General features: G+C 47.1%; 1 protein-coding gene across 1 annotated transcript; it reads left to right on the plus strand.

Annotated features, from left to right (window-relative positions):
• Positions 1-2,600: 2,600 nt before the first annotated feature.
• On the plus strand, positions 2,601-33,263 carry LOC139257515 (mediator of RNA polymerase II transcription subunit 28). The gene is made up of 4 exons (XM_070874514.1): positions 2,601-2,618; positions 9,296-9,362; positions 28,349-28,461; positions 29,944-33,263. Exons 1-4 carry the CDS (start codon positions 2,616-2,618, stop codon positions 30,139-30,141), a joined length of 381 nt encoding a protein of 126 aa, XP_070730615.1. The 5' UTR covers positions 2,601-2,615; the 3' UTR covers positions 30,142-33,263.
• The last annotated feature ends 38,826 nt before the right edge of the window (positions 33,264-72,089 follow it).

The raw sequence follows: 72,089 nt of genomic DNA on the forward strand, positions 1-72,089 counted from the left end.
GTGGGTGTGGGGGGGAGAGGGGTGGGGGGGAGAGGGGTGTGGGGGGGGAGAGGGGTGTGGGGGGGGAGAGGGGTGTGGGGGGGGAGAGGGGTGTGGGGGGGATAGGGGTGTGGGGGGAAAAGGGGTGTGGGTGGGGGGGGGGAGAGGGGTGGGGGGGGGCAGAGGGTGTGGGGGGGGAGAGGGGTGTGGGGGCGGAGAGGGGTGTGGGGGGGGAGAGGGGTGTGGGGGGGATAGGGGTGTGGGGGGGATAGGGGTGTGGGGGGGAAGAGGGGTGGAGGGGTGGGGGGGGGAAGAGGGGTGTGGGTGGGGGGGGGGGAAAGGGAAGAGGGGTGTGGATGGGGGGGGGAGAGGGGCGTGGGGGGGGGGGAAGAGGGGTGTGGGTGGGGGGGAGAGGGGTGTGGGTGGGGGGGAGAGGGGTGTGGGTGGGGTGGGGGAGAGGGGTGTGGGTGGGGGGGGGAGGTGGGTGTGGGTGGGGGGGGAGAGGGGTGTGGGTGGGGGGGGAGAGGGGTGTGGGTGGGGGGGAGGGAAGAGGGGTGTGGGGGGGAGGGAAGAGGGGTGGGTGGGAGGGAAGAGGGGTGGGTGGGAGGGGAAGAGGGGTGTGTGGGGGGGGAAAGAGGGGTGGGTGTGGGAAGAGGGGTGTGTGGGGGGGGAGAGGGGTGTGTGTGGGGGGGGGAAGAGGGGTGTGTGGGGGGGGGGGGGAGAGGGTGTGTGAGGGGGTGGGGAAGAGGGGTGTGTGGGGGGGTGGGGAAGAGGGGTGTGTGGGGGGGGGGGGGAAGAGGGGTGTGTGGGGGGGGGAGAGGGGTGTGTGGGGGGGGTGGAGGGGTGTGTGGGGGGGGAAGAGGGGTGTGTGGGGGGAGGGAAAGATGGGTGTGTGTGGGGGGGGGAAGAGGGGTGTGGGGGGGGGAAGAGGGGTGTGTGTGGGGGGAAGAGGGGTGTGGGGGGGGGGGAAGAGGGTTGTGTGGGGGGGGGTGAGAGGGTTGTGTGGGGGGGGGTGAGAGGGGTGTGTGTGGGGGGGGGTGAGAGGGGTGTGTGTGGGGGGGGGTGAGAGGGGTGTGTGTGGGGGGGGGGTGAGAGGGGTGTGTGTGGGGGGGGGTGAGAGGGGTGTGTGTGGGGGGGGGTGAGAGGGGTGTGTGTGGGGGGGGGTGAGAGGGGTGTGTGTGGGGGGGGTGAGAGGGGTGTGTGTGGGGGGGGGTGAGAGGGGTGTGTGTGGGGGGGGGTGAGAGGGGTGTGTGTGGGGGGGGGTGAGAGGGGTGTGTGTGGGGGGGGTGAGAGGGGTGTGTGTGGGGGGGGGTGAGAGGGGTGTGTGTGGGGGGGGGGGTGAGAGGGGTGTGTGTGGGGGGGGGGGGGGAGAGGGGTGTGTGGGGGTGGGGTGAGAGGGGTGTGTGTGCTGTGGGGGTGGGGTGAGAGGGGTGTGTGTGGTGTGGGGGGGGGGGTGAGAGGTGAGGGTGGGAAGGGATGAGGGGGGGAGAGATGGTGGTAGAGGGGGAGTGTCTGGCAGGGGGACAGGAGTTGTGGGGGGGATAGTCGGGAGTGGAGGGGGAGGCAGGAGTGTTGGGGGGGTGGAGAGGGGACTGGGGAGGGTGGTGGTGGGTGAGAGGAGTTGCTGGGGAAGGTGGTGGTGGGTGAGAGGAGGTGCTGGAGGGGGGGAGGAAGGGAAGAGAGAGGAGGTGCTGGAGGGGTGGGGGAGAGGAGGAGAGGAGAGTCGAGTCGGGGAGGGAGAAAGGAGGTGAAGGATGGTTTGGAGGAGGAGGGGGAGTTTGGGGGAGTGGTCAGGGAGCGAGGAGTTGGGGAGGTTGGGGATGAGGGTCTGGTGGAGTGGGGGGAGGGGAGTGAGGGAGATGGGGCGGGGAGAGAGGGGTTGGGGAGAATGGGGGGAAAGGTCGGGGAGAGGGGGTATGAGGTTGTTGGTAGGGGGGGTGGTTGGGGAAAGAGGAGGTGGGGGTAGGGTTGTGCGGGGGCGGAAGGGTCGAGGAGGGAGGGTTTCAGGGGAGGGAGGTGAAGGATTGAGGTGGTGTCTGGGGGGGAAGGGTTGGGGGTGATTGTTGGGGGAGGGGAAGGGGGTGGAAAGGGATGCTGGGGTGTTGTCAGGTGTAGGGAGGGAGGTGCTTGTAGGGGGAATGGATCGGGCTCAGGCCTGAGGTCAGGAGAACTGTTAGAGGAGGGGTGGTGCCCTTTTTTGTTTATTCGTTCAAAGGATGAGGGCGTCGCTGGCAAGGCTGGCATTTATTGCCCATCGCTAATTGCCCTTGAAACGGTGATGGTGAGCCGCCGCCTTGAACCGCTGCAGTCCGTGTGGTGAAGGTACTCCCATAGTGCTGACTTTGTTGTAGCGGTTTGATACAACTGAGTGGTTTACACGGCCATTTCAGAGGGCAGTTAGGAGTCACAAATAGGCCTGACCAGGTAAGGATGGCAGATTTCCTTCCCTAAAGGACTTGAGTGAATCAGTTGGGATTTTCTGACAATCCTGTAGTTTCATGGTCACCATTACTGATAGTAGCATTTTTTAATTAACTGAATTTAAATCCCCCCAGCTGCCATGGTGAGATTTGAACTCGCGTCTCCAGATTATTAGTCCAGGCCTCTGGATTAATAGTCCAGCAACAATAACCACTATGGTACTGTACTCGGTTGAGTGGCCAAATATTGTCTATTTGGTTAGAATTAAGGAAGAATTTAGATATTTCGCCGCTGGGTGCAGTGTTTCCTTTAAGCTGTGCTGCGTTCTGCAGCTCCCGCGCAGTTGGCTCACCAGCTTTCAAATAGGGAAAACTGCATATGTACGGTATTTTGAATGGGGGCTGCACACCTAAAAAATATTAAATGAAACATTGGCTAGGAGCATACTACAGCCCACTATAAATGGAAAAATGCAAGAACTTTAGAGGAGTGTTAATGGGGGACTTCAATTACCCTAAGATAGGAACAGTGTAAAGGGCAAAGAGGGGGGGCAATTCCAGAATACCTGAACTTTCTTGATCAATGTGATTCCAGCCCAACCAGAAAGAAAGCAGTGCTGGATCTAGTTCTGGGAAATGAAGTGGGACAAGTGGAGCATGTTTCAGTGAGAGATAATTTGGGCAACAGTGATCATAATATCAGATTTAGAATAGTTATGGAAAAGGACAAGGTACAATCAAATGTAAAAATCCTTAAATGGAGGAGGGGCTAACTTCAGTGAGTTGAAAAGGGAACGCCATGGCCTAGGTGGATTGGATTAAAAAATTGGTTGGCAAAATAGTAATTGAAAAATGGTAGCCCTTCAAAAGAGGAGATGATTCGGATGCAGAGAAGGCACATTGTGTGAGGGGGAATGGGGAAAAGAAGGGCATCCAAAGCTAGCACTCCTTGGATGACTAAAGATATAGTTAAAATGAGATAGAAAAAGGAGGCTTATGACAATTGTAAGGTTCATAATACAGTAGAGAACGAAGCTGAATATAGGAAGTACAAAGGTGATCTAAAAAAGGGAGTGAGGGGCAAAGAGAGTATGAGAATAGATTAGCGGTTAACAAAAGGGAACCCAAAAATATTTTATAAATACATAAATAATAAAAGGGCAGTCAAAGGAAGGGTGGGGCTGATTAGGGGACAAAAAGATGATCTTGTAGAGGCAGAGGGCAGGGCTGAGGTACCAAATGAGTACTTTGCATCTGTCTTCACTAAAGAAGAGGATGCTGCCAATGTAGCAGTAAAGAAGGAGGCAGTAGCGATATTAGATAAGATAAAATAGATAAAGAGGAGATAAGGTTGGTTGTCTTCAAAGTAGAAAAGTCACCAAATGGGATGCATCTTGGGTTACTGAGGGAAGTAAGGATGGAAATTGTGGAGGCTCTGGCCTCAATCTTCCAGTCCTCCTTGGATATGGGGGGTGGTGCCAGAGGACTGGAGGATTGCAAATGTTACACCCTCTTTTTTTAAAAAAAAAAAGGGGAGAGGGATAAACCCTGCAACGACAGGCCAGTCAGCCTAATATGAGACAATAATGTGGGACAAAATTAATTGGCATTTGGAAGTATGAGCTAATAAATGAAAGCCAGCATGGATTTGTTAAAGGAAAATTGCATTTGACTAACTTGATCAAGTTCTTTGATGAAGTAACAGAGAGAGGGTTGATGAGGGTAGTGTGGTTGATGTTGTGTATATATGGACTTTCAAAAGGAGTTTGACAAAGTACCACATAATAGACTAGTTTGCAAAATTAAAACCCATGGGATTAAAGGGACAGTGCAGCATTGATACAAAGGGACAGAAAGCAAAGAGTAGTGGTAACCGCTGTTTTTTCAAACTGGAAGGAAGTATACAGTGGTGTTCCCAAGGGAATGGGTGTTGTGACCACTGCTCTTTTTGATATTAATGGCCTGGGGTTGGGTATACAGGCCATCATTTCAAAGTTTGCAGATGATATGAAACTCAAATGTGGGATAGTCATTCAGGAGGACATAGATTGATAAAATGGGCAGACACATGGCAGATGAAGTTTAATATAGAGAAATGTGAAGTAATAGATTTTGGTAGGAAGAAAGAGGAGAGGCGATATGAACTAAATGGTACAATTTTATAGGGGGCGCAAGAACAGAGAGACGTGGGGTGTATGTACACAAATCTTTGACTGTAGCAGAACAAGTTGAGAAGGCTGTTAGAAAAGCATATTTGATCCTTGGCTTTATTAATAGAGAAATAGAGTACAAAAGCAAGGATGTTATGCTAAACCTTTATAAAACACTGGTAAGGTCTCAGCTGGAGTATTGTTTTCAATTCTGGGCACTACACTTTAGGAAGGATGTCAAGGCGTTGGAGAGGGTGTAGAAGAGATTTACTAAAATGGTACTAGGAATGAGGGACTTCAGTTATGTGGAGAGACTGGAGAAGATAGGGTTGTTCTCCTTAGAGCAGAAAAGGTTAAGAGGAGATTTGTTCAAAATCCTAAATGGTTTTTGTTTGAGTAAATAAGGAGAAACGGTTTCCAGTGACGGAATGGTCGGCAACCAGAGGCCATTGATTTAAGGTGATTGGCAAAAGACCAAAGGAGCATGAGGAAACATTTTTACACAGCAATGGAATGCACTGCCTGAAAATTCAATAGTAACATTCAAGAAAGAATTGTATTAATACTCGAAGGGGGGAAAAAGTAGGGGAGTGGGATTAATTGGTTGGCTCTACCAAAGAGCTGGCACAGGCACAATGGGCCAAATAGCCGCCTCCTATGCTATGTCATTCTATTTCTCTGAGGGGAGATGCCAGTGTTAGGGAGAGGCACCTGGCATGCTGTAATTTAGGAAAGATATCAAGGCCATGAAATGAAGTGTTATGGAAGAAACATTATAAACTGGGGCTCTTTTCATTCGAATAGAGAAACTTAAGTGGGGAACTCATTTAAATGTTCAAGATTATAGAACTTTGATAAAGTAGAAGAAAAAAATTGTTTCCAGTGTTTGGTTAGTTGATGACTCAATGTCATAAATTTGAGATTGCCAAAGAACAAAGTTAGAGACAACCGAAACTTTTTACAGTGGCAAAGAGAATCAATATTCACTTTCAGAAATGCGATGGGCTAAATGGCCACCTCCTCTGCTGATTCTGGATGATTGGTATTGATTGTATTTAAGTTGGGATGTGTATAACATGCATTGATTGCATTTTGATTAGGTGGATACTCAGTGGGCACTAATTGAATCCTCGCATATGGGATGCATTGTGGCAGTTTGTTGGTATTTAGCAGACATTGACTCTGGTGTATGTAGTGGTTATTGATTTAGTAAAAGGCAGGGGTTCTCAACATTTTTGCTTCCGAGACCTCCAGCTGTGTTAGAAAAATTCCACGGACTCTCTAATACAGCACGAGTATTTTTTCTCCCGTGTATAAAAATTCTCCCGGCACCGCTTCCACTCATCCCAGCACTGCAGAAAATACTGGTCCCCACACCCATCCCATTCCTGCTTTGTCTCCACATGAGCCCAATCACCACCTTTCCCTAGCAACCCCCCACTCCCTCACTGACTGTTCCTGGCACAACAGCCGGTCCCAGTTCTCTGCTTGATTGTCAGTCAACAGCCCTTTTTTCCCCTATCTCCAATATTTTTATAACTAATAAGCAAAAGTGTACAATAAAAATGAAAAAACACCATTTTTTTACGGTCCATATGATTTTTCTCCAAATTGCTCATACTAGTGTCCAGATTACTGTTTTATTCCTGGCAACTCCAGGATAATGCTGGAAGGTTGAAATCCTTGCTGGAGGCTAACATTGGGTGTGAGGAATCAGGTCTTCCTGTGATGCCCTCCTTGGTAGAACAAGACTGCTAACACTCGGTGTCGGCTCGCAGGTAAAGAATGAATGAGGTTAGGCACCAAAGGGCAGCCAGCACCCTTGTAACTATACTACAACACTTTGAATACAGCAGGAGAGAAAATTGGGGGGGCGGGAAATTAGACAATGCAGAATACTTAAAGGAAGTTGCAAACTGTTTCAGTTTTGCTGATAAGTGTCAATCCTAATAGTTTCCTAATGTTGACATATTCCGCTCTTCTTCCTCCACAAAGACAGCGAGTCCCAGCAGCTCCTTTCCTCCATGCAGCTGCTGCCTATTTCCTTGCCCCTTCATTTGATTGACAATTGTGACTGCACGAATAACAAATGACAAAAAAATCAAATCTCCAGTGGAACTGAGGTAAGCGCGTACGTACCTGGCTAGAGGATGATGGAGAGCTCGAGCCAGGGATCTGCGCTTAGCAATGATCGGCCGCCGCCTCTCTCCCTCTCAGCGAGCCGGGACCTGGGCTCATCAGCCACCGCCTCTCTTCCTCAGCGGGCGGGGCCTTGGGCTCATCGACCGTCGCCTCTCTCCCTCTCAGCGAACCGGGCCTGGGCTCATCGGCCGCCTCCTCTCTCCCTCTCAGTGGGCGGGGCCTGGTCTCATTGGCCGCCGCCTCTCTCCCTCTCAGCGGGCGGGTCCTGGTCTCATTGGCCACCGCCTCTCTCCCTCTCAGCGGGCGGGGCCTGGTCTCATTGGCCGCCTCCTCTCTCCCTCAGCGGGTGGGGCCTGGGCTCAGCGGCAGCTGTCGACATCCTCACACAGCCGTTCGGGAGGGGGAAAGCAGAGGTTCGAGTTGGGACTGGAGCTGCCAGTTTCTCAGCTCGAACCCACTATTACACGACGGTGTATTTTTCCTTTTATCTTTTTTTAAATTGATTTTCTTTTCAAGGGCTCTGTCAAAAATTAAAATGAGGCTACGAACCTTTGGTTGAGAACCCCCAGGGCACATTGTGCATATTCCAGTCTTGGGTTTGTAGAGTGTTGATGCAATCTAAGGTATTGGATATCAGGTGCAGGATCTGGGTATGGACTGCTGTCAGAGGAAGGTACTGGACACTCTGAGTTTGCTATCTTAGTGAAAGGCACTGTGCACGGTTCTAGTCTCCATATTGCAAAAAGGATATAGAAGCACTGGTGAAGAATGGTACAAGAACTGAGAGGATATAACTATTAGGAAAGAGAATACTGAAAGGTGACCCTGATAGAGGTCTTTAGCATTATGAAGGAATTCGATAGGGTAGATGTAGAGATGTAGAAAAGATGTTTCCACTTATGGGGGAGTCCAAAACTAGGGGTCATGAATAGAAGATAAGAACATAAGATAACCACTAATAAATCTAATAAGTAATTCAGGAGAAATTCTGTACTTGGAGAGTGGTAAGAATGTGGAACTTGGTACCACATGCAGTGGTTGAGGCAATTAGCATGGATGCATTTAAGGAGAAGCTAGATAAGTACATGAGGGAGAATGGAATAGAAGGGTATGTTTATAAGGAAAGATGAAGTAAGTTGGGAGGAGGCTCATGTGGAGCATAAACACTGGCATAGACCTGTTGGGTCGAATGTTTATGCTGTATAATTCTGTGATATTACTATGTTCTTTTATTCGGTATCTCTTGGCTCTGAGATTCCTTTGTCTCTGCCCTGTCTTCTGCCAGTCTTCTTTGCTTTCTGCTATCCAGTACATATTGGCTTTAAAACCTTGACCTGGAAGAGTTCTTTGTTGATTCAATCTGCTTCTTTACTGGTCCATATTTTATCTTATTATTTATTATAGGCGGTCCCTCGTATCGAGGATAACTTGCGTCCATGCCTAAAGGGGATAAGTTTTCAGGTGTTTCAGTGAAGGACCTAATATTCCAGGTCCCGAACTACATCCTGAAGGGTGGAGGATGCCTGTGTGTGGATTTTTTTTACCGTGTAGTGGCCATTGCACACCAACCACCATACAGGCTTGACCGAGCTAGCTCTTGGTCCAGTGACAAGGATTAACCAAGATGACTGGAGACCAGCTCTGCATAGAGGGAGTGCAACAAAGGTTCACCAGACTGATTCCAGGGATGGGAGGATTGTCCTATGAGGAGGGATTGAGTAGACTAGGCCTATATTCTCTAGAGTTTAGAAGAATGAGAGGTGATCCCATTGAAACATACAAAATTCTTACAGGGCTTGACAGGGTAGATGCAGGGAGGATGTTTCCTCTAGCTGACGAGTCCAGAACCAGTGGTCACAGTCTCAGAATAAGGGGTCAGCCATTTAGGACGGCAGCGGTTCAAGGCGGAGGCTCACCACCACCTCCTCAAGGGCAATTAGGGATGGACAGTAAATGATGGCCTTGCCAGTGATGTCCGTATCCCAGGAATGAACAAAAAAAGGTACAAATCATACAACATGTAGATTAATATAGTAGGTGGTCCATGCACCTCTCCAACCTCTTGAGATCAATACCTTTCCTTTCCCTTTTTGTGAATTGACATGGCTAGTCATCAGAATATAAGAACGTAAGGATTAGGAGCAGGAGCAGGCCATTCGGCACCTTGAGCCTGCTCCACCATTCAATAAGATCATGGCTGATCTTCTACCTCAACACACTCCTGCACTATCCCCATATCCCTTGATTCCCTTAATATCCAAAAATCTATCGATCTCTGTCTTGAATATAATCAAAGACTGAGCCTCCACAACCCTTTGGAGCAGATAATTCCAAAGATTCACCACCCACTGAGTGAAGAAGTTTCTCACTTCTGAGTGTCTGCTGGCTGCTGTTCCAACTTATCTATTAAATGATTTCTCTTCTGATGTGTTCAATAATCTATTTCACAAATATTTTCCCTTCGCCTTTTGTTGCTCGATTTCTGCTGAATCCTTGAATCTTATGCCTGCAGTTGTAATCGGATATGAAAGTGCCCTTACACTAGATTGTTTCTGTTGACTAAATGTTGGAAAATTGGAAGCAATAATTGTGAATTTCTTGTAGGCATGCTTTGCATCACTGGTCAGTCAAGACTATGTGAATGGTACTGATCAAGAAGAAATTCGAACAGGTGAGATTCCCTTGAAGAATGCATGCAATGATATAAAATATGTTTGCACAACATGAATCTTTTAGTTCAGTTAACAAAATCAGACTGTCTATGCACTCATCGGTGTTACATTGCATAGTTTAAGGGAAGTGTTAAATTCTGTGTGAATCAAGGCATATTATTTTAAAAAGTAACTTGTATTCAGACCTGAGATGCAGCGGGTGAATTAATTATGAAAGCTCTTAATATAATGGCCTAAAAATTGCAGTCAGCATAGCACTTGCCTGGTGCGAGGCCCCACCCGTAGACTTGCAGTTCGGCGCTGCAGAGTTGTGCGTAACGTATTACATCACTGAGCACAGCATACAGCCTATGTGTAAGCGAAGATGCACCCACTTCTTTCAACCTGCAGCATTGAAATTACCTTTTTAAAGATTTTTAAATCATTTTAACAATTTTTAATTAAATAGCAAATTGTTCCTTAATAAATTTATAGATGCAAGTATTTTAGAGAACATTCACTACATATTTCATTGCGAGATAGTTACTGAATACATTTAACGAAAACAATTAAAGAAGTTAGAATTGTTGGAAAAATATGTAGACTGCACAATTGCCAAAACTAGTACTTATTTCATATATCAGCATTTTGTTATAATTATGTAACAAAATACCAACATATTGATTTTTGAAATGCAGTATCTATATAGAAACCCTTTGTTATTGAGTCTTGTACACAATCATGTTTCACAGACAATATCAACATCTTTGCCGTAACTTTTTTTTTATTGGCATCTCCGACTCAAATTTTAAAAGTTCCTATATTGCATAGTAGAAACATAGAAAATAGGTACAGGAGTAGGCCATTCGGCCCTTCGAGCCTGCACCACCATTCAATAAGATCATGGCTGATCATTCCTTCAGTACCCCTTTCCAGATTTCTCTCCATACCCCTTGATCCCTTTAGCCGTAAGGGCCATATCTAACTCCCTCTTGAATATATCCAATGAACTGGCATCTACAACTCTCTCTGGCAGGGAATTCCACAGATTAACAACTCTCTGAGTGAAGAAGTTTTTCCTCATCTCAGTCCTAAACGGCCTGCCCCTTATCCTAAGACTGTGTCCCCTGGTTCTGGACTTCCCCAACATCGGGAACATTCTTCCCGCATCTAGCCTGTCCAGTCCAGTCAGAATCTTATATGTTTCTATGAGATCCCATCTCATCCTTCTAAACTCCAGTGTATAAAGGCCCAGTTGATCCAGTTTCTCCTCATATGTCAGTCCAGCCATCCCGGGAATCAGTCTGGTGAACCTTCGCTGCACTCCCTCAATAGCAAGAACATCCTTCCTCAGATTAGGAGAGCAAAACTGAACACAATATTCCAGGTGGGGCCTCACCAAGGCCCTGTACAACGCAGCAAGACTTCCCTGCTCCTATACTCAAATCCCTTTGCTATGAAGGCCAACATACCATTTGCCGCCTTCATCGCCTGCTGTACCTGCATGCCAGCTTTCAATGACTGATGAACCATGACACCCAGGTCTTGCTGCACCTCCCCTTTTCCTAATCTGCCGTCATTCAGATAATATTCTGCCTTCGTGTTTTTGCCCCCAAAGTGGATAACCTCACATTTATCCACATTATACTGCATCTGCCATGTATTTGCCCACTCGCCTAACCTGTCCAAGTCACCCTGCAGCCTCTTGGCAGCCTCCTCACAGCTCACACTGCCACCCAGTTTAGTGTCATTTAGTAGGACATCACTGTTGCTTCCATTTGCAGTGAAACTCTTTCGACTACAGGGAAATACTTCAGTTGCTGCGTTAGGTTTGCAACACTGATCTTTGATGGTATTGGATGGTAGTTATGAGTTCAGTCTTTTGAGAGATGCATCAGTTGCCTGGTATTATAATCATGATGCCATTCCTCTCAGATTTGTTCTATCTCCTCCTGTGATTGAAATTCTCGTCGTGCCTGCTTTCTGTCATAAGTACGCTCCCTATTCATTTTACCTAGCTCTGACTTGAGTCCTTTAAACCCGGTCTCCAAACTAGGTGGTGATGTTACTTACCGCTGAGCAGTCTTTAAGGACCTAAAATGAGTCCTGTGGCCTGATGCTGACTGTCTATTCCCTGTTGCCACCTCTCATGGCTGCCATCCACAAGCCAACACTGTCTGCCATTCGCCTTTCTCTGAGCTCTACTGCGCATGCGCGGCCATTTCAGCGACGTCCAGAACGTCAGTTTTTTTTCCCCACACATGCGCAGAAAGCCCGGCTCCTTTTTCCAGCGCAGACCACAGGCTCCACCCCATGAGGTGACCGGCCACGCTGCCCGGCTGCAGATTGCAGCACAAACATCAGGGAAACTTGCGACATTTTTTTCTGGCGCATTTATTTACCTAAATAAGTGGCGCAACTCTGGCAATATGTCAGAAAACGGGCTCGGGGAAAATTGAGCCCATGGTAATGACATGACTCTCAATTACTATAACTTTAAGTGGCAGAATAAAATATAACTGTGTACATATACTTTCCAATTACTTTAAAAATTAACACAATTCAAATTTCATTGAATGCAGACCAGAACAAATGTTGCTTTTCCTTTTCTTCCTCGCCATCTTCTTCCTTCGTTAATCTTTTGTAAAGTCCTGTGATTAAGGCTACAGCACCTACCTAAAGTATGGTGAGTGCATTCACAAAAAAAACGGCGCAAATACTGGGAAAAATTGAGCCTCATGCCTAAATGATATTTATTACTTGATCAAATTATGTTTGGTGGGTAATATAGTTTAAGCACGTTGCAATTCTGAGCTTGGTTTTTCAGGTTTATCAGACCTTAATCGAATTCTAAAATATCTGCTCCAATACCCACTTTTTATACCTTTTTCCTTACCTCTTCTACGTGATCATTTGCATGTTTCATAAAATTATTGAGTTGTCCCTTCAAGGCCTTCTAATACAACAAGTTGTATTTAAATAGCACCTTTATGTCGTAAAACGACCCAAGGCCCTTCACAGGAGTGTGATGAGGCAAAAATTTGGCACCAAGCCACACGAGAAATTACAGCAGATAACCAAAAGCTTGGTCAAAGAGAGGTTTTAAGGAGCATCTTAAAGGAGGGCGGAGAGGGAGGGAGTTCCAGAGCTTAGGGCCTAGGCAGCTGACAAATCTACAGCAAGTAATACAAAAAAACACAGTACAGAAAATATAGAGGGGAAGCAGAAAGGAAGACAGACAGAGACCAAGGGGAAACAGTAAAGGATTTTATAAACATACAAGTGAAAGAATGGATAAAGAAAGCTTAGGTCTAATAAGAGGTGACAAAGGATAACTTCTCACAGAGCTGAAGGCATGAGAGAAATATTAAATGAGTACTTTGCCTTGTTTTTTAATGAAAAAAAAGTGCAATAGTGGAATGAAAACATACAAGAGGAGGTGGAGCAATTGGATAGGCTAACTATAGATAAGGAAGTAGCACTGAAAAAGCTGGAACTCAAAGTGGAAGAGGCACTGGACCTTGATGGCAAGCATTTGAGAATGCTGTAGAAAGTCAGAGCAAATAGCAAAAGCTTGACCACAATCTTTTGAACATTCTTGGATATGGAAAGTCGAGGGAGAGGTTGTCAATGCAACACCTCGGTTTAAAAATGGAGAAAGCAGTAAACTGGATGACTATAGATCAGTCTGCCCAACATCAATAGTGCGTTAGCATCTAGGGCCATAATATGGGATTGAAGTAATACTTAGAAAAACCCGGGTTTAATTATGGACAACCAACAGAGATGGGTAAAAGACAAGTCATGTCTCTCAAATGTAATATAGTTTTTTGAGGAAATAATTGATAAAGAAAATGTAGTGAATGTTCAATAAGGTGCTACAAAGTAAGCTTGTTGATAAAATTAAGCTTTAGATAAACAACTCTTTAAAAGTTTCTAAGAAAAGGATTAATCAGAATGATTTGAAGTCTGCTAATGTTATACTGCTATTGATTTTTCTTTAAATTGTAGTAATATCCTTTAGCTTTTGCCTGTTAAGTGAGGAAACACGTCAATTTAGATGCAGTGGTCACTGAACTGTTGAATTAAGACTGGCCTTGAAGCAATGGTCAGTTTAGACAATAAATCTGATTATTAAATCACTGGAATGTTTTTCAAAGGCAGAGAAGCTTCATTTGTTCATCTGGAATGCAAAGATAACCTCCGGCTACTATTCTCTACTGCTAACCGTCTTCTTAAACCCCTCTTCCCTGTCTCCACCACACTCACCTCCACCAACAAGTGCGAGGAGCTCATGGACTTCTTTGTCTGAAAGATTGAGATCATCCGATCAGCTGCCTCTGCCACTTCCCTTCCTTCCCCTCCCTAACCCACCAGGCCAAACTTCCTCTGAGGTTTTCCCCTGAACTTGCATCTTTCTCCAGTTTCTCTCTCATCTCACCTCTTGACCTCCACGCTCATCTTGTCCATGAGACTCATTTCTTGCTCCCTTGACCCTATTCCCACTAAACTGCTGAACACCCAACTTCCTTTTCTGGCTCCCATGTTAGCTAACATTGTTAACAGTTCTCTCTCCTCAGGTACTGTCCCCCCTCGTCTTCAAATCTGCCATCATCACCCTTGCCCATCTGTACCGCAACTCAATGTTTGAAGCCCTTCAATCTGGTTTCTGCCCCTGCCACAGTACGGCTCTCAGACAAAGGCAACGATCCCTCCTTGTCCTTCTTGACTTGTCTGCGGCTTTGAAACGGTTGACCACTCTATCCTTCTCCAATGTCTCTCTACCGTTGTCCAGCTGGGTGGGACTGCACTCGCCTGGTTCCACTCTTGCCTATCTAATCGTAGCCAGAGAATTACCTGCAGCGGCTTCTCTTCAAGCCCACGTATCATTATCTCTGTTGTCCCCCCAAGGATCTATCCTTGGCCCCCTCCTATTTCTCATCTATATGTTGCCCCTTGGCAACATCATCCGAAAACACAGCATCAGTTACCACATGTACGCTGACAGCACCCAGCTCTACCTCACTACCACTTCTCTCGACCCCTCCTCAGTCTCTAAATTGTCAGACTGCTTGTCCAACTTCCAGTTCTGGATGAACAGAAATTTCCTCCAATTAAATATTGGGAAGACAAAGCCATTGTTTTTGATCCCCGCCACAAACTCCGTTCCCTAGTCACTGACTCCATCCCTGCCCCCAACTTCTGTCTGAGGCTGAACCACACTGTTCGCAACTTGGTGTTATATTTGACCTTAAAGTGAGCTTTCGACCACATACCCGCGGCATAATTAAGACTGCCTATTTCCACCTCTGTAACATTGCCCGTCTTCGCCCTTGCTTCAGCTCATCCGCTGCTGAATTCCTCATCCATGCCTTTGTTACCTCTAGACTTGACTATTCCAATGCACTCCTGGCTGGCCTCCCACATTCTACCCTACGTAAACTAGAGGTGATCCAAAACTCGGCTGCCCGTGTCCTAATTCGCACCAAGTCCTGTTCACCCATCACCCCTGTGCTCGCTGACCTATATTGGCTCCCGGTTAAGCTTCACCTCGATTTCAAAATTCTCATCCTTGTTTTCACATCTCTCCATGGCCTCACCCCTCCCTATCTCTAATCTCTCCCCCCGAGATGTCTGCGCCCCTCTAATTTTGCCCTCTTGAGCATCCCTGATTATAATCGCTCAACCATTGGTGGCCGTGCCTTTTGTTGTATAGGCTCTAAGCTCTGGAATTCCCTGTCTAAACCTCTCCGCCTCTCTACCTCTCTTTCCTCCTTCAAGACGCTTCTTAAAACCTATCTTTTTGACCAAGCTTTTGGTCATCTACCCTAAATTATTCTTATGTGGATCGGTGTCAAATTATTTGTCTCATAATACTCCTGTGATGAGCTTTGGGATGTTTCACTACGTTAAAGGCGCTATATAAATACAAGTTGTTGGAGGTGCTTAGTACTGCACTGAATTGTCAGCCTAGATTATTTGCTCTTTTGGATGAGATGTTAAACCAAGGCCCCATCTTTCCTTCAGAGTGAATCATAGAATCATAGAAATTTACAGCACGGAAGGAGGTCATTTTGGCCCATCGTATCCGCGCCAGCTGACCAATAGCTATCCAATCTAATTCCACATTGCAGCTCTAGGTTACGGCACTTTGAGTGCACATCCAAGTATCTTTTAAATGTGGTGAGGGTTCCTGTCTCTACCACCCTTTCAGGGAGTGAGTTCCAGACTCCCACCACCCTTTGCGTGAAGAAATTTCCCCTCGTATCTCCTCTAAACCTCTCTCCAATTACTTTAAAACTATGCCTCCTGGTTGATGACCCCTCTGCCAAGGGAAACAGGTCCTTCCTATCCACTCTTTCCAGGCCCCTCATCATTTTATACACCTCAATCAAGTCTCTCCATAGCCTCCTCTGTTCCAAAGAAAACAGACCCAGCATCTCCAATCTTTCCTCATAGCCAAAATTCTCCAGTCCAACATACTTGTAAAACTCCTCTGCACCCTTTTCAGTGAAATCACATCTTTCCTGTAATGTGGTGACCAGAACTGCACACAATATTCCAGCTGCGGCCTAACCAGTGTTTTATACAGTTCAAGCATAACCCCCTTGCTCTTGTATTCCATGTCTCGACTTACAGGTTGAGCGTCAAAATCTGGAGTTCCAGAATCTGGAATGTTCCGGAATTCGGACTCTGGGACGATCCGTGGCCGGCCTTGGGGCCTCGCCACCGCCCTTGCCTTGGGGCCTCGCTGCCGCCCCGCCCGATGACCTCCTGGGCGGGGCTGGCGACCCAAACAGCTCCTCGGAGAGCACCCCCCCTTCTGACGTTCCGAAATTCGGAAATACCCGAACCTGGGCTCGGGTGTTTACGGACGTCAAACACGTTCCGAAGTCCTGAAAAACACGAAAACCGGCTCGGCTTCAGTCTCTCGGTTGTCGGATTTGGGACGCTCAACTATATTCCATATGCCTTCTTAACCATCTTATCTACCTGGCCTGCTACCTTCAAGGATCTGTGGACCTGCACTCCATCGTCAGTTTGTTCCTCAACACCTTTCAGTGCAGTACCATTTAATGTGTATTCCCTTGCCTTGTTAGACTTCCCCAAATGCATTACCTCACACTTATTCGGATTGAATTATTTTTCCCTGTTCTTCCCACCTGCCCAGTACATGGATATCTTCCTGCAGTCTGCAGTTTTCTTCTTCGTTATCAACCACATGGCCAATTTTAGTATCATCTGCAAACTTCTTAATCATACCCCCAACATTTAAGTCCAAGTCATTAATATATACCACAAAAAGCAAGGGACCCAGCACTGAGCCCTGCGGAGCACCACTGGATACAGCCTTCCAGCCACAAAAACACCCATCAACCATTACCCTTTGTTTTTTTTCGAACAGCAACAAGCCACGTTTGCAGCTAAATCAGACAAACGTGCTCCAGATCTGACACTGAAGTGCAAACAAAAACCACGAGAGGTGTGCCCACTGTTAGTTTAAAATTGTGCACCGTTTACATAATTTCCATGGGCAAAGCACCATATGCTCAAATGGCGTACAATCTTTCACTTTCTTTTGATTTAAAAATCTCACTCTTAACATTTCCTGATAGTGACAGCCCTGTAATATTTACATGGCAAGATAAAACTTTAAAAACCTACCAAAATCCTGTAATCCTTCAAAAGTGCTTCAGCTCTCGTTATGGTACTATTGAATAAGATTGATGTCTATGTTGTGGCCGTGTAGATAAATATAGCTGCATTATGCAGTGCAGTAAAGCGCTTAAAAGAGCAACACACCTGGAATTCATGAGCAACAATAACAAATGGAAGAAGCTCAAGTCGTCTTCAGCCTCACTGGACATTTAAAGGAGGAAATGCCTTGATCTTGTATTATTTTGAATGTACTTCTTACATTTCACACTTAAATGAAATTAAGTATTACTTTAGCATCGTATGGCACAGGAGGACGCCATTCGGCCCATTGCGACTGTGCCGGCTCTTTGAAAGAGCTATCTAAATAGTTCCACTCCCCCTCCTCTTTTCCCGTAGCCCTGCAAATTATTTTTCTTTAAGAATAGATCCAATTCCATTTTGAAAGTTAAAAGGGAATTTATGCACATTTTTTTAAAATCCCATGTTTTTCTCCTCCTGTTCTCAGACCATTAAAGAAAAAATCTACTCTGCCTCCCAGATCCCTCTTTACTGATGTATTTGTAAAAGGTACTAGAAACCTTTTCTGCTGCCTGAGCTGAGAGTCTGGAGCTCTCTGGTTTGTCTTATAAAAAAAATGTTAAAAAAAATAAACACACATCTCAATCTTCATTTGAGAGGAGGAAGAAAGAGAGAGGGAGTGCCAGCATTAATGATGCACTTTAAGAACCAGCCAAACCATTATTGAGCTTTAATAGCGAGTCCATGTTGGAAAAGGAAATCATTATTTTGGTTGTCGTTATGTCACTCTCTTTCGCTGTTGCAGTCTCGTTTTACAGCGAGTCTTATTTTGATCAGAAATAACTCATTTAAAAAAATAATTAAATCACAGCATGGTGGAGTGGGTGAGTGCAGGACGGGCTGTTTGTGCAGAGAGAGGGTCAGACACCGAGCTGGCTCAGCATCATGCGCTCGCTCTCTTGCTCCGGGTGTGTGGTCGGTCCGTGTTTCACTGGACAGTTACGATGGCTGGTATCTGACATTTTCACAGTGTGTCCAAGATCTTCTCCCCCCGGACAATTCTACATGATAAAATTGCCAAACTTTGCTGCACACTTATCCTCCACTTGTTCATTTAGCCGCTCATCCTCGTTGGCTCTGGCAGTTTAAAATATTTAAAGCAGCTTTCACACTGATTATAACCGTGTCTTTTGCTGAAGTGGCATTCTCCACCAACCAAAAAAATCCTTCTCGAAGCCATCAACCAATGCACAGCACTGTCACGTGATTGCAGAGACCTGGTCTGCGGCAAGTCTATTTTTGATTGGCTATCTTTTTTCGCCCCTTACCCCGTTTGCCCAAATGGTTTCAATGCTCGCACAGGGTCGGTTAGATTCAAATCTGAAGCTGTTTCCGGTGCAGCAGAGCGGCACAGTTCGCAATCCGAGATCGCGAGTTGGTATAAATTTTTATTAAAAAGCTCGGGTCTCGCGATTCATTCATTATTGCTGTTCCCTTTCCTTTTCAGTTTTTATATTGAGTCTGATTGTTATAGGCATTGTTTCATATATGTCCCCCAACTGCCTGCAGCTAATTATAGATTGTCCTTTTTTTACTATTGTAGCCTGATTAAAACTATAATCAATCTTTGTTTATGTAACTTTTTGTTATAAAAACTGTAGTTTGATATTTGCTTAGACATAATTTGAAATTACACATCTATCTATTCTCTGATCTAGGACCATCTAAGGTAATTTTGAACAATATAATTTAAAACCCTCGTTGCAAACATTTCGTCTTGGGCCATTTTCAGGAACAGTGCAACTCCTTTGACAGAGTAATGGGAATACTGGTCTGCATCGGTGATTATCCATTCAGTGTGCTCCAGATTCAAAATTGTTGCACGAGGGGCAGTTACTGAGTGGGAGATGGGCATTGCTCACAACGGGGGCGGGGAAGAGGAGAAGCTAAAGAACCAGTTGTTCTGCTTTAATTTGGCCCTTTCGACTGAGTGTAATGTAGCCAAGTTTGCTGATACAAAGATGGGTGGTAAAGCAAATTGTGAGGGGGACACAGAAAATCTGCAAAGGGATAGAGACAGGCTAAGTGGGCAAAAATTTGGCAGATGGAGTAAAATGTGGGAAAACTTTGGCAGAAATAATAGAAAAGCAAATTATAATTTAAATGGAGAAAAATTTGCGAAGTGCTGCAGTACAGAGACACCTGGGTCCTTGTGCATGAAACACAAAAAGTTAGTATGCAGGTACAGCAAGTAATCAGGAAGGCAAATTGAATGTTGGCCTTTATTGCAAAGGGGATGGAGTATAAAAGCAAAGAAATCCTGCTACAACTGTACAGGGTATTGGTGAGGCCACACCTAGAGTACTGCGTACAGTTTTGGTCTCCGTATTTAAGGAAGGATATACTTGCATTGGAGGCTGTTCAGAGAAAGTTCACTAGGTTGATTCTGAAGATGAGGGGGTTGACTTAAAGGGTAGGTTGGGCCTATACACATTGGAGTTCAGAAGAATGAGAGATGATCTTATCGAAACATAAAATAATGAAGGGGCTCGACAAGGTGGATGCAGAGAGGGATATTTACACATGGGGAAACTAAAACTAGAGGACATAGTCTTAGGGCTGGCCTTTCCCCTGATGATTGTTGGGCTATTGCCCATCTATCGTCCAAATATGCAGGCTATCGCCCATTTTACCTTAAAAGTGGAAAGTTGGGCCGGAACATTGCCCAAAGATTGCCGACCCAACTTTCAGCGCACAAGAATTTCACATCGCCGAGGTGATCGCCCACCGCAACTTTCACCACATTGCCAGGCTGATCGCACACCGAGAAGATCGCTGGAGAAAAACTGCTCCTGACTGACACTGTTCGGCAGGACTCGGCACTACGGACGCAATTTTGAACATCTGAGGAAGTGAGGCTGCTTGAAGGGGCTTATGAGGAGAATGAATTTGAGTTATTTTAAGGGCCTCACTAACTCTTTGGCAATCATTACTCATATTTCTATTTATTGAGGACAAAATTTAGGGCATTTATAGCAATAGCTATGGTATCTGTAACTTCTCTACCATTATTGATGAATAATCACATGCTGCAGACTAAGATGGGAGAAGGTATATTGAAGAGCATTATGTGCCCAATCAAAGAGATGGCAGATTGCGGAGGAAGAGGAGACCTGACACCTGACTAACTTACAGAGAAAAGCAATCATGCCTGAACTTGTCCGATAACACGTGCCTTAGGAGGCTGCGCTTCTGAAAGCAGCTCACCGCTGAGATATGCCAGCGCATCAAGGGAGATCTGCAGCCTACCAGCACCATCAGGACCGCACTGCCCGTTGAGGTAAAGGTTACTGCGGCACTTTCCTTCTATACATCGGGCTCCTTTCAGGCCTCAGCTGGTGACATTTGTGGTATCTCTCAGCACGCCACACATTGCTCCATTCAACAGGTGACTAAAGCTCTTTATGCTCGCAGGATGGACTTTATAAATTTCCCTATGACCAGCGAGGCACAGACCGAGAGGGCTTTGGGGTTCTCGAATAGCAAACTTCCCCAAGGTGCAGGGAGCAATAGACTACGCACATTGCCCTGAGAGCACCTTTACAGGATGCAGAGGTGTTTTCATAACCGAAAGGGATTCCACCCCCTGGATGTACAGCTTGTTGTCGACCACAACCAAATGATGGCAGTAAATGCTCATTCTCCAGGAAGCATCCATGATGCGCATATCTTGCGTGGCAGCACTGTCTCTGACCTGTTTAACAGTCAGCCACAAGGTCACGGTTGGATGCTGGGGGATAAAGGATATAGCCTTGCCAGCTGGCTCATGACTCTCCTGCGTAATCCCCAGATGGAAGCCGAGAAGCGCTACAACAAAATCCATATAGCTACACGCAATATCATCAAAGACTGGAGTGCTGAAGCAGCGCTTCAGATGCCTGAACCACTCTGGAGGCAGCCTACAATACCACCCTGAGCAGGTCGCTGAGTTCATCGTGGTGTGCAGCATGTTGCATAACCTTGCTATAAGGAGAGGACAACAATTGCCAGATGGGGCTGCCGGTCCACCTCAGGAGAGAGGACAGGAGGAGGATGACGAGGACCTCAGGGAGGACAATCAGCCTGGCGATGAACCCACCCACCCACCCACAAGACTGGAAAAGTCCTATGGGAGTTAAGCAGCTGCAAAACTCTTGTCAGCAGCTCATAAATGAACGTTTTGCATGAATTTACATTGGTGACAGTTACAGAAAGACAACAGTTGCAGTTGCATTACATTTCATCCTTGCCTGGCCATTGTTTTCCAACAATTGTATTCATGTTTTACCTTACCGTACGTTATTATAAGACACTTGACAACAATTGTAAAATGCAATAAAATATTTAAATTATTGAACAATTTAAAAAATGTTTAACTCTATACACCCCCCCCCCCCCCCACTCCCAACAGTCACCCAACAATAAATTTAAAATACAACAACAACGAGAACCCTCCCCCGGCTCTACCTGCGGTCAGGCTTCCTTCCAGATAACTTCTCTCCCCCCCCCCCCCCCCCCCCTCCACGTACCTTAACTCCCCGTTGTAATCGGGTAACGGACTAGGACAACTTGCAGTAGATGACCTCAAGGGCTGGTGGTGGTGGGGGTAGCGACGGTGGCAGAATCCTTTCAGGGGGTGGAGGAGGAGAAGACGTTTCTGATGAACTGACTTCTGAGCCACAAGGAAGTTCTTCCTCCTGACTCGCATCTGTGCTGGCCGTTGTTGGGACGGTACCTTGGAGTGCAGTGTCGTCTCCTGACAGTATCGCATGCTGCAAGGCATGGATGGCGGGGTCTGTTGGCCCATTGCCACAATCATCCGCTCCATACCCTCCGATATGCGAGCGGACATCCTGACAATGTTCCCCGTCAACCCAGCAAACGCCTGGAGGAGCTTGCGACTTACAGCGACGCTCTCCCTGCACAGTGTGGTCATGTCCTCATAGCGATCAGCCCATCTTAGTGTGTGTCGACCTCGGTGACTCAACCTCCGTGGAGTCGGCGTGGGCACTGTACACCTTGGAGTTGCCTGCTGCAAGCCGCTTGGGCCCGCTACTTCTCTCCAAGACGAAGTGGCCGCAGGTACAACATTCACAGAGATGCAAGGGGAATCCTCCTCTGTTTCCATAACATCATCCTCCTCTGGCTTGGTGATCTCTTCAGCACCTGGCTGATTCCGGAGATGAGGGGGTTACCTTATGATGATAGATTGAGTAGACTGGGTCTTTTACTCGTTGGAGTTCAGAAGGATGAGGGGTGATCTTATAGAAACATTTAAAATAATGAAAGGGATAGACAAGATAGAGGCAGAGAGGTTGTTTCCACTGGTCGGGGTGACTAGAACTAGGGGGTACAGCCTCAAAATACGGGGGAGCCAATTTAAAACCGAGTTAAGAAGGAATTTCTTCTCCCAGAGGGTTGTGGATCTGTGGAATTCTCTGCCCAAGGAAGCAGTTGAGGCTAGCTCATTGAATATTCAAATCACAGATAGATTTTTAACCAATAGCGAATTAAGGGTTATGGGGAGCAGGCGGGGAAGTGGAGCTGAGTCCACAGCCAGATCAGCCATGATCTTGTTGAATGGCGGAGCAGGCTCGAGGGGCTAGATGGCCTACTCCTGTTCCTAATTCTTATGACCACTTGCAATGGGGCAGCTGCAGGTGCGGCCTCCCTTTGCGTCTCTGGAGCTGGGTGACCTGCAAAACACAATTGAGCTTATTAGAACAGAAGGTACACACTCTTGCACTGCGCTGGCATACGTAGGAGGAACAACAGTACTGCAATAATTGGGAACTGAGAGGCGTTACGTATTATTACATCATATGGTAGTACATTTATGTGGAATTCAGCCATGACCTTATAATGGCGGAGCAGGTTCGAGGGGCCAGATGGCCTTCTCCTGGTCCTATTTCTTTTATGTTCTTAAGTTGTTAACCTGAGAGTAGTACAGAAGCCTCATACATAACATGACATCATTCATATATTATAATGAAATGCCGTTTCATTACTTTGAATTACCATTGCTTTACACATTACTCACGTGACGTAAGGGAGGGATCTGCACTACCACAGGTGGTGGCCGAGCGACCGTGGGTGCCCACAAGTGCTGCCGCACGTTCCTCAAGGTCCGTTAGGATACTGAGCTGGGCAGGGCCTCCTCCTGTGTACCTGCGCTTAGCCCAATTCTTGGATATCTTCCTCTGCAAACGTGACAAGAGCATGGCATAAGCTAATTGATTAGCTACTATCGTGGAAAGACAACAGTTTCCAATGTTATATGCTAATAGGGTTTGTATCCACAATTGGTGCATGGTTATAACAAAGATCGCGTTAGGGATCTAATGCTTGACACAAACATCTCCACTACAATCTCCATGAAGGGCCCCTGGGGGGGGTGAGGCAGGGGATGGGAATCAGGACAGCTGGTGAGCTCGGCAATGATGGGAGTTAATGTCCCTAAGTGTCCCAGGGCAGACATTGAGCCAGGGCAGCTCTCTCCCCAGTCCAGGCTGGGTCACTAAGTGACAGCCGCTGGAGAGACTGACAGTGTGGGTGAAGGTGACCAGACCCCTCAGTGCTCAGTCATGCCCCATCCACCAACGTAACCCAAAAAGAGACTGCGAAAATTAGAATTAATGGGCGCAGGTTCAGAACCCTGTCTAAATCTTAGCAGGGAATCTATGCAAGCATACCCAGCTTAATTTCAATCTGGTAGATTTACATATTCAGTGGATCATTACAATTTAAAATCCATTTAATACTTATTCTTGCCTAAGGAACCAAGCTGTTCCACATTTTGTGGCATTGGTCCGATCCCTTCGACTCGGACACCGAGGACATCACATCGGCGATCTCGCCCCAAATTTTCCGATATGTCCGGGGTGGAGGTTTCCCACGTGCACCCTGGGTTAATTGGCCCCATCTTGCGTGCACCTCCTGGACGAGAGCCTCGTTGGCCTCGTCGGAAAACGGTTTTGCCCTCCTGCCCACTCTCTGCGGGCTACTCGTGCTTGGACATCTTTTTTTGATTCTCTCTCTCTCTCTCTCTCTCTCTCTCTCCTCTCTCTCTCCTCTCTTCCTCACCCCGCCACCCCCCTTTGCCTTCTGCGCATGCCTGGATGACTCCTGACCTCCCAAATGGTGGGCAACTTTTGCAAAAAAAAACGCATGTGCAGAAAGGCCGTTGCTAGAGACGCTTTGCCTTCCACATTGCTGGGGCCCATTTCGCATCATTAAGGCCCAATCCACATCGCTGGGCTATCTCCGGAAAAAAAAGCCGAAAGTTGTGATCTGAAAAATGGGCGCTCTTGAGAGCTGAAACATCACTAAGGCTGGAACATCGCCCATTTTTTGGGCCCTAGCGATCGAAGTGGAAAGTCGAGCCCCATGAATAAGGGGCCACCCATTTAAAACTGAGATGAGGAGAAATTTCCTCTGAGGGTTGCAAATCTATGGAATTCTCTACCCCAGAGAGTTGTGGAGGCTGGGTCATTGAATATATTTAAGGCGGAGATAGACAGATTTTTGAGCGATAAGCAAGTAAAGGGTTATGGGGAGCGGGCAGGGAAGTGGAGCTGAGTCCATGATCAGATTAGCCATGATCTTATTGAATGGCGGAGCAGACTCGAGGGGCCAAATGGCCTACTCCGGCTCCTATTTCTTATAAGAACATAAGAAATAGGAGCAGGAGTAGGCCATACGGCCCCTCGAGCCTGCTCCGCCATTTAATACAATCATGGCTGATCCAATCATGGACTCTGGTCCACTTCCCTGCCCACTCCCCATTACCCCTTAATCCCTTATCGGTTAAGAAACTGTCTATCTCTGTCTTAAATTTATTCAATGTCCCGGCTTCCACAGCTCTCTGAGGCAGCGAATGCCACAGATTTACAACCGATTGAGAGAAGAAATTCCTCCTTATCTCAATTTTAAATGGGCGGCCCCTTATTCTCAGATTATACCCCCTAGTTCTAGTCTCCCCTATCAGTGGAAACATCCTCTCTGCATCCACCTTGTCAAGCCCCCTCGTAATCTTAGACATTTCGATAAGATCACTTCTCGTTCTTCTGAATTCCAATGTGTAGAGGCCCAACCTCCTCAACCTTTCCTCATAAGTCAACCCCCTCATCTCCGGAATCAACCTAGTGAACCTTCTCCGAACTGACTCCAAAGCAAGAATATCCTTTCGTAAATGAAACCAAAACTGTGTGCAGTATTCCAGGTGTGGCCTCACCAATACCCTGTATAACTAGCAAGACTTCCCTGCTTTTATATTCTATCCCCTTTGCAATAAAGGTCAAGATTCCATTGGCCTTCCTGATCACTTGCTATACCTGCATACTAACCTTTTGTGTTTTCATGCACAAGTACCCCCAGGTCCCACTGTACTGCAGCACTTTGGAATTTTTCTCCATTTAAATAATATCTTGCTTTTTGATTTTTTTTTTCTGCTAAAGTGCATGACCTCACACTTTCCAACATTATACTCCATCTGCCAAATTTTTGCCCACTCACCTAGCCTGTCTGTCTTTTTGCAGATTTTTTGTGTCCTCCTCACACATTGCTTTTCCTCCCATAATTGTATCGTCAGCAACCTTGGCTACGTTACACTCGGTTCTTTCTTCCAAGTCATTAATATAGATTGTAAATAGTTGGGGTCCCAGCACTGATCCCTGCAGCACCCCACTAGTTACTGATTGCCAACCCGAGAATGAACCATTTATCCCTACTCTCTGTTTTCTGTTCGCTAGCCAATCCTCTATCCATGTTAATACATTACCCCCAATCCTGTGAACTTTTATCTTGTGCATAGAAACATAGAAACATAGAAAATAGGTGCAGGAGCAGGCCATTCAGCCCTTCTAGCCTGCACCGCCATTCAACGAGTTCATGGCTGAACATGAAACTTCAGTACCCCCTTCCTGCTTTCTCGCCATAACCCTTGATCCCCCGAGTAGTAAGGACTTCATCTAACTCCCTTTTGAATATATTTAGTGAATTGGCCTCAACTACTTTCTGTGGTAGAGAATTCCACAGGTTCACCACTCTCTGGGTGAAGAAGTTTCTCCTCATCTCGGTCCTAAATGGCTTACCCCTTATCCTCAGACTGTGACCCCTGGTTCTGGACTTCCCCAACATTGGGAACATTCTTTCTGCATCTAACCTGTCTAAACCCGTCAGAATTTTAAACGTTTCTATGAGATCCCCTCTCATTCTTCTGAACTCCAGTGAATACAAGCCCAGTTGATCCAATCTTTCTTGATAGGTCAGTCCCGCCATCCCGGGAATCAGTCTGGTGAACCTTCGCTGCACTCCCTCAATAGCAAGAATGTCCTTCCTCAAGTTAGGAGACCAAAACTGTACACAATTCTCCAGGTGTGGCCTCACCAAGGCCCTGTACAACTGTAGCAACACCTCCCTGCCCCTGTATTCAAATCCCCTCGCTATGAAGGCCAACATGCCATTTGCTTTCTTAACCGCCTGCTGTACCTGCATGCCAACCTTCAATGACTGATGTACCATGACACCCAGGTCTCGTTGCACCTTCCCTTTTCCTAATCTGTCACCATTCAGATAATAGTCTGTCTCTCTGTTTTTACCACCAAAGTGGATAACCTCACATTTATCCACATTATACTTCATCTGCCATGCATTTGCCCACTCACCTAACCTATCCAAGTCACTCTGCAGCCTAATAGCATCCTCCTCGCAGCTCACACTGCCACCCAACTTAGTATCATCTGCAAATTTGGAGATACTGCATTTAATCCCCTCGTCTAAATCATTAATGTACAATGTAAACAGCTGGGGCCCCAGCACAGAACCTTGCGGCACTCCACTAGTCACTGCCTGCCATTCTGAAAAGTACCCGTTTACTCCTACTCTTTGCTTCCTGTCTGACAACCAGTTCTCAATCCACATCAGCACACTACCCCCAATCCCATGTGCTTTAACTTTGCACATTAATCTCTTGTGTGGGACCTTGTCGAAAGCCTTCTGAAAGTCCAAATATACCACATCAACTGGTTCTCCTTTGTCCACTTTACTGGAAACATCCTCAAAAAATTCCAGAAGATTTGTCAAGCATGATTTCCCTTTCACAAATCCATGCTGACTTGGACCTATCATGTCACCATTTTCCAGATGCACTGCTATGACATCCTTGATAATTGATTCCATCATTTTACCCACTACTGAGGTCAGGCTGACCGGTCTATAATTCCCTGTTTTCTCTCTCCCTCCTTTTTTAAAAAGTGGGGTTACATTGGCTACCCTCCACTCCATAGGAACTGATCCAGAGTCAATGGAATGTTGGAAAATGACTGTCAATGCATCCGCTATTTCCAAGGCCACCTCCTTAAGTACTCTAGGATGCAATCCATCAGGCCCTGGGGATTTATCGGCCTTCAATCCCATCAATTTCCCCAAAACAATTTCCCGACTAATAAAGATTTCCCTCAGTTCCCCCTCCTTACTAGACCCTCTGACCCCTTTTATAACCTTTTATGTGGCATCTTGTCAAATGCCTTCTGGAAGTCCAAATACACCACATCCACTGGTTCCCCTTTATCCACCCTGTTCGTTACATCCTCAAAGAATTCTAGCAAATTTGTCAAACATGACCCCCTTCAGAAATCCATGCTGACTCTGCCTGACCGAATTATGCTTTTGCAAATGTCCTGCGACTGCTTCTTTAATAATGGACTCCAACATTTTCCCAACCACGGATGTTAGGCTAACTGGTCTATAGTTTCCTGCTTTTTGTTTGCCTCCTTTTTTGCATTTGCAGTTTTTCAATCTGCTGGGACCTCCCCGGAATCCAGGGAATTTTGGTAAATTACAACCAATGCATCCACAATCCCTGCTGCTACTTCTCTTAAGACCCTAGGATGCAAACCATCAGGTCCAAGGGATTTATTTGCCTTTAGTCCCATTATCTTACTGAGTACCACCTCCTTAGTGATTGTGATTGTATGGAAGCTTGCTTGCTAGTCGCAGTTCCTTGACATCTTTTCCTCGAGCAAGAAAAGCACTGATTCCTCGCTTGGTCAACATATCACAGCAGGACAGGCTTTGAATGGAGGCATATGGAAGAGATTTATCTAGCAAAAAGGGTGTGAGCCTCAAAGATAACTAAATTATTAGAAAGTTTATCTTATTACCATCTTATGGCATTTTTCACTTTTCAGTTCTGCTATTGATGCAGATTTAGATGCATTTCGATTCAAATTATGAAATTTCCAACAACATGGCATATTTTTTGTGAATGTCTTCATTTATTTTGCCACAGGTGTAGAGCAATGCATTCAAAAGTTTTTGGATGTTGCCAGACAAACGGAGTGCTTCTTTCTTCAGAAGAGGCTACAGCTTGCTGTTCAAAAACCTGAACAAGTCATAAAAGAGGTGAAGGGACTTTATTTTCTGTGGTTTAATATTTCTCTTTCCTCTTTCTGGATAAGTTGTCTCGACGGAAAAATCAATTGGGGATTGAGTCATGGGTATTTTATTACTAGGATCCACAATAAAGCTGAATGGAGTTAGTATATTTCTGGATATAAAATGATGGCAGAAGTGCTGGCTTTTCTTATTAGCCTATATAATCTTTTATGAAAGAGAAATACTTGTTGGATTGTGTCTGGGCACAACACCTTAAGAAGGATATATTGGCCTTGGATGGAGTGCAGCATATATTTACCAGAATAATACCAGGATTCTAAGGATTAAATACAAGGAGGGATTACACAAACTAGGGTGATAGTCCCTGGAATTTAGAAGGTTAAGTGTGATTTGATTGAAGGTTTCAAGATATTAAGGGGATAAGAGAAAGACGATTTCCGCTGGTTGGGGAGTCGAGGACATGGGGACATTGCCTAAAGGTAGAGCAAGGCCTTTCAGAAGTGAAGTTAGGAAACACTTCTACACACACAGGGTGGTAGAAGTTTGGAGTTCTCTTCTGCAAATAGCACTCGATGCTAGATCAATTGTTAATTTTCAATTTGAGATTGATATATATTTGTTAACCAAAGGTATGAAGGGATGTGGGGCAAAGGTGGGTTTATGGAGTTAGGTCACAGATCAGCAATGATCTCATTGAATGGCAGCACAGATTCGAGGGGCTAAATGGCCTACTCCTGTTCCTATATTAATCAATTCTGGTGTCCAAATCCTGCTTCACCGTTACTGTGGTTCTCCAGGCAACAAAGTACTTCAACTGAGGGAAAATGTGTGGCAGGCTGGTGGAGTGACTACACACAGGTTGGGAAAAGTGTGATGCCAATGGTCTTTGGAACCATTTGACTATTATAGATAGTGCTTCAGGGGTCAGATCGCAACAACTTCTACATTGCAGTTGGGGCACCCTTGTTTATTGCATCATTGCCCTGTGTGTTTTCTCCTTGTACATTCTCCTTTTCTTTCTCTCTCCCTCCCTCGGGGGCACGCACCGTTTCCCTCCCTCGGGCTCTTAGTCTCCCTCCCTCGTGCGCACTTGCGCTTTGTGTGTGTCTCTTGCTCTTTCTCTTAAAAAATATTTCGTGCAGAACTTTCTTGCACTTTTCAGAGGCAAAAAACCCAGCGAGTAGCTTAACTATGTTAACTGTTGTATCACTGGTTCTTGCATCCATTTTCCCCCCATCCCTTGCTCAGTGGGGTGGCCTATACTTTTCCAAATGCTACTATTAACTTAACAATTGCAAGCGGCATGTGTGCCATGGACCTACCAGTTCCACTGCTTGGCACTGCTCAACTGTTTTTTTCAGAAACTTTTGCCTCAATGTATATTTTATTAACTATAAATTTCTGACCACATTGTGCCTTTTTAAAGTCTAAGCATTGAATTCACTTTTTTGGGAAAGGTTCTTAATTTGTTTTAATATTGTTTTACAGGATGTTTCAGAATTGAAAAATGAGCTACAGAGAAAGGAGGCCTTGATCCAGAAGCACCTAAGTAAGCTGCGCCACTGGCAACAAGTCTTGGAAGATATTAATGTACAGCCCAAAAAATCAGCTGACCTGGCTCAAGGACCGTTGGCCTATCTTGAACAAGCATCTGCAAATATCCCAGCTCCACTAAAGCAAACGTGAAAATTATACACATGGGCCAAGGTGTCAGGAAGTTTCATCTTAACTGTTGTACACCCACACCCCCCAAAATAATCAGTTCCAGTTAACCTCTTGAATGGCACCAAGAGTATTATGTACAGTGACTGAATCACTTTGCAATTACAACCTTTGGAACTGCAGGGTATAAATTGCTGATACATGCATCTTCAGAGCAGTTATTCTCTGTGAAAAAATGTGTAATTATATTGTTGACATGATTGATATGATAAAACTTTGTGTACAAAATACTAGATGTTTGTGGCAAATAGTGTATTGATACTAACTATGTTGAAGAATGTCTAGTTTTTTGAGCAGTCAAAATATAATGCTATTGAAATTTATTCTAGATAAGTTTTTTATCACATTTATAATTTTTTTAATAGTAAATGTGTTAAATGTCTTGCAGAATGTAGTAACCTAGTCCCACCAGTAATCATCGTCAACAAGCAGTCTTTGAAGGAGGCAGCATTTGGCTGGTAGAATTGTACTTGGACATTGAGACCTCCGTGGCACTACAACTTTGTGTACCTGGGGGTAAAATTAAAAAATGTACCTTCGAATCTAAATCGGGCCCCGATTTTTGTGCTTTTGGATTAATTTTAAATCTCTCGATTTGGTAATTGTGACTTTTGGATTGGAAACTTGCAACTGTCACTGCATTATTTAAGAAGGGAGCGAAGCAGAAACCAGTAAACAACAGACCTGTCAGTTTAACATCAGTTGTGGGAACATTACTGGAATCTATCACCAGGGACAGAGTGACTGACTGAGAACTTGGAGAAGTATGAGCTAATTTGAGGGTTGCTCACTCTCATCCCTAACTCAAGTAATTCACACACCTATAAAGACCAAGCAAATCTGTGAGCATCTAGCTTGCAGGATCCTGGTGAGAAATGCCAGGTTAATGGCTTAGTTGGTTCCATAAAGTTACAAGGCACTGTTTTAAGGTTGCAGTTTTTGTCTGTCTTTCGAGTTTCAGAAGTCTGGAACATTCTTTGAGTCAGCTATTTCCATTATAAATTCCTGTGCCCGTATTTATAATGGAAATTTCTACATAAATTTGATACGCTGTAACTGGACAATCTGAATACAAAATAACTTGTATTTGCACTTTCACAACCTCAGTACTTTTGAAGTGCAACCCAGGATACATCAGTACTGTTCAGTTAGGTGCACTGATGGAATATTTTTCTTCAGCTTGTCGCAGTTTTTGCCGAGTTTTAAAAATTATTAGAAGCAAAGCTAGAGGTCAAATTTCAAAAACTGCAGGTAAACTTTATAGAATTTTTTTAATGGAGAAGGCTGTAAGAGAATGTAAAGCAAAAAAATGGTAATTCCCTCCTCTATCTATGTTCTCTTCAGCAGAGCTAGGAAGTGAGCTAGCATTGTGCTGAGTTCTTTCCTGGACTGTCCTTGGCTTCACCACCTGCTGGCTTATACCTTGCAATCACTCAGTACAGACCCCTCTAATTCACTATCTTAAGTAATGCGGGAGGCTGATTTCTGTTGGTGCTTGGAATGGTAAGAGCAAGTGACCGTGCATCTTCTCGAGGGTTCTCACAATGGTGATGAGTGAAAGGAATGGGTTGAACATTGCAGGGACGCTTTGCAGAACTGGTGTGGGGTGGTGCCAACCTGGAGCATCATAGGGCAGTCAGAATGTACAGCATGAAGTGATGTAAATGTGGCCATGGTGAGGCCATCACTGGCCTCCCGGGAAGCAATGTGGTTGAGTGCTGATGCCCTGTGTCCTGTGCAGCATCAGGTGATTGTGGAGAAGGTTGGTGTTGGTAGTGATGCTGGTGTGTTTAGTGATAGTGTTTGGGCTGATTGTGGTGCGACTGTAAGTGTCAAGGTGAGATTTATTCAAGGGCACCGATGCTGCTGGAATAGATGGCAGGTAAGTTTGAGATGACAGAAATGCCCTGTCTGTAAGGTTCTGCAAAACCAACCACGGAGACGTGGCAGGGAAAATGGGAAGATGCCATGTTTAAAATGACCAACTGCAGCCAACAGCCTGTAAACCGTGGAGGATGATGGGACTCTGGCCACGCTGTACAGTAACAGACAGTGTTGCAGGGGCACAGAACCGGACGGGGGATAAGCCAGCTACCGTAAGGCGGAAGAGTGTACATTCGGTTCTTCCAGGAAAATGGATACAAGCCAATTTTATATTTTTAAAACTACATTTCTCCAGCTTTTTGTGTAAAACCCTCACACAAGAGGCAACATGTCCAGGCAAAATCACCCCAGTAAAACACAAGACAACACAAAGGGTATCAGTTTGAATAATTAAACAAAGGCCCACAGGTCTGATGCAATCATTTTGGCCAGCCCAGACAGAGTGGCACCTCTGTCGAGATAGTGAACAATCATCATTCACCCCATCAGCGAGTGACAGGATACAGGAGGTGTGGCTAATCTTCCATTCCAGACAGATCGATACACATCGAAGTGCCATTCACACCCCATTTTATTCATGGAAGACCCAAGACAATGGCATGCAGTTTTGGCGCGAAGATGAACGGACTATAAGATAAGCTGCAAAAACACACTTGGAGGTTGGAGTCAGCTTTTTGCACTGAGTTGTAGGGTTGAGTTAAGAAGGTGGGAGTCAGTTTTCGTTGTGGTTGAGTTGAGTTAAAGGGGAGTTGAGTCAGCTCTTGACAGGCCCTCGCTCTGGGGAAGGTGTGCTTAACTCCAGCAGCTTTTTTGCTTAGGAGCCAACCGAGAGGCAAATAAAAGAAACCGACACAACATCGAGGAGGAAAACCGAACCGACCAACAACGTAAAACCCACCCCAGAGGGACCCCGAGCTGAAATAAGTGCCCCCAGAACCCCGGAGTTGATAGGATTGTGAGTATCGCCCAAACCCCCTCACAGACTCAATTTAGGATAGGAATTGGTAAGAAGGGTGGAAGTGGGAGGTGGGTTGTGTGTGGGTGGAATGTTTTAACCTCTTATTTTCCCCTTCCCTGTTGCGAGAATTTTTCGTGTTGTTGAGTGAGATTGTGCCATTACTGCTATTTATGACCACTTCCTATGCCCTCTCTCTTTGTGTTTACTTTTCTAAATAAACAACATTAGCCATTTTGTACTCTTACCCACTGTGTCTGGTGCCTCGTTACTCACCCATCCTCATAAATCGTCCGTACAGAACCTCAGGGGAGTGTGGATTCGAACCCACACCCCAAGCGCCCCTTACAATGGTGACCGCGGCAGGACGTGCATTGAATGAAGGTGAAGAGACAGTAGGTCTTGGTGGAGAGTAGTATAAAATGGAGGGTAGGATTGCTAGGTATGTAACAGCAAGGATAAACTGCTCAAGGAAGTGAGTGCAGGCGCTGCTGAGGGGTGAATGGCCTGAGGATGCAGCAGCCAGGTGGACCCAGAGTAAAGATCATAAAAGATCAGTGGAAAAGACCAGCAAAGAAAGGGAAAAGCTGGATCAGGATTTAAAGTGGGAGAGGCAGGAACGAGAGAGAGATGGAGAAAGCTATCGCAACCACAGGGAGTACCTTCAGTCCCAGGTAACTGAGGGAAAAGGTTACGTCAGGGGACTGCAGGAGGAACTTGCCCAGGCTTAGAACCAGGGAAGGTTGGGAGAGGGTAAGAGTCTCCAGCTACTAGCTGCGTTTCAGGCGTGCCACAGCAGGGCAGAGGCGGATCATCGTTCCTTTCAGGAACAAATTGATTGGCTCACCCTGGCTCTGGCTGAAGCCAAAGCAGCCCTTATTCTAGCCGGAGCAAAAGCTCTGGAAGTGCCCGAGACTCGAATCCCCACCCGGCCTGACACCAAAGCTCTGGCCCTAGCTGAGGCAAAAGCCCTTGGCTGGGCTGAAAGCAAGGCACCCAGTAAAGGAGTGGTGTGCCTTATCAGCCCAGCTGAGGTGCGGAAGGGGGAGCATAGTGAAACAGGCTGTGGGGAGGAGGATAGGGAGGAAGAATCCTACAGGCCCTCTCCCACAGCCCCATTGGGGATCCCGGAGGAGAGGCAGGGTGAAATGCTGGAATCTAAACCTTCGGGACCAGCCCCAATGTGCCCCATCAGGCAGAGTAGATTCGGACCACCCGCAGTGGGTCAGGCTGAGGGTCCCCTACAGAACCAATACGTGCTTCCCCACAGTGCGACCCAGCTGCGGCAGATGGTGGCCCATGTGAATAAACTTACCCGAAAAGGAGACTCCTCTGTTCACTTTATGGAAGTAGAGCAGGTAGGAGACATAAATTACTGCGATGAGGCCGAACGGAGAAAACTGCTGCTGTTCTCACTGGACCCAGCCCTGTGTCAGGCTCTCTCTGCTGAGAGCAAGAGGGGTCAGCGAACAGTGGCCGCTCTCCAGGAGGATATCCTGGAGGCCATGCGGTTGAACGATGGCTGTCCGTTCGACCGGGTACAGGCCACTGTCCAGAGACCTGGGGAGACCCCCCCAGGCATTCACTGATCGACTGTGGCCAGTGTATGAGGAAACCAGTGGGGGGGAATTTGGACAGAACCCAGCTGGATGCACACCGACGTGGTCGCTGGCTGCGTGCACTGGTGGCAAACAGCCTACCGGAGTTGCGTGCCCAGGCCAACCTGTGGTTCGATTTCAGAGACCCCCAAGCCACAGAGGGGACAGTGCTGAGGCAGCTGACCCTCTCTTTTCGCAATGGCAGAATCGGGGGGGTGGGGAGAAACCCACCAAGGGGAAGGTGTGTGAGATCCGCCCCGGCTCTGATAAGAGAGAGTGGAGGCAAGAAGGGAATTGGCCGGCAGACAGAGAGGGGGTTTGCTACGGGTGCGGGAAGACGGGCACATGAGGAGGGAATGCCAGGATCCGAGGCAGAAAAAGAGAGGTCCACAGGCCCCAACCTCAGCCCCAGTCCCCACGGCCACGAGCTGTGCCCAGCCCTGCCGCCCCACTCGAGGGTCTCCTCGCGGCTCTGCAGGCACTCTTTACCCAGACTGGGAAGGTCGCAGCTGTGACCGGGGGCGAATTCCTTCAGGCCCAGACCAACACCCCCCAATGACTAGACCCCAAGAAACCCGTGTACCTCTGCCCGGTCACCTATGATGCGTGGAGCAGACCACGTGTCATGATGGGGGTTGAGGGGGTCCGGGGGGGAGTATCTGCTGGACACAGCGGCCTCGTGCATCCTGGTTCATGTAGACGACCTGACCACCTCACCCCTATCCAGTGGGATCCCCTACTGCCTAACCAGCTTCACTGGAGAAGAACGCAAGGGCTTCTTCTCCAAACCACTGCAGATACACATAGGCACCCTCCACACCATGTGGAAGTGTGTCCTTCTGCCGTGGGAGGGAGTGGGTAAAGGATCCTAGGGGCAGATTTCCTCAGCGGCCAGAAAATTCTGGTAGACCTGAGGAACCACTGTCTGTGGGGCACAGCTGACACCGGGGAGGGGGAAAGTACAGCAGTCATCCAGGGGAAACAGGGGAAGGGTTCCCTCTGCACTGTAAAGCCGAAGGAGGGATATGACCTCGGCGCTCTGGTAGACGGCACCCCGATGATCTATCAGGCATTTGTGCGGGCCAACCTGGCAGCATTTGCCAGGCATAAGCATGACTGTGGACGGGTAAATGGTGTCGAGGTCAGAGTAGATGGGGACCCCATGTCTAAGCCCCAGAAGCAGTATAATTTTCCCAGGGAGGCTGAAGCAGACCTAGAGGTCGCATTGGGATCTCTAGTCAGACAGGGAGTGTTGTGACCAATAGCCACACATGTGAACTCTCCACTTTGGCCGGTTAGGAAAACGGACAATTCTTGGAGGGCCATGGTGGACTACCGAGTCCTCAATAAAAATATCCCTGCCTGTACGCGCACAGTGGCAGCCGTAGCCGACCTAGTCACAGCCATCCCCGCGCCCGCAGCCGTCTTTACGGTGCTGGACATCTCGAATGGGTTCTGGTCCATCCCGCTGCGGTGGGAGGACCAGTACAAATTCGCCATTACATTCAAAGGACAGCAATATACCTGGAACTGTCTTCCCCAGGGCTTCCCGAGCATTTTTCATCAATGTATGGCCAACTGCCTGAAAGAGTTCAGCAGACCCAGACAGCTCGTCCAGTATGTGGACGACTTGCTGCTATTCTCCGATTTGGAGGAAGAGCATGGTCCCTGCTGGCAGAGCTGTTGGGACTGCTGCATGAGGAGGGTTTTAAAGTAAACCCTAAGAAAGCACAGATCGGTCAGACAGAGGTAAAATTCCTGGGGCTGACTGTGCGGACAGGGGAGAGAGCCATTGATGAGGCTAAGAGGAGGGCAGTTCAGGAGTTACTGGCTCTGACTACAGTTACAGGGGTGAGGTCGTTCCTGGGTCTGACCGGTTACTGCTGGGACTTCATTGAGGATTACGCAGCCATTGCAGCACCCCTACTCTGGCTCCCGCGCAAAGGCGTGGAGTGGGAGTGGGATGAGGACTGTGATGCAGCATTTACCCACCTCAAGGGAGAGCTGCAGAAAGCTCCGGCCCTGGGAGCGGTCGATGAGGGCGAGGAATTTTTCCTGGAGGTAGCAGCCAGCGGGGATAGCTTAAGTGCTGTGCTGATGCAACAGCTGCACGGCCAGCTGAGGCCGGTGGCCTACTCCTCCAGGGTCCTCACTGAGGTTGAGAGGGGTTACTCAAACTGTGAAAGGCACCTGCTGGCCACCCACTGGGCTGTGAAGTGGTCGCAGGTGTTTACAGGAGTGTCCCCAATCACCATCCTCACTGATCACACCCCCACTCAGATGCTGCTGGATGGGAGAATTAAGGATGGGACAGTGAGCAGCGCACGCATTGCTCGCTGGACCCTCCTGCTCTCACAGATGGATTTGAGAGTAAAAGGGATGTGTGAGCCCCGACTGGCAGCCAACATGCTGTACCCCGGGAAAGCCCACCGTTGCTCCGTTGAGGGGGTCTGGGACGACCGGGAGATCTATGTTGACGGGTCCAGCATGGTGGTAGCGGGGGAAAGGCTCACAGGGTGCGGGATTTACGATCCCCAGGCAGGCATTGCCAGGGCCATAAAGCTCCCAACCACCATGAGCGCCCAGCATGCTGAACTGTCGGCAGTCATGTATGTAGTCACCCACCCCGATGAATTCCCACGGCCTTATACTATCTGTTCAGATAGTATGTTCACCTGCAATGCCTGCATGGAGCACCAAGCCATCTGGTCCCGTCGTGGGTATACATCTGCAGACGGTAAGTCCATGGCCATAAAACCCCTACTGCAGCACATCATGCAGGCAGTAGGGACCGGGGCAGACATTTGCATTCACAAAGTAAAGGCCCATTACAAACATGAGCCCAGGGCTGCAGGGAACCAAAAGTCAGATCAACTGGCCAAAGAGGGAGCCCGAACGGGAACCAAGTGGAACCCGCTCGAGGCAGGCCCCATAGCAGCTATCCAGGGTGGATAGGGGCACAAGGGAGCGCAGAGGTGGCTTTAGCCCCGGACCTCCAGCAGGTACAGGCACGAGATCCCGTCCTCAAGTCCGTCATGGACAAGCTGACTGCGGGAGAAAAGGTCGAAGGACCGTACGGAGGCACAGGCATCCATGTTAGGCAGAAGATGTTGTTTAAAGGAGAGCAGTGGATAGTGCCCCAGCAGCACCAGAGGGAGTTCCTTCAGCTGGCCCATGCAGGCCCTGGATCTGGACACCCCGGACCGGAGGTCACCTGGCAATGGGTGGAACAGGTCGGGTGGTGGCCCCAGCTCCAGGAAGACACTCGTGAATTTTGAGTGAACTGTCTTGTCTGTGCAACCAATAATCCAGATCCCCAGAAAAGAAAGGTGTCTCTAGGACACGCAAGGAGGATAGAGGGACCATACAATCAATACAAATCGATTACATAGGGCCCCTACCTGTGGCTAAGGGAGGGTACCGGTACTGTTTGATTTTGGTGGACACTTTCACAAAGTGGGTTGAAGTCTTCCCTTGCCGAACAGCCACAGCAGCGGGGACCGCCAGGATATTGGTTAGGGAGGTGTTCTCCAGGTGGGGACTTCCACAGTACGTGGAGTCCGACCGGGGGAGCCACTTCACGGGACAGGTCATGCAGGCAACCCTTAAGGTGCTGGGGATTGAGGGGAAGTGACACGTCGCCTACAACCCCCAGTCCTTGGGGCTAGTGGAGCGTATGAATAGGACCTTGAAAGAAAAACTCAGGAAGGAGACTGGGGATTCCCCGCAGAGGTGGCTGGAGCGGTTGCCCCTGGTTTTGATGGGGATCCGGGCCAGCCAGTCGAAAAGCATGGGGTATTCCCCATACGAGCTCTCATGACTGGAAGAGCTATGCGAACCCCCACCCATGTACTTGCCCCGGTCCTGACGAAAGCTCAGGTAATCGAGGTGAATAGGGACCGCTTTTGTTAGATCTCTTAATTTTCAATGAAATGCGAACACCGGTTGTAGGTTTAACGTAACTTTATTCTGGCAGCTGCAACAAGCTCTTGGCTTTAAGCCAGGCCTTTGTCCTTCTGAGACACATGGCAAAACATGGCTGTTTTTATACCTGATCAATTTACAGAAAAGAACTCGCCTTCTTTGACCTTATTGGCTCAATTGATATTCTGTTAACCTTTAATTGGCTCGCTGCCAAAGGTCCTGAAATGTCAAGTTGATTGATGACTTAATGCAACATGCTCCCACTCACATAGCAGCTCTGACTGAGGGTCTGTGCTTTCTCACAGCCTGCTTGTTTGAATTCTCTATCAGCTTTACCAAGAGTCTGTTGGAGCACCTCAAGCAGATTCACTGGCAGGCAGCCACTAACATGGGGAAGCAGCATCAGACCAACCGATTGCTGCTGGAACCGAGCAAACACCACGAGTGGCAGGTGGGGAACGAGGTCATGGTCCGCAACTTTGCCAGGGTGGGAGTCTTTGAGCCACTATACATGGGGCCTTACAGCATTGTCGACAAGGCAAGCCCCATGGTATACGCGGTCAAGATGCCCCGCCGGGTTAAATGGTTTCACATTAACTGTCGAGGAAATTTCTAAGTTAAAGTAACTCAAGCGGAGATTTCAGAGTCTTGCTTCAAGAGATTCTTTTAATATGTACAGGCGAGATATCTCGGAGAGATGCTTGGTCCTTACCAAGGCAATACTCTCAAATTCTATAGAAACTTGTTCCATCTTTATACAGAAAAAAAGGAATTTTATCTCTACAGTTGACACCTACATTATTCAGGAACATTACCAATTCTAAACAGGGCACAAAGGTCAGTTTACACAGCCCAACAGTATCTTGTCACGTCATTATTCAATCTTTTCGAGGGTCAGCAAGATCATCACTAAAAGCCCCTCTTATCAGAGAAATCAGTTTGTCCAGGCAATGGGGGTATCTTAACATATACAAATACCAGATGTACAGCTTTCATGTTATCTGTTCTTTTCTAACAAAGAAGAGACATCAAGTATTTTCTGGCCTTGCAGGATTCTGCAGTCTCAGCACAGAATTAAACTTACTAAAAGGAAGAGAGAAATTTAACCCCTTCCTATATCGTGAACTAAAGTTCTTCCACAACTCCCTCCTTGTTGATCTTTTATCTTTAATGATCAACATGCTTTCCTTCTTAGAAAGAAAAGGGAGGCTCATACCCCTCGGGGTAAGGTCTCATCTCTAAACATTCTTTTTCATTATAGTCATCTAACTGTCCCTCTATTCTGTTTAACCTTCCTTTCACGATCACATTTTTCTGCTCTATTTTTTCTACTAGGTTCATTACTTGTCTGTTATGTAGCCAGATACCTGTAGTTGCTGTAGCCCTTCATCCCACGCGTTTCTCAACTCTATACTTTCTCCTATTAGTCCTCCTACAACCTGGATTTTGTTTTGCAGGGTCTCTATGTCTATTGTGTTCAAGGCTCCCATTCCTACTCCTACCCCACCTAATACAGTTCCCAGCACGTCTCGCTTTTTTCTCAAGGATCGGTCCAGTGTGACTCCAACACTGGTCGTGTTGCAACCATCCCTCTCCCTTAGCGGATATAGGATTTGTATGGTTAAATTTACTATACCTGGGGATCTTACTACCGATATGCAGGTGGTCAATATCCGTTTTAAATGGCCCGGATCTCTTTTTTTGTACGGTTCATGCACTTTACCCATCCTCTGTTTTCTATTTTAAAATGACAATCTTCTTCGGGGTCACAAAACGTGCCATTAGTTTCTTGGCTCTCAGCTATTTCCTTGCTGGTCAGGCATGTCATTCCGCAGGCCTCACACCTTACTGTGAAGTTCCCCACTTTGCAATCCTCTTTTTCCGAACATACATAAGTGTCCTGCTGTCCTGCTTTGTCAATCGTGCCCCAGGCCATTTCTCCTTTCCATATTTTACCTTCTTTTATAAACCTTTCTTCTGTTTTAACTCTTCCCACTGCCAGAAGGATTAACATACCCAGTGTCCCCTGATAGTTTTGCCAGGAGTCCTTCCTCATCTTCCTCCCTTTGTTTTCTTCTATAATGCTCCTGAACCAATTCGTTAAAATAATAGCTTACTAGTACAATAGTAACAGTGATCTACAAGATAAAGACCCAAATTGGTATACAGGCAAGTTCTGACATCTAGCCTGATACTTCGGGGTATTATGCTCTTAGTCCAGCCTGTCTCGGTAGAAACAAAAGGGGATGAGTACAGTTCTTTTCGGGGTGTGTCCGCCCTAGCTCGGTATTTCTTCTTCTTGCTGTGTTTCGTCTGGAAGGTAGTATTTACATCGGGTGGCGTGTATCCAATTTGGATGTTTTTCCAGTTTCAGGGCGGTTCTTGTTGTGAGGATTATCTGATATGGTCCCTTCCACCTAGGAGAAAAAGATTCCTTGTTTAGAGTTTTCACTAATACTTGCTCTCCCGGCCTGAAAGGGTGCATGTTTCCCTCTGACGGAGGTACTTGGGTCTGTTTTATTCGCTCATGCAGGCTTCTCGCTATTTCACACATGGCCTGAGCATATTTTAGCGACTTTTCGTCATTCCAAATTAATGCTACCTTTTCTGCTCCTAGTGGCGGTTTCACACCAGTAGGCATTGGCCTTCCTAATAAGGCTTCATGGGGTGTCAAACCAGTATTTCGGTTCTTTTGGTTTCTTATGGTATATAGTACCAATGGAAGGGCATCTGGCCATTTTAGTCCTGTTTCTTGACATACTTTAGTAAGGGTGGACTTTATCACTCCATTGACTCTTTCCACCATGCCTGAGGACTGAGGTTGATACGGTATGTGCAATTTCCACTGGAAACCTAGCGCTTCGGCTAGATTCTGCACTATTTTTCCTGTAAAATGTGTTCCTCTGTCACTGTTGATTCCCATAGGTATCCCATATCTTGGCACTATTTCTTTAAATAGGATCTTCACTACTGTTCGGGCATCATCCTTCCTTGTTGCATATGCCTCTACCCACCTTGTAAACATATCTACTATTACTAATAGATACTTAAAGCCTAATACTGGAGGCATGTGGACAAAATCAATTTGCAAATTTTCAAAGGGCATGCTTGGTTGGGGTAGATGGTCATATTCTGCAGGCGTCTTTCCTCTATTGTTTTGTTGGCAAATTTGGCAGGTTTTAGCAATTTTCTCAATTATTACTGTTATTCCTGGTGCATACCATTGCGCATTGATAGCATGTATCATCCCTCCTTTGCCCATGTGAGCCTGACCATGAGCTAGGCGAGACAAGGGCAAAAACAAAGACCTGGGACATACAGTTCGTCCGTCAGGATGGGTCCAGATATTATTTTTTTAAAAAACATCCTTGTTTCTCCCATGTTTTTCTTTCCTGCACTGTAACTTGTTGCTGTGCTATTTCAAGTTGTTGGGCGCTCAGTGTTGGCAGAGGGGAGACTGAGGCTGCCTGTAGGCAGCACGTCTGTTCCAAAGCGGCTCGTCGGGCCGCCTCGTCGGCCCTCCTATTTCCTATTGATACTTCATCTTCACCAGTTGTGTGGGCTGCGCATTTAATAACAGCAACCCTTTTTGGCAATTGAATGGCATCTATCAGGTTAAGCACTAATTGTGAGTGCTTAATATGCTTCCCGCCAGAGGTGATGAAGCCTCTGTTTTTCCATAGTTGTCCAAAATCATGGACTACACCAAATGCATATCTTGAATCGGTATATATATTAGAAGATTGATTTTTTAGCTAATATACATGCTCTAGTTAGGGCGAACAATTCAGCTGCCTGTGCCGAGGTTCCGGGGGGCAAGGCAAATGCCTCAACAATTTCATATGGGTTCACAATAGCATAGCCTGCCAGGAGCAAATTGTCTGATGGTCTGTGAGACGACCCATCTGTATAAAGAATGAGATCGGGATTGTCCATTGGTTCCGTAAGCAAATCTGGTCTAGGCATGGTAGCCATCTCCACTGTTGACAGACAGTCGTGCTGGTCTGGGTCCTCTATTTCTCTAGTGGAGCTGGTAGGAACAAAAACAGCAGGGTTTACTGCAGGCGCACGGCGAAAAGTGTAGTTAGGGTGTGACAACAGCAGCACCTCGTAGCCTGTCCTTCGGGATGCTGTGAAATGCTGAGTTGCTGCGGAATTCAACAATAACAGCACCGCATGCGCGGTGATAACAGTGCACGGATAGTCCAATACAATTGGTACTGATTTTTCCACCATGACCGCAGTAGCGGCTACAGCACGCAGACAAGCAGGCATTCCTCGTACTACTGGGGGGAGCATTACCGAATAATAAGCAACTGGTCTATTTCCCCCACCATGTTCTTGGGTTAACACTGCTGTTGCGAATCCTTCTTTTTCATTCACATACATTTGAAAAGGTTTCGAATAGTTCGGAAGTCCCAATGCTGGAGCGTTAGTAATAGCATTTTTTTTTAACTGTTTAAATGCTTCTTCCCTCTCAGGGGTCCATTCCACTTTAGGTGGGGCTTCTTTTAGGGCAGCTGATCGTAGAGCCGCATCCCATTCCCGATAGTCGGGGATCCATTGTCTACAGTATCCCACCATCCCTAGAAAAGATAAAACATCCTTCTTTGTCCTTGGTGTGGGGGTGTTTTGGATGGTTTGAATTCTTTCAGGTCCCAGCTGCCTCTGCCCCTGGGATATACGAAACCCTAGGTACTGCACTTGGACTTGGCAGAATTGTAACTTTTGCAGTGAAACCCGATGCCCTCTTTCACATAGGTGCTGTAAAAGCTTTATAGAGTCTTGCATACATTCAAACCCGTGGCTGGAGGCCACGAGCAGATCGTCAGCGTATTGTAATAGCACCGACTGATCTGATAATGAGCAGTCCTCGAGGTCTCTTTTTACGGCTGCCGCATAAACTGCGGGGCTTTCGGTATACCCCTGGGGCAGCCTAGTCCACGTATACTGTTGTTTCTTATACGTGAAGGCAAACAAATATTGACTTTCCTCCTTTAAAGGGATGGAGAAGAATGCCGAACACAGATCTACTACAGTAAAGACAGTAGCTGTGGGTGGGATAGCGGATAGTATGATGTTGGTGTCCGGTACCACAGGTGTGATAGGGACTACTATCTTATTTATAGCTCTTAGATCTTGTACAAATCTCCACTCATTTGGTCTATTAATCTTCGGGATAGGCAGTATCGGCGTATTACACGGGCTCTGTGTCTTTTTCAGGACGCCTTGCTCTAACAGTGCTAAGATGACTGGCTCTATCCCTTCTTCCGCCTCCGGTGGCAGTCTGTACTGCCTTATACTTGGCAATACAGCATTTTTTATCAACTGTACCCTATGGGGCACCGCAGAATAGACTTGTCCAACATGGTTTTTATGTTTAGCCCAGAGTTCGGGGGACACTTGACTCAGTGCCATTGGTATGTTAGGGCTAGTTTGTCCGGGGGTTGCTGTTTTTCAAACGTAGCATCGTGCCCTTTTCTCTCCCAGTGGAGAATTCCTCTGTCACGGGTGATAAATTTTAGCCGTATATCCTGCAGTTCTATCATCGCCCATGGTTGATAACCTGGTCGCTGTCTTTTCTCTTCTATGTCTAAGATCATCCCGCCCATGTCTTTAGGTTTTGCTGGGGGCTTTACAGCCAATGTCAGATGGGGTGTCGTATTTTCTTCTTTAAATCGTTTTTGTTGTAACGGTGTTAGCTCCACGGCCACCCCCAACCCTTCAGATCCGAAATAAATGTGGGGAGTAGCTTCTATTACTTCGTTTTTATTTAAGAACGGTTGCACAAAGCGCTGATAGTCTTCAGCCCTGTGTCGAGTATACCAGGCTGTACAGTGAAGCTGAACTGCCTCAAAGCTTGTTAAGATGATATACAATAACTCTTTAATATTAGGGTCAATTTTAATCTTTAAGTTTTCCACTGCCTCTTTTATCAGGGGGGAGTAGAAGTTGCCACTCAGTTGCCAACTATAAAGGGCAGCACTTTCTTCATTCTTTTCCTCTTTCTCTCTTTCTATCCCATTAAAGAACTGATGAATGTTATTTGGAGGGATCTCCATAAACATCCCTTCCTTTGTGCAATATATTGTGGCTCCTAGTTTGCACAAAGTCTGTCTTCCTAATAGAGGGAGAGGCGTTGTCTTAGAGACTATCAGGGTTTCGTCATTAACTTGTTGTCCTTCAATTGTCAATTTAGTAGGTTCGGATAAAAAATCTTTCAAGGGGACGCCGGCCACACCCATGCTTAAAACAGTGGTGTTGCTTACGGGTAATCCCACAGAGGGCGGTACAGAGGACATAGTGGCGCCGGTATCCACCAGGAACTTTACATAAGTGTTTCCTACTTTTAGTATTGCTAAGGGATTTTCTTCTATGTCCGTTGATAAGCGAAGAGTCGCTGCCTGTACCGTTATGCCTCTGGGGCATCCCTATGCTGATTGATACGGATTGGGGTTAGAAAAGGAAAATTGAGGGGCTGGTGGAGGTGGAGGTTCGGAAAAGTTCCCTTGCGACCCTCTATTCTGTTTGGGCGGGCATCTACAGTCGCGAGCCCAATGCCCTATTCTTCCACAATTTCTACACTCATCTTGAGAGCGATCTCGCTGTGACCACTGTCCTCTTCCTCTTCCTCCACCCCTAAATCCCCCTCGATTCTGCGCCTGCCCTCCGCCTCTCTGCTGGTAATATTGACCTGTTGCTTTGGTTTTACTTACGTAATTGAACAATCCCTCCCTGTCCATGTTTGCCAAGACAGTGACTGTCTCTTTCCAGGTTTTTCCTTGCCAATCTAAAACTTTAATTTTGTAGGTCTTTGCATGCTGTGGTAACATGCAGTTCAGCAGTGTTTGTACTGCTAAAGGTTCATTCGTATCTAAGGGTATTCCTGCATACTCCTCCCAGCTATTTTTCCACCTGGCTGCGAAATCTATCATTGATTCTTCCGCTTTCTGCAAACAGCGAGTAACCTCCCCTATATCCCCATGTTGTCTAGCCCCTTGTAGAATTGCATTCCGTCCTCTATTCTGTAGCCAGTGTGTTAAAGATTCGTTTCCTTCATTTAGCAAATCATTATTAACTCTCCAATCCCCTTCTTCTCCGGGCGGGATATGGAACATATCTTTTACTCCCTGCCAGGAAGATCCGTACGCTGCTTGTAATAATAGTTTAACATCCCCTGGTAGCGGATTATAAATTGTACAGGTCTGCTCAAGCCAGTTATGAAATGCAACAGGTTTCTTTACCGGGTTTGGGGCTGCAGAGATCATATCTCTGGCCTCTCCCGGAGACCAGGGTTTTAAAACCGCTGTGGTTCCTATCATTACTCGGGGATTTTGGAGGAGGAGGGGAGAGTCGGCTTCTGCCTGAGCTGGGGTTGTTTGTGACCTTAGGACCATACCAGCTCTCAGATTGGCTCCCCCTTTCTTTCTCTCCTGATTTATTCTCTGATATTTTTACTTTCGGAGGCTGATGTCTTTTTGCAACCTCTAGCCATTTAATAAAACATTTATCCATATAATCTTTGTCCCAAGTAGGGTCTCCTCCCCCTTCCTTAGTTATTTTCCTCCATTCTTCGATTAAAGACAATTTAAAACTTCCTCCATATGGCCAGTCCCCATCAGACCAACCATATAAATCGCTACTAAATGTTACCGCGTATCGGTCATCTCCTGTTTCTTTAATTACAGTGTCCGCCGGCGAGCCGGGTGGCACAATTGGATCTCCTACCTTCTCTCGTTGCTTTACTACCTTACGAATCCTTTTTTCAGTTTTGCGCTGCATACTCATTCTTTTAGTTGGAGGGTCGGTTTTCTTCCCTTTTCTAGGAACTGGACGCAAGCATCCTGCTCGACTAGAGCTGTTTCCCATTCTCTCCGGATGCAGTTTCTCGCGGTGTTTCCTGAAACGAGAGGTTAAGACACGCCCACAAAAATATATACACACACAGTATTTACAAAGCGCTCACCGGTGTCTCTTTTCGGCTCGGCTCGGGTCTCCTTTAGCTTTCTTGTTATTTTAGCTTCTTACGGTAGCTACCCTATGCCTCACCCTTCCGGGATCTCGGCGGCTTGCCCCCTTTTCTAGGACAGCCTAGGCACTTTCCCCCTTAAGCTGGGAAAATCCTTTTAAAATTCCTCTTTTTCTTTTAAGCCAATTTTTACTTTTAAACTTGTTCGTTTGGGATCTCGTTATCAGAGGTCCTGCAGACTACGCCAGAAACTGTCGAGGAAATTTCTAAGTTAAAGTAACTCAAGCGGAGATTTCAGAGTCTTGCTTCAAGAGATTCTTTTAATATGTACAGGCGAGATATCTCGGAGAGATGCTTGGTCCTTACCAAGGCAATACTCTCAAATTCTATAGAAACTTGTTCCATCTTTATACAGAAAAAAAGGAATTTTATCTCTACAGTTGACACCTACATTATTCAGGAACATTACCAATTCTAAACAGGGCACAAAGGTCAGTTTACACAGCCCAACAGTATCTTGTCACGTCATTATTCAATCTTTTCGAGGGTCAGCAAGATCATCACTAAAAGCCCCTCTTATCAGAGAAATCAGTTTGTCCAGGCAATGGGGGTATCTTAACATATACAAATACCAGATGTACAGCTTTCATGTTATCTGTTCTTTTCTAACAAAGAAGAGACATCAAGTATTTTCTGGCCTTGCAGGATTCTGCAGTCTCAGCACAGAATTAAACTTACTAAAAGGAAGAGAGAAATTTAACCCCTTCCTATATCGTGAACTAAAGTTCTTCCACATTAACCAATGTAAACTGTTTAACCCCAACAAGGCAAAACCTTGTGGGAAAGGGCAGCCCGGAGGGATAATCCCAACGGGAAGCCCAGGCCCCCAGCACACCACTGCAGTCCCACCGATCCCACCACAAGGAACAGTGAGTTGCTTCACAGGTACAAACTACCCACAGATTTGGGGCCCACAGGAAGGGGGATTCCCACCTTACATATGGGACGAGGACTCACCTCCACCCGTTAGGAGATCTGCTCAGACTCCGCAGCCAAGGGTGCCACCGTCCCTAGCAGCCTGTTTTACTTTCCCGAGAGGCACTAGGGGAAAAGGGCTGCGCAGGGCAGGCAGCCAGTCACTGGACGTGACCCCGCTGCCAAGGTCTCCTGATGAGGAAGGGATTGTACCGGAGACAGGGGCCGCCGACAGTGAGGAGCCTGTCGGGGCTAGCCTAGCCTTCGGTGCGGACAACCCAGAGCCTGCAAGCGAGATAGTTGCGGCGGGTCCCAGCAGTGAGTGGTCCCTGGAAGAACGAGAGTCTCCTGACAGGGAAGGGGTTGTACCGGAGGAAGGGGCCGCCGACAGTGAGGAGCCTGTCGGGGATAGCCTAGCCTTTGTTGCAGACAGCCCAGAGCCTGCAGGAGAGAGGGTGGCGGCAGGTCCCAGTAGTGAGTGGTCCCTAGAAGAACTGAGGAAACGCTGTGAGAGTATCAGCTGCGAGTGGTTTCGGGTGGAACCCTTGTACAACCCAAAGCCCCCAGAGGATACGAGAGTCCCCGGCAGTGAGGAGCCTGCCGGGGGAATTTTCGTTGCTCCCGAGGGCAGTGAGCCATCCCTGGAGGGGATGAGGGGCTGTACCAGCCCAGAAAGCACCACCTGAAGCTCAGGGGACACCTTGACGGGGAGACAGAGGGGCTGCAGAGGTCGGTCCGGCCCAAGAGGCCAAAGGAGAGGTGGTCTCCCTCCTACATTCCCCCGCATAAAAGGAAAACCAAGGAGCGTCCCAGGGATTAGCACAGCCACCCGGGAAGGGTGGCAAGCAGGTTAAAAAGAAAAGCAGTCGGTGTGTACAGATATATATATAAGTTTTCTCTAGTGTAGTGGGGCTCAGGTGGCCTCTGCAATATAGGGAGTATAACAGTGAGGCTTTTGAGCCAATGGGATAGGGAGCCTGGACTTATTTTTTTTCTCTCACTCCTCTTTTGTGTAAGGTTTGTTTGTTGTTTCAAGTGTTTATTAGTTGAAACCCCTTGACTTCCACAGTAAAATTGCGATTTGTGGCCAGACCGATAGGCACACACAGTTTAAACCCGTGCAGGGGTACTGTGAGGTGTCGACAGAGTGGAAAATGGGGGAGGGATGAGCCAGGGGGCTCAGGGTTTTTGAACCAAATGAGGTTTTGTCTTTCAGAAGAGGAACCAGAGATGAGGAAAATCCTGCTCCTGTTCACCTACATCAGAATGTGCATCGGCTACCGGGGAGAGACTGAAGAAGCCATTATTTTTGGATGCTCAGGGGGCAGGCACCGACTGTCACCACAGGAGAAGGGACACCAGGGGTAGAGGGGACCGCAATATATACCCACAGGGGAAGGTGGCCAGGGTGGTTGGGGTCCAATTCCACGAGATACTCCAACCACCCCGGGGTCACGTATGGGGAAGCATCAGTCTCCTGCCCCAGCATTGAGGTGACCGCATCCCGGGTTAGGGTAGTGGTTGGGAAGAGGGTTCGCCTGACCTGTAAGGGGCACATCCCAGTGGGAAGGTGGTGGTGGCTCAGGAAGCTGAGCAAGGACATGGGAAACCCGGCTGCAGATTGGGAGAGACTCGACAACAGCACCTTCGAGAAACAGCTCTCCTTTGAGAAATGTTCAGGACATTCTATGAGCTCAATTTTGGCTATTTGACCATCACGGGCACTCAGAGGGGAGTGAGTGTGTGTTGGGATAAATGGTGGGAGGCGGAGTTAGGAGTGTGTGTGGGGATCAGAGAAGATATGTCCAGCAGGCATCTCCATAGCATTCACCCGACAGTGGCAGGATGAAGGGGATGGGATGGGATGGGACCGGAGCATGGTCGCATGCATAGTAAGCCATCCCAGCTCCATCCACGCCACCGAGTTAAGCGCACGCCCCAGACAGCCCCTGCCCACAGCCCTGACTGAACTTTGCTGTACCGTCTACAACCCAAAGACAACGTCAAACCAAAAAATACACAGAAGAGGGATCTGGAATTATGTTTTTACCGGTTTCAACACCGGTGCATCAATGATTAATAGCATGGACAATTATGTAGCACATTTCAGATACCACATTCCATTTTTACCAGAGCACCTGACAGATCTGTTCAAAGCAGCACAAAATTCCCAGAAACGTTATTTCACCCTACAACAAAAAAAAACAGTAAAATTGTGAGCCCAGTTAGCTGACTTAAATTCAAGGCCCTGGTGGGATTGGGGGTTGGACGTAGAGGTCCCGGCCTGGGACCGCATCCTCTCTCACGCCCTGGTAGCGGCACAGCTGATGATCGTAGCTGATTTGCTGCCGATCCGCTGCCAGCTTAGGAGAAAGGGCCGTCATTTAAAAATTGAGAAAGCTATACGGGAGGCCAAGTCAAAGGCCAAACGAAAAGGGAGGGCTAGCAAAATCTATGCAGTATGACGGGACTGATTGTACGAGCCGAATGTATTGCACTGTGAAGAAAAGTCTGTACCTTGTAAAAGGTCCGTACCTCCCTATCTGTAATACTATGATGTGTGATACTATGTACTATTATGATTTTGGTGAAGGGTATTGGTTGAGAAGCATTTTTACATTTTCAGTATTGTATTGATTCCAAATGTATGAATACCATTGGTGTATTTTAATGTTTTATCGTGGGTTTAGGTAAGATTTGGGCAAGATTGGCTCTGTGAGAGGGAAAAGGTTTTGCTTCACATTTTGAAAACACCCTGAGACAGAGTGTTTTAACGGGGGACTGTAAGGTTCTGCAAAACCAACCACGGAGACATGTGGCAGGGAGAATGGGAAGATACCATGTTTAAAATGACCAACTGCAGCCAACAGCCTGTAAACTGCAGAGGATGATGGGACTCTGGCCACCCTGTACAGTAACAGACAGTGTTGCAGGGGCACGGAACCGGACGGGGGATAAGCCAGCTACCGTAAGGGGGAAGAGTGTATATTCGGTTCTTCCAGGAAAATGGATACAAGCCAACTTTATATTTTTAAAACAACATTTCTCCAGCTTTTCGTGTAAAACCCTCACAGAAGAGGCAACATGTCCAGGCAAAATCTCCCCAGTAATACACAAGGCAACACAAAGGGTATCAATTTGAATAATTAAGCAAAGGCCCACAGGTCTGATGCAATCATTTTGGCCAGCCCAGACAGAGTGGCACCTCTGTCGAGATAGTGAACAATCATCTTCATTCACCCCATCAGCGAGTGACAGGATACAGGAGGTGTGGCTAATCTCCCATTCCAGACAGATCGATACACATCGAACTGCCATTCACACCCCATTTTATTCATGGAAGACCCAAGACAATGGCATGCAGTTTTGGCGTGAAGATGAACGGACTATGAGAAAAGCTGCAAAAACACACAAGGAGGTTGGAGGTTGGAGTCAGCTTTTTGCATTGAGTTGTAGGGTTGAGTTAAGAAGATGGGAGTCAGTTTTCGTTGTGGTTGAGCTGAGTTAAAGGCGAGTTGAGTCAGCTCTTGACAGGCCCTCGCTCTGGGGAAGGAATGCTTAACTCCAGCAGCTTTTTTGCTTAGGAGCCAACCGAGAGGTAATTAGAAGAAACCGACACAACATCGAGGAGGAAAACCGAACCGACCAACAACTTAAAACCCGCCCCAGAGGGACCCCGAGCTGAAATAAATGCCCCCAGAACCCCTGAGTTGATAGGATTGTGAGTATCGCCCAAACCCCCTCACAGACTCAATTTAGGATAGGAATTGGTAAGAAGGGTGGAAGTGGGAGGTGGGGTTGTGTGTGGGTGGAATGTTTCAACCTCTTATCTTCCCCTTCCCTGTCGCGAGAATTTTTCGTGTTGTTGAGTGAGATTGTGCCATTACTGTTATTTACGACCTCTTCCTATGCCCTCTATCTTTGTGTTTACTATTCTAAATAAACAACATTAGCCATTTTGTACTCTTACCCACTGTGTCTGGTGCCTCGTTACTCACCCACCCTCATAAATCGCACGTACAGAACCTCAGGGGAGTGTGGATTCGAACCCACACCCCAAGCTCCCCTGACATGTCAATGATGAGAGAGATTGCTCCAAAGAGGTGACAGTGAATAGAGAGTTCACTGCAAGCACTTCCAAAGTGCATACAGCTCAAAAGTCTCTTCCAAAACCTGAAAGCTTCAGCTTCTGACATTGGAAAGTGAACAGCTGTGAAATGGTAGCTTTTATACCACTTCTGCAGCTGTCAACTAGCCAAAGCAATAGAGTACTGAGAACCTGGCGTGAAACACGAGGGACGGCAAACCTGTCAAAAGGTTGGTAAAATTGTAAATGCCTGCTTTTAAACCTCTTAACTAGCAATTTAATACCTTTTAATAATGTTAATTACTTGTCCTGCCCCTTGCTGACGGACTGCTATCCGAATGCAGATCTGACAGGTGAGAAATTCACATGGAGGTGGGTTCCGAGTGAGATCCTGACCCGCTGTCAATCAGGGCCATTTTGACAGTGGGCCCACTTCCAAATCCACACTTGCAGGGCTGGGAAGATTCCAGCCGTGGCCTCTGCACTCCTGAACAGAGCACATGAATCAACAGAGAGTACATTATTATTGCAGTGCAGTTAGGGCAATACATGTGACATGAATATACAGCTTGGATGTGACAATACAACAGACAAATGGTGTGTGAAAATCCAGTCCTGCCAGCACATTCCCACCATAACTTTGACATGAGTCCACCGGAAGGGCTGTAAATTATGCCAGGTATGATGGGCCTTGCATTGGAGTTTCTAATTGGCCTTTTGAGGGTGGAACTTCACCATCAATGCAGTACAGAACAAGTTTTGGGGTGGGCAAACCTTACATTTGGGTTCCTGCGTCTCTAACCATCAAAGGGACCCACCGTAGGTTGAACAAAGATACGCCTGACTCACCAATAGTCCATGTGAGGACCCAGCCTGGGATCTTAGCCTAGACCCGCAAAGAAAATAATAATAATTAAAAATATATATTTTAAAGCAGGCCCCATACTAAGGGTGTTGCTGGGTGCAGATTGTCACCATGACATCACCTGGATCACCAGTGTTCAGCTAAACTCTATGGTCCCTTCAGCAGTTGGGCACCCAAAATACATCCCTAGTGGCACTGACACCTGCCATTGCCATGGAAATGAAGAAGCTGACCCCTGACCCTGTAAATTTTGCTGGGTTAGCTGTGGAGGTTCTGGGCAAGTGCTTCTGAGCAACTAAGCTGTGATGCTCAGCCCTGCGGACTTTAGGACATTGAAGCTCAGCACTTGACATGTATGCAAGTGTATGCATCTCATCATGGGTTTACAGGTTCCCCACATCAGTAAAAAGCTGATAAGAAGATTCTCATGGCTAATAGATTGCACTAGATGGGCCTTCCAGGGCAGCAATGCCTTCTGGAAATATGAACCTCCAGTGGCACTTTTGGCTCTGGGATTATAAACCAGTTTGGCTTTATTGGGACAGAACACATTTTCCTTAACAATACAAATTCACAATAAAAGCTAGTGTTACATAAAAAAACCAAAACAACAGCATTAGCTAGCAATTTTTATTTAACATTTATAAAACGCCATTAAAATATTAAAACATTCTCCGGTGCTTCAGAGGTGTGAGGAAAACAGGCACTGAGTCAACAGAGATTTAGGAGGTGGCCAAGTTTTAAGGAGGGCCTTAAAGGGAATAGGAAGATGGAGAGGTAGAGAATTTCAGACAGTGGGACCCATGCAGCAGAAGTTACAATGATGGGGCAAAGGGAGGGAGTGATGGATGCACAAGAGGCTGATGTCAAAGGAATGGAGAGTTTGGAGGAAGTAGTGTAGCGAGAGGAGGTTACGGGGAGTGCAAGGCCATGGCGTGATTTAATATTAAGGATAATCATTTCAAATATATGGGGGGAAATTGATTATCGATCATTTTGAGGCGCTAACATCGCCTGGGCGTTAAATTTAGCGCTGAGCAATTGGAAAATTTAGCACGGGCAATTGGAAAATTGATTTTTACCGCTCTAAGAGGGGATTGTAGCACCAAATCAAGTGCTGCACACGTCTTAGGGCGATAGTATCGCCAAGCACAGCCCTACCTTTAGCGCCAATCAATTTCAGCTGTGCTCGTGTCCAGACTCATCAGACATGCTGGCTCCAACTGGACCTTTAAGGGGAGGGGCTATGATGCCACACAACCTCAAACTCACCATTCCATCTTTGCTGTTGGTGTTGAAGGAGCAACATGGCTGCTCAGGTACGAAGTCTGCGCGCCATGCACTTTAGCGATGATGCCCTTCAGGCACTTGTGGAGGCGGTGGAGAGGCGACTATGTTCCCTGAGACTGGTAGGAGGCCAATGCTAGCCACCTACGGGTGTCTATGGAGGGATGTAGCACAATATGTGTCTTCCAGGAGCGTGCTGGACAGGACAGTGATGCAATGACGTCACTCGGTGGTCAGTGTGAGTACTTTCTTCCACAACCTCTGCATGCCACAATGTCAACACAATTATTTGTAGAGACTCTCAAATGCCACATCCCAGCACTCGCACACAAAATGTGTTCAACTGCTAAAAGTCACATCCACATCTCAACACTTGCCTACATTTACAGCTATTCAACTACGGTATGCACGTGACAACCACATGTGCTGCACAGTCACTTAAAGGCTTTTTTTTCTTGCAGGCCAAACTGGCACACAATAGACAGGAGCAAGAAAGGACAGACCTGAGGCCCCTCACTGACCTGAAACAATGAGTCCAGGAGATCATCGGCCCACAAGTCATAGGAGCTGCAGCACACAACCACCCCGACCCCCATGGGGACAGCAATGGTATGTTCCTCTCCTCTCCCTTTTCCCTCATGCCAATTCCGCCTCAAACCACAAGCCTTTCCCATTTTGCATTAAAGTGTAGTGCCTTCTGTTATGTCTATAATGTATTTATGAATGACTTCACGAGGCAATGTGTTGTACTTAAACTGTAGTGACCTTGGTCCTTTATTCGTAACTTCAGAGTGAGGCAGCCGCATGGTGGCTCCCCTTTCGTACAGCCCCTGCCACCAGGGCAGGAAACCTCGGTCTCCACCAGTTACACCCTCTAGTGGTGCCAGCATAGTATATACACAGTGTAAACCTTATTGACAGTACATCAAGTAAACAACTCTCCATCTTATGCACTTATACAGTGACTACACAGAGAGTATGTCTATAGTCTGCATATATACCATCACTCTCCCCCAAGTCCTTTGTGCAGATTAACTTTGTACTATGTGCTCTGGCTTAGCTCTCCCCAGACTTAAGTGCCAAAGCCCTTGCACCTTGGCTGTGCTTTGGCTTGGCTCTCTCCCTGTAAATCCCCAAGTCCTTTTGCCACAATGTTGGGTAGTGGTTACCTGTTTGGATGGTTCGATGATGCAGTGGAGGTTCCAGTAGGTTCTGGGTGTGATCCATGTGTATGTCCATGGCTACATACATCCATTTCCACCCCACCCCCGCCCCCACAGCGAGATAGTGCAGCAGGCCCGTTACATTAACATACAGGATCAGACACAGTGCAAGTACAAAGAAAGGAAGAAAAAAAGTTTGTATCGTGACACCTTGGTTCAGTGACTTACATTCGTTACATTTTACGGTCGTGCGCCAGGATTGGGTAGATTGCATTCATGGATCAGTCATGGTCAGTACTGAGGTAGCAGTACAGGTATGTGAGGTCGCTGGTTCCAGAGCAACCGGACAGAGTCCTAGTCGTCTGATGGTGGCACTGCGTCCCCTCCTAGCGGGGTGGGCTTGGTTCGCTCACCTTGCCAGGATTCAGTACCTTTGCCATTGCCTAGTGGTGGGCAGAGCCACAGATGTGTGTGGCCTCTCTGTCCTCCTTTGAGGGCTGCAGAATCTTCTGCCTGCTCTCTAATGGCGTTGGGAACCTGGCTGTTCCAGGTCCCGTTTGGGGAACTTGTTGGTTCGGACCTTATGCTCCCGGACATGGCCGAGGTAGCGACTGGGTCTGGGGGCTGCGCCGTCTTCACCCGGGTGGTGGGCAACGACGGCCGACTGCACGTATTGGTGCTGTTTTCGTTGCCAGGTCTGTGGCAAATAGTGCCATTGGGTGCCTGCAGCGTGGGATAGACCTGGGGCAGGGTATTAGGATCAGTGCCTTCACCCTCCTGAGGTCGCTGACCTATAACTTGTGGGGACACTTGGGGCAGGGCATCAGGATCAGCACCTTTACCCTCCTAAATACGCTCGCTTGCTACTTTAGGAGACCCTCTATTCCGGATATCTCGCAACAACATTTTGTTCTTTACATTAGGAATTGTACCAACATCTCGCAACAACATTTTGTTCACAATCTTAATCGGTTCGTTACAGTGATGCCATGCATACAATGTCTCTTTAAGTTCAGTTGGTTGCAGGTCTCCTTTAAGAGAACCCTGCTGGCTTTACCCCAATCAAATCCTTTGTTAGACACCACGTGTTGGTCCCTCAGTGTTGCACCTCGTGGTATTGCTGCGGCCATCTTTTTTTTTCAGACATGCTGCACCTCGCTGCAGCAGGGACGCCATCTTGCCTCTGTCCTTGAGGTCGACTGCCTTGATCCTTCTCTCCTGCGCTTCTGCTACAAAAGCTGGAAGAGCGCCTGTGAATTCGATCTTCCTCCCCAGGAGTCCTGCCACTGGAGCTGGGAAGGTACTTTTAGGTCATTCCGGTCGGTTCATTGCCATGCAGTCGTGATGGACGGTTTGTGCCTCAAGTGCTGCGCTTGTCTGTTCTCTGGTGCCTGGCCCAAGTGAAGGTGAGGTTTTGTTCTGCCTCTGAGCACGGGGGATATCGATTGCTGGAGTGAAGAGGTCTTCCCATTTCCACTGGATCTTCCCCATCCACCTTCTTCAGAGTAGCATTGGACCATCACCTACAACAATCCACAGAGGTAACTTGTGCACCATGCCATTATGGGTTACACTTACATCCACACTACCAAGGACTGGGATCAGCTCCTTGGTGTAGGTGCGCAACTTTTCCTGTACTGGAACCAGCTCGGGTCGTTTTCCGTTCCATAGCCTCTTAAAGGCATCCTGGCTCATCACTGACTGGCTCGCTCCCGTGTCCACTTCCATGAAGACTGGACCGCCGTTTATCTCGACTTCCATCTTCACTGGAGGACAATCGGTGGTGCAGGTATACACTCCATAATTTCTTCTTGGGGCTGAGCTGCCTCTCTGGCCAAATCATCATACTCCCCACTGGATTCAAAGTCATCTACCGACTCCTCTGCTGGATGGTGAGTCGTGTTTCTTTTACACATACGCTGGAGGTGGCCCTCCGTGTTACAGGCTTTGCATACGTACTCAGCAAACCGACACTGGTGAGCTCTATGGTTTCCTCCACAACGCCAGCATGGTGCTATTCGATTAGCACCCCTTGGTGGACTCTGGGTTCTGGAACCCTGAGGTCTGTGCTCTCTGCCCTGGGCAGAACCACATTCTACAGTCTTGCCTGTGAAAGGCACCATTCTGTGTACATTACTTGCCGGGTTTGAGTCCACAGGATAAATAATTTGCTTGGTGCTGCAGGTCGAGGTCATGAACACCTGATTGATGCTGATGGCCTTCTGCTGGTTGACTGTGGTGTCGGCAGATAATAGCTTGTGAAGGAGGCCCTCGTGGCCAATTCCAATAACGAAGATGTCTCGCAATGCTTAGTTGAGGTGCGTGCCAAAATCACACGGTGCCGCAAGTCTCCTGAGGTCGGCAGCATATTTTGCAATCTCCTGGCCCTCAACTCTGCGGTGAGTGTAGAATCTGTGCCTGGCCATGAGGATGCTCTCTTTTGGTTTTAGTTGCTTGCGAATTAGTTCTGTCAGCTCATCGTATGTCTTATCCTTGGCCTTCATGGGTGCCAGCAAGTCCCTGACGAGGCAGTAGACCTCGGGCCCACAACTGGTCAGCAGTATAGCCTTGCGCTTCTCCGCCGATGCGTCCGTCTCCCCTGCCAGGTCGTTTGCCACGAAATATAGCTCGAGCCTTTCCATGAAGGCATCTCAATCATCACCCTCTGCGAAGTCTTTTAGTGTGCCATAGATAGCCATAATCGCGTGAAAGTCCGTATTCTCGTCACCAGTTGTTATGTCTGTAATGCACTTATGAATGACTCCATGAGGCAATGTGATGTACTCAAACTGTAGAGACCTTGGTCCTTTATTCGTAACTCCAGAGTGAGGCAGCCGCATGGTGGCTCCCCTTTTATACAGCCCCTGCCACCAGGGCAGGAAACCCCGGTCTCCACCAGTTGCACCCTCTCGTGGTGCCAGCATAGTATATACACAGTGTAAACCTTATTGACAGTACATCAGGTAAACAAGTCTCCATCTTATGCATTTATGCAGTGACTACACAGACAGTATATCTATAGTCTGCATATAAAACACCTTCATTCCCTGCTCCCTTCCTGCACCCGTCTCTGAACTTAACCACACTCTTGTGCCTTTATGCTTTCAGATGATGAGCCAGCGCAGCAGCAGCCTGTCCCTCAGCTTCCCAGTGGGAGCGGCAAGGAAGATGAAGATGAAGGACAGGAGACACCAGCACAGATGCAGTCACCTCAAACAAGCTACCCCCAACTATGGGGAGACGACATCGGTGGAGGAGGCAATGTTCCAGGGATTTGATGAGGGTGATGCTCCGGGACCCAGTGGCATGCAGCAACACTATGAGGCAAGGGAATCTCAAAGGCCTGCTTCCCAGAGGGTGAGTTCGCGCGTGAGTTCTGCTCAGCAGGACTCAGATGAGGACCTCAATGTGGTGACTATGGCCAGATGGTCAGGGGGCATGCTCAGTGAGCTTATGGGTACTATGGCAAGGTGCCCAAATGCATGGACGCACTTGCTAGCGGTTTGGATGAACCCACCTCCAGCATTGCGTGCGTCTCTCAGCACAGCTTCGAGCTCATCCATGGCAGCTTCCAAAGGATGGTAGACTCGCAGAGAGATGTTAGGGACCCGAACCTCATGCCGCGTGTCATGGGTGAGGTGGCAGCAGCTATTTCAGCACAGGCTGAAGCCACACTATGGCTTACTGCTGTAATGGAGTCAGTGATTGGTGGCATACAATCTCAATCTGCTCTCATGCAGGCTCAGTCTGCTTTGATGACATTCAGATTGATGCTACGCAAGCACTGACAGCTGCCATCGTTTCTGGATTTCTCGCAGTCCAATGGGGATCTCACGGTGCCGCAGCAGGCCAGAAATCTGTTCTCCAGCAGATTGCTCTGGATGCTGAGGTACTGCCCAGGGGGAGTGGCAGTGTGTCGGTTGAAATGGAAGGTGCTGTCCTCTCTCAGGATGAGAGCATTCTGGTTTCCACCACTGCCACTTCGCCATTGCGCTTGGCACTGTCATTGCCCCAGTCATACGAGACTGCTGCCTCCCAGCCTGAGGTGGTGCAGCCTACAGCCGGGCCTTCCAGGCCCAGAGTTGGTCGAGGGCGTCCTGTAAGGCCATGTGCAGTCTATGTGTTGCAGAGTGAGCAGCCTGCTACCAGCCTTGCTGCAGGCACTGGGGCCCCATTAAGGAGGAGCAGTAGGGCAGGGATGGGGGCGAAGGGATCGGGAGAGAAATGGTCAGATGATTACTTTGTAAATATATTCTTGATGCTGGTTGTGGGTTATAATTTGTGAATAGCAAATTGTTATTTCGATAAATATATTGTTGTTGTTGTTGGTTGTGGGTACTTATGGGTGTTGTTGGGGGTTGTAATAAATGGGTCATTTTAAAGTTCATATTTGGTCATGTTTTTCATTTGCCACGTGCAGAGTGGTAGGCTCTGCACTGTGCACATAACCCTTTGTTAGTCCAGCCCAATCGCCATATGATATGTGCTTTAGTGGAAACGCTGCATAATGAGGCGTTGACACACCGCCCTTGCAAAAGCAACATCGGCACACTCCCTCCTCCATTGCTGCTTCTCCTCCTTCTCCTCATTCTGAGATGGATCTGCATTCTCTGGTAGCAATGACTGGGCCTTCTCAATGGCCAGGTTGTGCAGCATGCAGCACACAACAACGAAAAGGAAGGCTCGATCAGGAGAGTACTGCAGGGCTCTGCCAGAGCATTCAAGGCATCGGAACCATTGTTTGAGCACCCCGATAGACTGTTCGATGAGGTTCCTGGTGGCAGCATGGTGCTCATTATATAGAATGATAGAAGTTTACAGCACGGAAGGAGGCCATTTTGGCCCATCATGTCTGAGCCGGCCAACAAGTGGCTATCCAGCCTAATCCCACTTTCCAGCTCAAGGTCCGTAACCCTGCAGGTTACAGCACTTCAAGTGCACATCCAGGTACTTCTTAAATGTGGTGAGCGTTTCTGCCTCTACCACCCTTTCAGGCAGTGAGTTCCAGACCCCCACAACCTTCTGCGTGAAGACATTTCCCCTCAAATCCCCTCTAAACCTTCTACCAATTACTTTAAATTTATGCCCCCTGCTTGTTGACCCCTCTGCTAAGGGAAATAGGCCCTTTCTATCCACTATAACTAGGCCCCTCATAATTGTATACTCCTCAAAGAGGTCTCCCCTCAGGCTCTTCGGTTCCAAGAAAAACCAACCCAGTCTATCCAATCTGTCCTCGTAGCTAAGATTCTTCACTACTGGCAACATCCTCGTAAATCTCCTACCTTCTCCAGTGCAATCACGTCCTTCCTGTAATGCGGTGACCAGAACTTATGCAGTACTCCAGCTGTGGCCTAACTAGTGTTCTATACAGTTCAAGCATAACCCCCCCTACTCTTATATTCTATGCCTCGGCTAAGGAAGGCAAGCATTCCCTATGCCATCTTAACCACCTTATCTACCTGGCCTGCTACCTTCATGGATCTGTGGACATGCACTCCCAGGTCCCTTTGTTCTTCTACACTTCTCAGTATCCTACCATTTAATGTGTGTTCCCATTCCTTGTTAACTCTTCCCAAATGCACTACCTCACACTTCTCCGGATTAAATTCCATTTGCCACTGTTCTGCCCATCTGACTAGTTGATTGATATCTTCCTGCAGTTCGCAGCTTTCTTCATTATCAACCACACAGCCTATTTTTGTATCATCTGCAAACTTCTTAATCATACCCCCTATATTCAAGTCTAGATTATTGATGTATACCACAAAAAGCAAGGGACCTACTATTGAGCCCTGTGGAACCCCACTGGAAACATCCTTCCAGTCACAAAAACACCCATCAACCATTACCCTTTGCTTCATGCTTCTGCGCCAATTTTGGATCCAACTTGCCACTTTCCCCTGGATCCCATGGGCTTTTACTTTCGTGACCAGTCTGCCATGTGGGACCTTATAAAAGCTTTGCTAAAATCCATATATACTACATGATACTGCCCTCATCTCATCGACACTTCTGGTTACCTCCTCGAAAAATTCAATCAAGTTAGTCAGACAGGACCTTCCCTTAACAAATCCATGCTGACTGTCCTCGATTAATCCGTGTCTTTCTAAATGTAGATGTATCCTGTCCTTCAGGATTTTTTCCAATAATTTTCCCACTACTGAGGTTAGGTTGACTGGCCTGTAATTACTTGGTCGATCCCTTTCTCCCTTCTTAAACAAATGTACCACATTAGCAGTCCTCCAGTCCTCTGGTACCACACCTGAAGCCAGAGAGGATTGTAAAATGATGGTCAAAGCCTCTGCTATTTCCTCTTTTGCTTTGCTTAACAGCCTGGGATACATTTCATCCGGAACTGTGGACCTATCCACTTTCAAAGCTGCTAAACCCTTTAATACCCCCTCTCTCACTATGTCTATTTCATCTAATATTTCACGCTCCTCGATAGCAGTGTCTTTATTAAGATATTAAGATGGAGAGTGACAGTGTTAATTCAAAGACTAGGGTCCTGAACTTAAGGAAAGATAATTTCGATGGTAGGAGATGTGAATTGGCTAAGATAGACTGGAAAATGATACGTAAAGGGTTGACAGTGGATAGGCAATGGCAGACATTTATAGATTACATGGATGAACTTCAACAATTGTACATCCCTGTCTGGAGTAAAAATAAAATGGGGAAGGTAGCTCAACCGTGGCTAACAAGAGAAATTAAGGATAGTAATAAATCCAAGGAAGAGGCATAAGAAGAAAAAGCAGCAAACCTGAGGACTGGGAGAAATTTAGAATTCAGCAGAGGAGGACAAAGGGTTTAATTAGGAGGGGGAAAATAGAATATGAGAGGAAGCTTGCAGGGAACATAAAAACTGACTGCAAAAGCTTCTATAGATATGTGAAGAGAAAAAGATTAGTGAAGACCAACATAGGTCCTTTGCAGTCAGAATCAGGTGAATTTATAATGGGGAACAAAGAAATGGCAGACCAATTGAACAAATACTTTGGATCTGTCTTCATTAAGGAAGACACAAATAACCTTCTGGAAATACAAGGTCTAACGAAAAGGAGGAACTGAAGGAAATCCTTATTAGTCAGGAAATGGTGTTAGGGAAATTGAAGGGACTGAAGGCCGATAAATCCCCAGGGCCTGATAGTTTGCATCCCAGAGTACTTAAGGAAGTGGCCCTAGGAATAGTAGCTGCATTTGTAGTCATTTTCCAACATTCCATGGACTCTGGTTCAGTTCCTATGGATTGGAGGGTAGTGAATGTAACCCCACTTTTTATAAAAGGAGGGAGAGAGAAAACAGGGAATTATAGACTGGTTAGCATGACATCGGTAGTGGGGAAAATGCTGGAATCAATTATTAAAGATGCAATAGCAGCGCATTTGGAAAGCAGTGACAGGATTGGTCCAAGTCAGCATGGGTTTATGAAAGGGAAATCATGCTTGACAAATCTTCTAGAATTTTTTGAGGATGTAACTAGTAGAGTTGATAAGGGAGAACCAATGTGTGTGGTGTATTTTGACTTTCAAAAGGCTTTTTGACAAGGTCCCACACAAGAGATTGGTGTGCAAAATTAAGGCACATGGTATTGGGGGTAATGTATTGACATGGATAGAGAACTGGTTGGCAGGCAGGAAGCAAAGAGTGGGAATAAACGGGTCCTTTTCGGAATGACAGGTAGTGACTAGTGGGGTGCCGCAGGGTTCAGTGCTGGGACCCCAGCAATTTACAATATACATTAATGATTTAGACGGAGGAATTGAACGTAATATCTCCAAGTTTGCAGATGACACTAAGCTGGGTGGCAGTGCAAGCTGTGAGGAGGATGATAGGAGGCTGCTGGGGGACTTGGACAGGTTAGGTGAATGGGCAAATGCATGGCAGATGCAATATAATGTAGATAAATGTGAGGTTATCCACTTTGGTGGCAAAAACAGGAAGGCAGATTATTATCTGAATGATGACAGATTAGTAAAAGGGAAGGTGCAATGAGACCTGGGTGTCATGGTACATCAGTCATTGAAGGTAGGCATGCAGGTACAGCAGGCAGTAAAGAAAGCAAATGGCATGCTGGCCTTCATAGCGAGAGGATTTGAGTATAGGAGCAGGGAGGTTTCACTGCAGTTGTACAGGGCCTTGGTGAGACCACACCTTGAGTATTGTGTGCAGTTTTGGTCTCCTAATCTGAGGAAGGACATGCTTGCTATTGAGGGAGTGCAGCGAAGGTTCACCAGACTGATTCCCGGGATGGCAGGACTGACATATGAAGAAAGATTGGATCGACTAGGCTTATATTCACTGAAATTTAGAAGAATGAGGGGATATCATAGAAACATATAAAATTCTGACGGGATTGGACAGGTTAAATACAGGAAGAATGTTCCCGATGTTGGGGAAGTCCAGAACCAGGGGTAACAGTCTAAGGATAAATGGTAAGCCATTTAGGACCGAGATGAGGAGAAACTTCTTAACTCAGAGAATTGTGAACCTGTGGAATTCTCTACCACAGAAAGTTGTTGAGGGCAGTTCATTACATGTATTCAAAAGGGAGTTAGATGTGGCCCTTACGGCTAAAGGGATCAAGGGTATGGAAAAAAACAGGAATGGGGTACTAAAGTTGTATGATCAGCCATGAACATATTGAATGGTGGTGCAGGCTCGAAGGGCCGAATGGCCTACTCCTGCACCTACTTTCTAGGTTTCTATGTTTCTATGTTTCCTGACAACTCACTCCATTCCCACTCTACTCCTTTCCTAAGAAGCCTCAACAAAGGAGCTGCAATTGCTGCATATCCTTCGATAAATTCCCTGCAGTAACCCGTTATTTCCAGGAAAGACCTTATATAACATAAGAATTAGGAACAGGAGTAGGCCATCTAGCCCCTCGAGCCTGCTCCGCCATTCAACAAGATCATGGCTGATCTGGCCGTGGACTCAGCTCCACTTACCCGCCTGTTCCCCATAACTCTTAATTCCCTTATTGGTTAAAAATCTATCTATCTGTGATTTGAATACATTCAATGAGCTAGCCTCAACTGCTTCCTTGGGCAGAGAATTCCACAGATTCACAACCCTCTAGGAGAAGAAATTCCTTCTCAACTCGGTTTTAAATTGGCTCCCCCGTATTTTGAGGCTGTGCCCCCTAGTTCTAGTCTCCCCGACCAGTGGAAACAACCTCTCTGCCTCTATCTTGTCTATCCCTTTCATTATTTTAAATGTTTCTATAAGATCACCCCTCATCCTTCTGAACTCCAACGAGTAAAGACCCAGTCTACTCAATCTATCATCATAAGGTAACCTCCTCATCTCCGGAATCAGCCTAGTGAATCATCTCTGTACCCCCTCCAAAGCTAGTATATCCTTCCTTAAGTAAGGTGACCAAAACTGCACGCAGTACTCTAGGTGCGGCCTCACCAATACCCTGTACAGTTGCAGCAGGACCTCCCTGCTTTTGTACTCCATCCCTCTCGCAATGAAGACCAACATTCCATTTGCCATCCTGATTACCTGCAAACTAACTTTTGGGAAACATGCACAATGACCCCCAGGTCCCTCTGCACCGAATTTCTACCCATTTAAATAATATTCCCTTTTACTGTTTTTTTTTCCAAGGTGGATGACCTCACATTTGCCAACATTGTATTCCATCTGCCAAACCGTAGCCCATTCGCTTAACCTATCTAACTCTCTTTGCAGCCTCTCTGTGTCCTCTACACAACCCGCTTTCCCACTACTCTTTGTGTCATCTGCAAATTTTGTTACACTACACTCTGTCCCCTCCTCCAGGTCATCTATGTATATTGTACTCCAGATACGTCCTAAGGAACAGATAGTTCCCGGACTACCTTTCTCAGGCTCTCTCTCCTGCTCCAATGGTCAAACCTAGAAACTGCACCTCCTCTTGGCCTACTTGAGCTTTCTTTGGATTTACCTTAAAACCTGCTTCTTTCAACAAATGCAGCAATTCACTCAATAATGGCCCGTGGTCCTCCGCACTTTCAGAGAACATCAACAGGTCGTCCACATATTGGACTAACTGATCTGGCTGACTAAAACCTTTTAGTGCCTCGCCTATACCTTGGTGAAAGATTGAGGGACTGTTGTGCAACCATTGTGGAAGACATGTCCAGGTATACTGGTGACCCTTAAGGTAAAGGCAAATTTATACTGGTCCTCCCGGCTCAGGAAAATGGACCAAAACCAGTGTGAAATGTCCAGCACGGTAAAAGTTGTTGCGGCCGCAGGGATACTCCCTATCAAATCTGCTACCACTGCTACCGTGGGTGCACAGGCTGGAATATTTTTGTTCAGGACTCGGTAATCTACCGTGGCCCTCCATGAGTCATCGGACTTCTTTACTGGCCACAGGAGTGAGTTTACGTGTGTGCCTATAGTCCTCAACACATCTTGATCCACCAGGGAATTTATAGCAGTTTCCAAATCCCTTTCTGCTTCCCGGGGAAAATTAGACTGTTTCTGGGGCCGTGTCATCAGATCCCCATCTATCTTCACCTCTACCCCAGTTACCCTCCTGCAATCATGCTTGTGTGTTGCAAATGCATCCATATTCTCCCGTACATGCCCTTGATATCTGGCCGGAATGTTATCGACTAATCCTTCTAAGTCATAACTCCCTTTCGGTTTCATCGCGCAGTTGCTGCCTTTGTCTGTACTGTCCCTGGGAATCACTACGATCTCTCCCATCCTATCTGCATGAACTGCCCCCCATAGACAATTGTTCTTCATATCCATTATGGCATGGTGTGCCAACATGTAGTCGGTTCCGAGAACTCCTGAACCGGGCTGTTCCCACTTCATTAAAATGCATTCCCACTTTGTTGTGTTAGGTTCTAACTCTATGGTTAAGGGTTTTGACACTGCCCTAGCCTGCTCAAAACCAGCCAGTGTAAATAGGACTCCGCTCGACCATGGGGAAGTGGTCGGATTCGGTGAGTGGACAACCGTACTAGAAGCTCCTGTATCTACCAGATACCTTCCCCTAACTGCTTCCACCTTTACATCCACACATGGCCTGCCCCACTCATCGTAGATGAGCAGACACAGGTACTCTGGCTGGGTGCAATGTCAAGGTGGAGGTGCCGATGCATTGGGTCCCTTTTCTCCCACTGCTGCGTCCAGCTTTTCTCCACCCGTGCCCATAACCTGCTGTAATGTGGCCACTAAAACCTGTACTGGGTCGTCGGCTGCCTTCCTTTGGCCTTTTTCTGCCTCAGCACCCTCGTACCCTGGCTTCCCTCCTCTCGAGAGTCTACAATCCTTACTCCAGTGTCCCAACTTCCCACAGTTAAAACATTCTCTGGATCGACCTGCATTACCTCCCTCTTGTCTCCATTCTCTCTTTGTCCTAACCTCTCCTTTTACTTTGTGCACCTTCTCTTTTAGATTCTCCTCTTCCCCTTGTCTGGACTTAAAAGCTAGGGTTAACCTTCTCAATACCCTTGCCTTAGTGTTCTGGAGATTGTCTGGGTCAAACCATGCTTTGACCCTGGCTCTGAGCCGTGGCAAACCATTAGCCATTATGGTTCTCAGTCAATGGTTTCTGGTTCCCCTATAAAGTCTGCCTGTACCAGATTCCCTCCAGTGCCTCTTACATAAATAGGCCACAATCTGCAAACGTATCAGGTGATTTGTTTATTTGCTGCCGAGTCTGTTCTACTTGCCAGAACGGACTACCTTGACTGTACCCGAACACTGCCAAGGTTTCCTCCTTTAAGCCCTGTGGGGTTCCTCCACCTAACTTGGTGGCTGTCGACAAACTCTGATATAGCTTCCCTTCCAGGGAGAGCAGTGTTACCTTCACTATCTCCTCCTCGCTGTAGTTATTGATACCCCCTATCTGCTCTATGTTGGCAAAATGAACGGAGGCATCCCCTCCTGGCTTTAATTTTGCCATACCCGTCAGCATCTCCTGTAGCTGAAGCGATGTGTATGGGCTCACATAGTCACTCTGTAATGGTACCGGACCACCATTTGGTGGGGGTGGGCCGAATTTCTGCTGTCTCAAGGGACACATCGGTTTTGGGGGTCCTGGTGCCTCAGGAGCCGGCCGATGCTCGCTATACACAGGGCCCATCGTCTGACTCATTCCCCTCTGGATCCCAAACTTCCTCGCCTCCTCCTGGTGCCATGAAACAAACCATTCCTTTGGCCCTGTCTAATTCTGCCGTTAACTGGCGGATCTTTTCTTTACAAGGTCCATGATCTGCCCTCTCGTAACCCTGTTTCTGCGCTACCTGATATGGTATCTTTATCTATCTTAGCTGTTCTTCTGCCTCTTTGGCTCTCTCTAAGTGCCTTTCATGTTGTTCGATGTATGTCTGCTGCTGCCTTTTGCACTCGGTCACCTGGCACTGCAAATATTCTAGGTGATTACGGGCCATTTCTTCCTTAATACTGTAATGACTCAAGAGTCTGGTTACTGTAAACTCACTCAGGTGCAACCAGATCCATCTTTATTCCAGCCCAAGAGTGCCTGCGTGACAAAGACACACAGCTTATATACAGGTGACCAAGCACACATGCTACATGCATACAGCCCGATGACTTCCGACCGCGGCACCCTCTGGTGTCTGGTGACCCCCAAGCATTAATACATAACAACATCCCCCCTTTAAAATTTTAATAACCAGTCTGGGGCTTTCCTCTCACGAGTTGATCGTCTCAGTTCAACTTTGGCTCTGGGCAAGCGTTCTGAGCCCGTTGAGACTGAGGGCTGAATAGCCGATCTGATGGAAGTGGTCATGACCATATCAGAGACTGAAGGTTCAGAGTCAGTAATGTTAACAGAGTTCTCTGATGAGTGAATAATGGTTGGTTGGTCACTGACTGCATCTTCCTCACTCGGTTCCAGTTCATCAGTGTGCTGCAGTTTAACCTGGTCAAGGTGTTTCCTGCATGTTTGCCCATTCTTGAGCATGACAATAAACACTCTGTTACCCTCCTTGGCTGTAACAGTGCCAGCGATCCACTTTGGACCTTGACCATAGTTCAGTACATAAACTGGATCGTTGACCGAGATGTCGCGTGACACAGCAACACGATCACGACACCATTGCTGACTTTGACGTCTGTTTTCAACACGATCATTCAAATCAGGATGAACAAGAGAAAGCCTGGTCTTGAGATTTCTCTTCATCAGTAGTTCAACAGGAGGACCCCAGTAAGTGTAAGAGGTCTTGACCTGTAACTATATATATATGAGCAATATACATGACAACCATCTCTGCAGTGAGCCCTGAGTTACACGTTTTATACTTTGCTTGATCGTTTGAACAGCATGCTCTGCTTGACCATTAGAAGCAGGTTTGAATGGAGCTGAGCTCAAATGTCTGATACTATTGAGTTTCATGAACTCCTGGAACTCAAGACTTGTGAAGCAAGATCTGTTGTCGCTCACAACAATGTCAGGCAAACCACGAGTAGCAAACATGGTACGAAGGCTCTCAATGGTAGCTGTAGACGTGCTGGATGACATAATAACACACTCTATCCACTTAGAATATGCATCTACTATGACAAAAAACATCTTTCCATGAACGGGTCCACAAAATCAATGTGGATCCTCGACCATGGTTTGGATGGCCACGACCAAAGACTCAGCGGAGATTCTGCTGGTACTTTACTTAGCTGCATGCAAGTATTGCACTGATGCACGCATGATTCCAGATCAGAGTAAATTCCAGGCCACCATACATGAGACCTAGCAATGGACTTCATCATGACAATACCAGGATGAGTGCTATGAAGTTCACGTACAAATTTTTCTCTACCTTTCTTCGGCATGATTACACGATTACCCCACAGTAAACAGTCTGACTGAATGGACAGCCCATCCTTGCGACGGTTGTAAGGTTTGGTCTCCTCACGCATCTCCATAGGTGTGGCAGACCAATCACCACGTACAAGTTTTTCTCTACCTTTCTTCGGCATGATTACACGATTACCCCACAGTAAACAGTCTGACTGAATGGACAGCCCATCCTTGCGACGGTTGTAAGGTTTGGTCTCCTCACGCATCTCCATAGGTGTGGCAGACCAATCACCACTGAGTACACACTGTTTCGCAACCGATAAAATAGGGTCACGGCTGGTCCAGATCCTAACTTGTTGAGCAGTTACAGGGGTTCCTTCACTCTCAAAAGCATCCATTACTAACAGTAGATCTGCAGGTTGAGGTGTCTCCATCTCAGTTTTGGTAAGGCAGACGACTCAGTGCATCCACACAATTCTCAGTGTCAGGTCTATGACATATGATGTAATCATAGGCAAACAATGTCAGCGCCCACCTATGAATGCGGGATGATGCATTGGTGTTAATACCTTTGTTTTCCGTAAACAATTAAATGAGTGGCTTGTGATTCATTTCTAGTTCAAAACAAAGACCAAACAGGTACTGGTGCATTTTTTTTTACCCCATACACACAAGCCAAAGCGTCTTTCTCTACCATACTGTAAGCTCTTTCCACTTTAGATAGACTTCTCGAAGCATATGCAACAGGTTGTAGCTTGCCCGATTCATTTGCTTGTTGGAGTACGCAGCCAACCCCATATGATGAAGCATCACAGGCCAATACAAGACGCTTACACGGATCATAAAGAACAAGCAACTTGTTTGAACATAGCAGATTCTTGGCCTTCTCAAAGGCTCTATCTTGAGATGCACCCCAGACCCAGTTGTCGCCTTTTTCTTAGTAACACATGCAGTGGCTCTAGTAAAGTGCTCAATCTGGGTAAGAAATGACCAAAGTAGTTGAGTAGCCCAAGCAGCTCCGTCCCATTCTGAGGCCTGGGTGCAGTTTTGATGGTCTCGATTTTCGAATCAGTGGGCCTGATGCCATCAGCAGCAATCTTCCTCCCGAGGAATTCGACTTCAGGTGCCATGAATACACACTTCAAGCGTTTCGGCCTGAGTCCCACTTTGTCCAGATGCTGTAAGACTTCTTTAAGATTGTTCAGATATTCAGCGGTGTCGCGACAAGTGATCAGAATGTCATCTTGAAACACGACAGTTCTAGGAACAGACTTCAGTAAACTCTCCATATTCCTCTGAAATATGGCTGCAGCCAAACGAATCCCAAAAGGACACCTGCTGTAGAAGAACAGTCCTTTATGGGTGATGATGCAGGTGAGTTTCTTCAAAGTGTCGACAAGCTCCTGTGTCATATAGGCCGACGTCAGATCCAATTTCGTGAACGACTTTCCACCAACTAGCATGGCAAACAAGTCATCAGCCCTGGGTAACGGATACTGATCCTGTTTTGAAAATTGGTTAATCGTAACCTTGTAGTCTCCACAAATGCTGACAGTGCCATCACTCTTCAACACAGGAACAATGGGACTAGCCCACTCGTTAAACTCAAACGACTATAGGCTGGCTCTTGCTCAGGAACGAATACAGTCCATTCACTTCCCCTTTAGGTTGCGTATCCGGGCCATCACTGAACTGGTCCTCATCAACCACGTGGTGAGCCGCACCATGCTTGCTCCATTGTGGACACATCCTGTGAAGATGCCCCACTTTTGAACATCCATTGCATGAGTATTGTTTAAACCAACACTGATGAGGCCGATGATTTTCCCCACAACGCCAGCAGGGTGAAATCTAGTTTGAAATAGTTGGCGGGCTCTGAGCAGCGGCAGGTTTGACGTAAGCAGCTCTGCCCGAAGACGATGCCATCTTGTTTACAGTACTTGCCGTGGAACTCCGACTCGTCAATGATATCTGCCTCAAATTATCATTCGTCGTCATGCATGCCTGGGCAGTCACGATGGCCTTTTTCAACTCCAGCGTCTCTGCAGCCAACAGCTTCCTGAGGATCGCATCATGGTTGATGCCTATCACGAAGACATCATGCAGCATGTCTTCCAGCATGTTCCTGAACTTACACGGCTCAGCAAGACATTGCAGGTTGACGACAAATCCTGACTCGTCCTGGCCCTCAGCACGTACATGCGTTTAGAAACGGTAGCGTGATATGATAATCCCCACTTTTGGCTTTAGATGGTTACCCACCCAACGTACACAATTTCTCGTACCCTTTTTCTGCTGGACGTACAGGCGAGAGAAGATTCTTCATGAAGCCGTAAATTTTCGGACCACAAACGGTGAGGATAACTGTCCTGTGCTTAACTGCGTAGGCCTCTGCCTCCATGCCGTTGGCCACAAAATACTGATCGAGGCGGTCGACAAAATCATAAGAACATAAGAATTAGGAACAGGAGCCTGCTCCGCCATTCAACAAGATCATGGCTGATCTGGCCGTGGACTCAGCTCCACTTACCCGCCCGCTCCCCATAACCCTTAATTCCCTTATTAGTTAAAAATCTATCTATCTGTGACTTGAATACATTCAATGAGCTAGCCTCAACTGCTTCCTTGGGCAGAGGATTCCACAATTCCTCTGGGAGAAGAAATTCCTTCACAACTTGGTTTTAAATTGGCTCCTCCGTATTTTGAGGCTGTGCCCCCTAGTGCCCCGACCAGTGGAAACAACCTCTCTGCCTCTATCTTGTCTATCCCTTTCATTATTTTAAATGTTTCTATAAGATCACCCCTCATCCTTCTGGACTCCAACGAGTAAAGACCCAGTCTACTCAATCTATCATCATAAAGTAACCCCCTCATCTCCAGAATCAGCCTACTGAATCGTCTCTGTACCCCCTCCAAAGCCAGTACAGCCTTCCTTAAGTAAGGCGACCAAAACTGCACGCAGTACTCCAGGTGCGGCCTCACCAATACCCTATACAGTTGCAGAAGGACCTCCCTGCTTTTGTACTTCATCCCTCTCGCAATGAAGGCCAACATTCCATTCAACTTCCTGATTACCTGCTGCACCTGCAAACTAACTTTTTGGGATTCATGCACAAGGACCCCCAGGTCCCTCTGCACCGCAGCATGTTGTAATTTCTCCCCATTCAAATAATATTCCTTTTTTTGTTTTTTTTCCCAAGGTGGATGACCTCACACTTTCCGACATTGTATTCCATCTGTCAAAGCTTAGCCCATTCGCTTAACCTATCTAACTCTCTTTGCAGCCTCTCTGCGTCCTCTACACAACCCGCTTTCCCACTAATCTTTGTGTCAAAAATCGGCCCAATCCTCGCTCTCCACAAATCTCACCAGATTCCAACAGTGCCCATTGTGCATGCGAAGGTTCCTAAATTACCTCGTCACCAATGACT

Source organism: Pristiophorus japonicus, unplaced genomic scaffold (assembly GCF_044704955.1).
Source record: "Pristiophorus japonicus isolate sPriJap1 unplaced genomic scaffold, sPriJap1.hap1 HAP1_SCAFFOLD_858, whole genome shotgun sequence".
Classification (NCBI taxonomy): domain Eukaryota; kingdom Metazoa; phylum Chordata; class Chondrichthyes; family Pristiophoridae; genus Pristiophorus; species Pristiophorus japonicus.

What these genes read in the sequence shown, in the direction of transcription:
- LOC139257515 (XM_070874514.1), top strand. An exon ending in TCAAGAAGAAATTCGAACAG is followed by an intron (nt 9,363 to 28,348) that starts GTGAGATTCCCT and finishes ATTTTGCCACAG; the next exon opens with GTGTAGAGCAATGCATTCAA. An exon ending in CTGAACAAGTCATAAAAGAG is followed by an intron (nt 28,462 to 29,943) that starts GTGAAGGGACTT and finishes ATTGTTTTACAG; the next exon opens with GATGTTTCAGAATTGAAAAA.